Source organism: Gastrolobium bilobum, unplaced genomic scaffold, assembly GCF_033153095.1.
Source record: "Gastrolobium bilobum isolate Gb01-03AN ecotype WA unplaced genomic scaffold, APGP_CSIRO_Gbil_v1 utg2245, whole genome shotgun sequence".
NCBI lineage: Eukaryota > Viridiplantae > Streptophyta > Magnoliopsida > Fabales > Fabaceae > Gastrolobium > Gastrolobium bilobum.
The window spans coordinates 1-53,256 of NW_026898515.1; the positions used below are offsets into that span (position 1 = coordinate 1).

A 53,256-nucleotide genomic window follows, 5' to 3' on the forward strand; every position below is an offset into this window, starting at 1 on the left:
TGTTGTTGTTGTCATACCCTCCTGCATAGCACACAGCAGCTAGATTGTTACAGTCTTCATATTCATGAGGACCTCCACAAGTGGGGCAACTCTGACTTGATTGAGTCAAGAGAAGTTGCTCAGTTGGTTTTTTCTGTTCCATGGGCTTCTAGTTTTTTATAGTGTTCTGGAGCGAAGCCATTTGTGCTGAAAGAGCATCAGCTGAGCTTAGCTCAAGAACTCCTGCTTTCTTAGGAGCACTGTGTCGTGTGGAAGGCCATGGAATATGTTTTTTTGAAAGTTTTTCCAACAACTGGTAGGTTTCTGGATAAGTAAAATCCAAAAGATCTCCCCCTGCAGCTGCATCAACAGTTGCTTTCAATGGTGGGGTTAAGCCATGATAAAACGTGTGAATGATGCCCCAATCAAAAACTCCATGATTCGGGCAAATTCGTATCAACTCTTTAAAGCGTTCCCACGCTTCATACAGACTTTCTCCATCATACATTTGAAAGGAAGCTATATCAGCCCTCACTTGGGCTTGTTTTGCTTGGGAGAAAAATCGGGTAACAAACTGTTCTGCCAATTGCTCCCAACTGGTGATGGAGTTTGGGGGCAATGTTCTCCTCCATTCTTTGGCTTTTCCAGCTAAGGAAAATGGAAAAAGCCGCATCCACATGTTTTCTCCCGAAATACCATGAACTTTGAAATTATCAACTATCTCAGTGAAATTGTCCAAATGACTGTGAGGGTCTTCCATGGGTAGTCCATGGAACTGACCAGCGTTCATAATCATTTGGAACATTGCAGGTTTTATTTCAAAGTTCGGGATATTCAAATTTGGAACAAATCCATATTAATACTTCGAGAACCTGAGTCCTCACGGAAGTCATACATGATGACCCAAAGGCTTTGTCTCTAAAAATCGTATTTCCAAGGGATGTATCCCGTAAGGGAGGTACACACATGTATGCAGTATACGTTCACTGGCCATGAACCATAAATCAATCACATCATGTCACATATACATGTCCTACATGAATGCAGCTATACTAAGTATCTAACATTCATCAGTCATAAAAACCATAGTCCTATTGAACCTGTGGTGGAACAAACATATAGGAGAAAACTCCTAAACCGAAAGCTTACCTCTTGAAACTTCTAAATCTAAGCTTACTTGAAATCCAAGAAAACTAGTCCACACACTTCAAATTCAATATCACCTATTTAATAGGATATTGAAACCATAATTACTTATCATGAATCAAGTATTGACCTAATGGTCAAAGATACCAATATAATCATAATTTCATATATGCTTGGTCGAACCGAGAGCTGCTCGGGAATATCTTTTCAGAGAGCAAGAGTGCAGAGTAATAATCAGGATTGCCAACAGGAGCAATCTACTCTGACTAAGAGCAACCCTCTTCAACTATACGCAAGCGTACGTGTCAAGCAATATAGGGTATTGTAGCCCCAGATTTATCGTCCTCAGGGAGCAGTTGTGAAGTAAGAAGCGCTAAAGGAAACTTAATTTGTAAAATGGAGCAATAAAAGAAAGTACTATTCTCAGCTAAGCTTCACAAAGAGCAATCTCTGGGCAGCTAGTTAAACAATGTTAACCATTCTGAACCAGATGAGAGCAGTGAATGACTTAGCACGGTCATCGAATAAAAAGGCATCAATTTAAGTAACTTCAAGAGCAGTCAACGAAATGAAAGTAAGAGCATCAGCTGGTAAAACACAGTTCAGTTATCGTGAGGAAAATGTTGTGACAGAAGTTTGAGTTAAGATTAATTTCAGAAAAAGTCAAGTAGGTGTTACGGGTTCCATGTTTTCATCCCTTTGGTTAACCCTGCTTGGTAGCATATTTTACAAGTGGATTTTGCTCCTTCCCTTGTTTTGCTATAGGTAAGCAGAGGGTAAGGCCTTACTCTCCACGTTACTCCATAGTACTTGGAGTTATATGCAAGGAAACCATGCTGCCTTCTCAAAAGAGCATGGATTCACATGGCAGTGCTCCCCATTCCAGGTGTTTCTCCCTCCTTTCTTCAGGCTAAACTACCCCAGGATCTTGAGAATGCTCCACACGCCCTTGTCAGTGTTTCATCAACCGAGTGGTCCCGGGATGAGGTTGCCAGCCCAAAGGGTTTCACAAAATCAATAATTTAAACCAAAGAGCAACTCAAAATTCATTTATAAAATATGTGTTCCTTACAAAGTTATCCTAAGACAAAAGGGATTACTTCTATGGACCCTCACCTACTTAGAGGAAGTTAGCTCCTAGTGAGCATTTTAACAAAAAGAAAACAAAGAGATGAAGAGTCCTAGGATGGGCGCTGATGATCCTCTTTATGAGGATTGCTTGTTCCTTTTATAGGGTTCTTCATTTGATCTTCATTGTTCCTTTCATCAAGGGTCGTGCTTTGTTTAAATCCTCTCCAATGGTAGCTTTGCTTCTTGCCAGCTCAGCTCCGAATAGAAATCCTCTCCAATGGTAGCCTTGCTTTTTGCCAGCTTGGCCTTAAATGGAAGTGGTCCCCCTTGCTTTTGGCTCCCTTTGTGAGTGGGAGTATCGGATTCAGGGAGGCACCTCCACTCCTTCTGCTGCAGCTGACGTGGCGGCTTTTGATTGCTCAGCTTCTTTGCTTTCGTACTGTAGCAGAGGTAGCACCTCCACCTTCTCTGTTGTGGCTGACGTGGCAGCTTCCCATTGCTTCCTTTGACTGCTGTTGTACTACAGCAGGCTTTTTTTTCCTTTCTGCGCAACACTCATTCTTCTCTCTTCATTTTGTGGTTCCTTCTGATGGGCCTTAGGTGTCCTGAACAAAGCAAACTAACCCAATATTCATATGAAAAGATAATGTTAAATTTGCTCCAGGTCTACCTTAACTCCCACTTTCGGTATTGCTCTGGTCCACTATTCAAAACAGTTGCTCTATATGGAAAGAAGAAGGTTGAAGGGAGTGATTTATAACCAAAACATGGGTTTTGTGGAACAATTTACACTTAATGGGCCTCAACTCTTGAGGACCATCAATATATACTTACCCTATTATTTAAAAAACAATAACTAAGGCTTCCATTACTTGCTTAATCTGAAACTTGATCTTCCAATATTAGCTCACTCGTTTCCAACCTAGTTTACCAATCAACAACAATGAATACCATAAAGGTTTCATTTAGGTTGTCATAATGTCAAAGTTCAATACTTTAAAGCTTCATCACATTTTTGAAAATTCATGCTAGGTTGGCTCTAATATATTACTTCATTTCACAACATTTCTTAACACATTTATATGTCAATTCATTCCCAAAACAAGTCATGACCCATTATGTCATATATTCAAGAAAGATCACATTTATGAACTCAACATGAATCCTACACAAAAGCAAGGTTTTCACACCCTAATATCACTCGAAATCTAAGAATAGCTTCCAACATCAAATAGAATTTAACAAAGTCCCTAGGCTATTCTTTCTTGTAATGGCCGAAACATGGTCCTAAGGGGTTCATCAAATTTTCAAACATTTCAATGGCTTCAATTTAATTCATTCCACTATATAATGTCCAACAAACATTAACTCTCATACAAATAACATTACACTAGTGTTGTTAAAATTTTGATTTTAATCGTAGGATCGTTCGATCCTATGATTTTTGGGCAGCAAACGATACTGAGTATATGTAGGATCATGTTTTGGTGAGATCAAGTGGGCTCGCCTTACAGGATTGTAGAATCGCTTAGATGGGAGCGATTTCACGTTTTCAGCGTTTTTAAAAAAACCTCAAATACCCAATTTTTAAACCCATGACTCGTAAGCCCAAAACCTAAATTAAAAAATATCCTCTAAAACAATAAAACCCTAAACACATAGTAAAAAATGAAAAAAAAAAGCATGTGACTTATGAGAAGTGTCTCTAACATCCGTCCCTGTTGCTGCTGACGAAATACAGTAAATCTCCTTCCTAGCTTCTTCCTCCCTCATGCGTTTCATTGTTCACATCCGTCCCTGTTGCTGCTGCTAGTCTTTGTCTCTTCCGGATTGGTAAGGAAAGACATCTCCAACTCTAGCTTGTTTTATAAACTTATACTTTGTCTCTTACTGTTATTGTAAAAGTGAAACGTGGAAAGTGTAAAAGATAAACTTTTAAAAGAGAAAGTGGCCCTCGTGGGTGTAAAATACTATTTTTTCTGGTTTGTTTTATACACATTATAATGGCTTGTGTTATACACGTTATACTAGTGGCTTGTAAGAGACTGATTTGTTTATACACGTTATAGCCTTTTTTATTTCTTTTTGTAAAAGTCTATTATGACATTTTTTTGTAAAATATTGTTATGTTTTTTTTTTTTCATTTTGTAAAAGATTGTTATCGCTCTTTTTCGCTTTTCTTTTTTTGTAAAAGACTATTATGTCATTTTTCTTTTTGTAAAAGACTTTTATGACCTTTTTTTCTTTCCTGTATTATTGCTTGTTGCCCACATGTAGAAAAAATCGGTATTTTTGATGTTGCATAATATTTAGACTCATAGAGTGTAACATGCTTTAATTTATATGGGTTTTGGCTTTTTATTATTTATTTAATATGGCTTTGTCAAGTGATGCTTTTAATACTAGAAGCAATGTTGAGGCTCTTTCCGCATCTAATTCACGAAGCCAATTGCATAGAAATGCTGTTGGGAATAAATCAGATATTGGCTGCAAACACGGTTTTCCAATTGAGGGAGATCCGAGAAAAGTAAAATGCAAATATTTTGGGAAGGTAGTGACTTGAGGTGTTTACCGACTAAAGCATCATTTGGCGGGAACAAAAAGATGTTGGAGCATGTAGAGCAGTTCCCGAAGAAGTGAAGAAACAAATGTTGGATATTGTAGCTATACTATAAGAAAAATTAATGAAAAAAGCTACGACTCTCATACAAGTAACGAAGAGGAAGAAACTTGTGAAATTGAAAAAAGAAATAGGGATGGAGGTAGTGGGTCTAGTATTTTCAAGAAAAGAGAGCAACTACTCAGACAACCATCAACACTATACTTAAGAAGTCTGTGAGAGAGGAAACATGTTTTGACATATGTTCTTTTATTTATAGGAATGTCATTCTTTTCAATGTGCTAAATTATGATGAATTCACGAAGATCTGTGAATCTATTTCAAGACATGGATTGTGTTTCAAGCCACCATCGTATAATGAGTGTAGAGTAAAATATTTGAAGCAACATTATGATATAACAATGACAACTCTTGAAGAACACAGAGCTGAATGGAAGAAAACTGGATGCACAATAATTAGATGGATAGACAGATAAAAGAAAATAAACAATTATAAATTTTTGTGTGAACAGCTCTATGGGAACTGTGTTCCTCAAGTTCATTGATGCCTCTCACATCACGAAAACAACTGACAAATTTTTTAAAATGATTGATGAAATGATTGAAGAGGTTAGTGAAGAAAATGTGATCCAAGTTGTGACTGATAATGCTGCAAATTTTAAAGCTATTGGAGAGTTGTTGACGGAGAAAAGAAAAAAAGTTGTATTGGACATATTGTGCAGCACATTGCATTGCATTGCATTGACTTGATGTTGGAGGATTTAGAAAAGAAGATATCAATTCATCAAGAAATAATTCCCAAGGAAAAAAAGATCACAACTTATATCTATTCAAGGACTTATCTCATTACTTTATTGCAAGGCTTCACCAAAGGTCAAGATTTGATAAGATCTGCCATGACTTGATTTGCCACATCTTACATGACTCTAGGATGCCTCTATGAGAACAAACTTTCATTGATAAGAATGTTCAACTCCGATGAATGGAAGGATAGTCAATTTGCAAAGTCAAGGGATGGAAAGCATATTGAAGATATGATTACTGACAAAGAGTTTTGGAAAAACATTGTCATTTGCTTGAAGGACACTTTTCCTTTGATGAAAGTGCTTCGGTTAGTTGATTTGGATGAGAAGGAAGCTATAGGATTCATTTATCATGAGGCGGATCAGGCTAAATAGAAATTTCAAGAAGCCTTCAATAGTGTCCAAAAATTGTAAGTGTTTTATTTTAATTGAAAATTTGTTTCAAGAAGCCTTCAATTCTTTGTTTCAATAATAATTACTTTTTTCATTATTTAGTTACAAGCCTACATGGGATGCCATTTTTTCAATACTAATTGCATGTTGTAGGCTATTTCCTTAATCCTAAGCTTCATTATTCTCCTTCATTTAAAGTTGATCTTGAAGTAAATATTGGACTATACGATTGAGTACAAAGGATGGTGGGGAATCTTGATAGTGCAAGTGTGATTGATGAGCAACTTGAACAATTCAAGTATCGATGAAGTTTGTTAGGGTGTCCATTAGTAAGGAAAGGAGTTGAGTCCAAAAGTCCAGCAGCATGGTGGGAATCTTATGTAGATGAAGTTCTAGAGCTCACAAAATTTGCTATTCGAGTGCTAAGCTTGATATGCAGTTCCTACGGGTGTGAGAGAAATTGGAGTCTCTTGGAGATGGTATAATTTGATTAATTTCAATAATTATCTTTATAAATATGAATTACATTTCATCTCAAACATGAAACATATAATAAGAATTATATATTAATTGCTTTGTTTTTGTTTAGGTCAACACAAAAAAAAGAAATCGTTTGAAGCAGAAGACAATGAATGATGTTGTTTTTATAATGGCTAACTCAAGATTGGCAGAGAAGAAACATAGAAAATCTATTGAATACAAATTTGACGATGTTGAATCAGATAATGATTGGATTGTGGAAAATGAAGAAGATTTGGAAGATGTAGAAGTAGAGCAATTTGATTTGTATGGTCTAATAAATGAAGAAGACTTGAATGAAGTTGAAGAACGAGAACCTATTAACTTGAATGATTAGGACATTCCTGATTGTGTTGATGAACTTGTTAGAGAAGGAATGAAAGAGGATATAGCCATTGATGATTTTAACTTGAATGACTTTATTTAAATTAGAGATGTTGAACTCTTTCTTTCTTTTGGTGTTTTGATTTTATGTATTGTTAACTAAACTCTTTTATTATTTGTGACTTATTCTCCTTGATTTATATTACGAGTTAAGAGTTTATGACTTTTATATTATGTTTATGAGTTTTACAATTGATATAAGTTATTTTACATGCATATATATGGTTGAATATAATTTTGTATCACAGGTAGCAGGATCTTATGATCCGTGTCAATCCCACGATTTACGATCCTCTTACCCTTTACTGATCCTACATAGGATCTCGATTTTAACAACATTGCATTAAACTAACTTCCAATATGTTTTACACATGATAGCCGAATTGGACATAGAAATATTCATCATAAATAATATGTAAAAGCTATGTTTTTTTTACCTTAACAATGCTTGAAATGACCTTGTAAGAAGCTTCCAAGCTTCACTCCAATCTAAGCAAACTTCCAAGCCACTTAACCATCATTTGGCCGAAAATGAGATAGTAAGTTCACCAAGGTTTTAAGCTTTTCAACACCAACAATTTGTGGCTTTCAACTCTAAATCAATTAAGACACAAAACCCATCATTAAAACCATTATCAAAACTCAAATTAACAAACTTTAAATAATCCTCAACTTACCTACCTTTGTTCTCAAAATTCAAGAGACAAGGTTTTTACAACAATGGCTCCACCAATCGTTCTCCTCTATCAAAGTGTCCCCAAACTCATCTTTACATCATGAATAGTAAGAAGACAACATCAAAATCTCCCCCCACATTATACATTTTTGGAGCACTATTCATCAAAAAACCCCAAATCCATAAATCTACTTAAAAACATGAAGCAAGGTGGAATTACTTACCCTAGAACATCAAACAACAGAGAGGTAGATGATTCATAAGCTTCCATGGCTTGAAAAGCTCTAAAACTTCACAAAATCACTTAAATCCCGAAGGTGAATATCTCTCTCTACACCGAGTCCCACTCAAAAATATTGATAGGGATGTGTAGAGAATGAAATTGCAAGCAACTTTGGCTTTGAAACGGATGGATTTCGTTAACTCTAGCTCCAATTATGATTTTTGAAAGATTTCACTCAAAATCTTTCTTTTCTCTCCAAGGTGCCGCGAAGAAGAAGAAAAAAGTAGTGGTGTGGGTTGTTTTGAGGTGTTAATTTTACCTTGCATGAGTCACTTAAGCCTATATGGTAAAAGCCCAGATCTCATAATTTGGTATATACTCACTAACCCACTTAATTATTAATCTAACCATAAATTTAATGTGCAACTTAACTCCAATCCATAAATTTACTACTCTATCATGGATTTTACCATTAACTATACTTGTGAGATATTTTCTCACTAACTTCTTCTCAATTTTTTGGTAAAATCTGAAATATTATAATTTTACCGAAAGTTCACTATAAATGTACTTTGTCTAAAAAGTGACTTATTTACATAATTAGATTTATATTTTAATTAATCTTATTTAACTATGCAAAAATCCCATAATTACTCATTTCGCAGGTTCAGGTTATTATAACTAAGATACACATATACACCATTATTATGGGTCCCCAATCCAATCTGAGACCTCAAAGATAGGTCCTACAAGATACAAGAATAATGAGTAAACTGCATTTTCCACTGTTTATTTTTTAACAACTGTGCTACAGACAATGAATTGCATTTAAGTTATGGAACTTCAAGAACACCATGAACAGTCATATTCGAATTTAAACAAATAGAGCTTTGTAGCTTGGGTTTGGGTTCCATTAGGAAAAACAACAAGAAACAAAGAGATATTGTGAATATCAAACAGTAGTTCGAAACTACTAGTCATACGTTGAGACACTCCGCTATTAATAAGCTAAACTGGGCTATGTAAATTATTACCAGACAAAGAGGCACTCTCTGTATAAGGCTGCTCCGCCAATGTAAAGGTGACTAGGGGTGTAAATGGGTCTGGCTGGTCTGGCCTAGCCTACAGCCCGACCTACGTTGAGTCTGGCCTAGCCTACAGCCCGACCTACGTTGAGTCTGGCCTAGCCCGACCTACGTTGAAAAGTAGAGTAGGCTTAGGCTTATAAGAAAGTCTTTTAATAAATAGGTTGTCAAGCTTGGCCTAAAGCCTTGTAGGCTGACCTATTTAATTTTTAAAAATAAAATAAAATAATATATTTATTTTAGGTGGGAATTAGTACCAACCCTTGTCTTGATGGTGGTTTAAAAAATTTCAATGAATGAAATTCTCTTGTAGACTTTATTTCAGCTTTGGTTGATCTAGTAATTGTATTTTTTTATTTTTCCCATTTCTTAGACTCTATTCCTCTCTGATATGCATTATAGAGCTGGGGTATTATGTTGACTCTTTCTTGTTTGTTATTTTTTATTTCTTATGAGAAGTACTAGTGCATGCATGAATAGAACTTTGCTTAGTATATTTTTTTAGATATATTTTTTACTATTGTAAAAATTTTAATACTCACTAGTGAAATTTATATCTCATGTAAAAAAATGCAGCAATTTATAAATACGTTAATGACTTGTAATGTCAAGCGAATATTTTAAAAATTGTTAAAAATATACCACGAGGGAGGCTTACAAGGCCTGTAGGCCATATCAGGCTCTCTAATTTTTAAAAATAGGCCAGACTTGGCCTATAAATAAATCCTTTAGTAGGCTAGATAGGCTGAATATTTTTTTACGTAGGCTTAGGCCAGGAAGGCCAAAGCCCAGCTCATCCCATTTACACCCCTAAAGGTGACGTTGGACTATATCAGTAGTCAAGGACGAATGTCTTACTAGAACGACAAAATTGGAATTATCACTTTGGACTGTATGAGCCTTCCCAGAACAGCCTCTCCTTCCTTGCCAACGTTCACGTCCTTTACCTGCATTATTAGTGTAGCCAAAAAAATTGTCAGCAAGTACTAGAGGAATGATTTTACCACAACGGACACACAAAGGCCGTGGGCAATGCTGATTTGTTCCCTGACGTTGTGGCTGCTGCTGGGTATTAGAGCCAGAAGATTGATGAGTCAAGAACTGAACTGACAACCTACAACCTCAGACCGATTTGCCTGAGACTGTGCAACTCCTTTGGTAGTTTCCTCATTAACAATGTTAACGTGTGCTTTATCCAGAGACACCAAGGAACACTGTTTAAAATTTTAATCCTGATAGTGCCAAAAATCTCATCATCAAGCCCCATCAAGAATTGATACACGTGATCTTTTTCTTGCTCATCAACAAGCGACTTAGAAATAGGACAGGCAGCCCCAGTGGACAAAGGTGATGCAATTTCTGGGACTCCAATTCATCCCAAACAGCTATCAACTTGGTGTAATAAGTGGTTACAGATAACCCTGTTGCTTAATACTCGACTGTGATTGCTTCAACTGATAAACACGAGAAGCGTTGTCAATGCGATACCTTTCCCGAAGATCATCCTATAATTGCTTAGCTATGTCAAAATACTGGATGTAGGGTTGTAGGCTAGGGTCAATTATATTGTGGATCCATCCCATAATCATGGAATTGATCATGACCTATGCTCGGCACTTTGGAGAGGCATGATACACAGGTTCAACAACTGCACCAGTAACGAAATCTAATTTATTCTTGGCTCGTAGGGCATTCTTCATAGCTTTGGCCCAAGTATTATAACTAATCTATCCTTTCAACATGATATTGGTTAATAGAATGCCAAGATTATCAGAGGGTGCCATATAGAACGGGGACGGTGGGTCGAGGATCTTATGTTTAGGCTGGGTAGCAGAAGATTAGGATGCCCTTGAACTTTCACTATCATTATCACTCTCGTCGGCCATCGTTCAACTAGGGTTTACAGGTTAAGGATCGAAAAAAATGACTCTTGATACCATAATAAAACTAATAAGAATACAACTTTGTTCATTGTTGTGCCAAATGGCTCTTAAATACAACAGTAAAGATTTACACTTTGAATTTGAATAATGCTGACAACTAATTCTAATCCTATGATTATATTGGCAATTAATTATATTCAATGCAACATATTAACGTACTAATTATGCTAACAACTAATTCTAATCCTATGTTTGACAATGCAAAATATTAAAATACTAATTATGCTGACAACTAATTCTAATTCTATCATTATGTATACATTAAATGCAGAATGAGAAATCTAAGTGTTAATGATTGAATGTAGTCTCACATTGGTTGAAAAAGGATTAAGTAAACATCATATAAATAGAAGGACTCATGTATATAATGCCTTAAGATTTTGGTTGTGATATGATGTCAGACTCACTTAGTGTGATTAGCCTAGCTTAGCCATTGCGGTAGTCTTCCGTCACGATTCTCCTGGACCCACCTGACATAAACTCTATAAATAAGTTGTAAAGAAACACTCAGTTATGATTTGTTAACTTCAAAGATATACAACTCATAATAGATATCTTAGATATTAGATCTCTAAGAAAGCTCATAAATTCAAGATCAATATATTAATTTTTCTACCTAGACATCTCTGTCCCTAAAAAGGAACAATCAATTTATTTTTTTTGGTATGAACCTGGAGGTATCCTCATTCAACCTCCTTCGGTCACCTTGTCCTCGGAATACAGCCCAAATGCTACTTACTCATTGAGCTTTGCCACCGGAGGAAGGATGAGACTAATCCCTCCATCGAGGAGAGAGGCGATTCCTCTAGCGTCCAAAGATTTTCTAAAAATTTGCTTGAGTCAGAATTTAAACCCCTAATCCAAGCAAACCTTTGAGAGCTCAATTGCCAGTTGAGCGGGTTAACAAATTATGATGTGCATTAACAAATTTATTAAGTAGTAAGCAGTTTTGTAAACTAAAAAAGTGAGCTAAATTTGACTTAAGAAACTAAGCCGAGTTTCTAACGAACCAGATTTACTATTATCGAATAGAGTCCAAACTAGGTTTGGTTTCGGTCCACTTCCCTCCTTCTCCCGTGGCCAAACACAAGAACTCGGCGGGTTCGCTTTTGGGTGTTTCCGTTGTTGAGGTTGAATCGAAAGCGGTGGTGAAAAATGGCGGTGGTTGAGGCGAGAAAGGCACCACGGCCAGGTAAGGGAGGGTTCGAGGGTCAAGGTTTAAGCGAGGAGGAAGCGCGTGTGCGAGCCATTGCGGAGATCGTGAGCTCCATGGTCGACCTCTCTCGGAAAGGCCAAAACGTCGATCTCAACGCGCTCAAGTCCGCCGCGTGCCGCAAGTACGGCCTCTCGCGTGCGCCCAAGTTGGTTGAGATGATCGCCGCGCTTCCCGACTCCGACCGGGAGGCTCTGCTTCCCAAGCTACGCGCCAAGCCAGTTCGAACCGCTTCCGGAATCGCCGTCGTCGCCGTCATGTCCAAGCCGCATCGCTGCCCTCACATAGCCACCACCGGTAACATTTGCGTCTACTGCCCCGGTGGTCCTGACTCCGACTTCGAGTACAGTACTCAGTCTTACACTGGTTATGAACCTACTAGCATGCGTGCAATTCGAGCAAGGTACGGTTATGTTGATTTTGAGTTATGTTAAACCCTAAACATTCTTTGAAGGAATTAGTATTGTGCCTCGTGTTAATTTTTGGGAACGATGTACTTGTTGCTGTGGATTTAGGTATAATCCGTATGTACAAGCAAGAAGCAGGATAGATCAGCTTAAGCGTTTGGGTCACAGTGTTGATAAGGTTTGGAGTTCAAATTTGAATATTTTGAACACTCCAAGTGCTTGAAATGTAGTTTGTGATGTCCTTATAAGTGTGTTTATTGTTTGCAGGTTGAGTTCATCTTAATGGGTGGTACTTTCATGTCACTTCCAGCTGATTACCGGGATTATTTTATTAGGAATCTTCATGATGCTTTGTCTGGACACACTTCTGCCAATGTGGAAGAGGCAGTGGCGTACTCTGAGCATAGCGCAACCAAGTGTATTGGCATGACAATTGAAACGTAAGTCACCATTTAAGTATTTACAATAAATGGGAAAGTTTGGAGCCTTCGTAATATACAGTTTTAAGTGAAGTTGAATGAATCTTTTTTTCGTTTTTTGGTTGCTAAAAGTAATACATCCTTTTTTGTAGTTGAATTTTTTTTCCCACTGTATTTAAGTGTATACTTTGTACAAATACTGGAAAAGTTATCACTATGGCATAAATTGGTTAAGTTATGAAACTTCTAGGGTGTTTCTGCATTTTTGGTTTGAGCGTATCAATAATTATTTTAGTGGGAACCTTGTTTGAATTTTACATGGTAATACTGTAATGTAACACATCAATGATCAACTTATCAAGTTTTACACTTCTTAAATTTAACAGGAGGCCGGATTATTGTCTTGGGCCTCACTTACGACAGATGCTTACTTATGGTTGTACTCGATTGGAGATTGGAGTCCAAAGCACCTATGAGGATGTTGCTCGTGACACTAATAGAGGACATACCGTAGCTGCTGTGGCTGATTGTTTTTGCTTGGCAAAAGATGCTGGTTTCAAGGTTTGTTATTGCCCTCTCATATCAATCTGCACCTTCAGTATTAAACACTGATTTTTGTCCTGACAAACTGTTCTCCCATATGTTCCTTCTGTTGCATCTTTCTTTTGTAGGTGAAAAATTATTCATACATATTCCTGCACACTAATTTTCAATGAACTTTATGACCTTGTGTGATGTCTCATCATATTTTCTAGACCAGGACAAGCTTTAGAAAAATTTATCAATATAATAAGCCAACTTTGTATGTTACAAGACATTATAGTACTCCAGAGTGTTTTTAATTTCCTTAATTATATCCCTTAGAATACAGATTAGGCTAGTGAGCTAGTCATGAATGTGTTAATTGACCCGGAATTAAGTAGTGGGTCAGTCTCTGTTAGTTAGTTAGTTGGAGCAGTTAGTTAGTTAGATAGTTATTTAGAGAGGGAGAGATGATAGGGTATAAGATAATAGTGAGGAGTTTTTAGACTTGGAGTTGAGATTTGTGAGGTCTCGCCAGGAAATTTCCTGGTACTGTGAGATATTTGTTTCTGTATTCCTTCTTGATTATGCAATCATCTTGATTCAGATTCAGGGAGAAAGTGGTATTCAATAAAGTTCATCTCTTTTCTGGTTCAATATCTATTAACTAGTTAGTATCAGTCTATCAGATCTCCCAGTCTTGAAACTGTGGATACTGAATTTTAAAGATGATTCCAACATTTGAAGGAGTGGAGGCATGTGGGTGGTTGATCAATGTGGAGCAGCACTTCAGTGCTGTGGGAACACCGGTGGCTGAGAAGCTAAAAATAGCTCTGAAGGCTCTGAATTCAAAAGTGTATAAACTGACAAGGTTTTGTAATGCATTGGTCAATTTCCTTATCAAGTGTAGTAGCCAGCTGGGAGCCTCATACATCTGCTCTTTCATGTTTCCTTGTTGAAGAAGGATATGTCCTTGCTGGGATATGATAGGCTGCTGAATTTCACTTGTTAGCAGACCCCCAATTAAAAAGTGGGCCTCTCTTTGTTAGCTAATTAGTTATAGAGGGAGAGATGACAAGGTATAAATAATAGGAGGGAAATAATAGTGAGGAGTTTTTAGACTTGGAGTAGAGATTCAGGAAGGTGAGCTAGGACTCTCGAATTTCCTGGAACTTTGAGATGTACGTTTCTGTATTCCTTCTTTTCCATCTTCCTTCTTGATTCTGCTATCACCTTGATTCATATTCAAGGAGAAGAATGATATTCAATAAAGTTCATCTCGTTTGCATCTTTTCTTTATCATTTCTGGTCCAGTTTCTTCTCAATTTGTTCTTTACTCTTTCTTGTCATTTTGTATATGCTTAATTTTTTTTGCTTTTGCTTTAGGTTGTCGCTCACATGATGCCTGATCTTCCCAATGTTGGTGTTGAAAGGGACATGGAAAGTTTCCGGGAGTTTTTTGAGAGTCCCTTGTTTAGAGCAGATGGCCTTAAAATATATCCTACTCTTGTAATTCGTGGAACTGGGCTTTATGAGCTCTGGAAAACAGGCAGGTACTTGTCAAATGTGTGGTATTCTTTGGAATACTTTTTTTCTCAAAATTGTCAATTTCTATTTTAGTATTCATTGGTAAATTTTTAAAAAAAATTGGCCTGTGGAAAGTAAAATATTTCATTAATACAACTGTAGGTATAGAAATTATCCACCTGAGCAACTTGTGGACATCATAGCAAGGATCCTTGCAATGGTACCCCCGTGGACACGTGTTTATAGAGTTCAGCGGGATATTCCCATGCCTCTTGTTACATCTGGGGTTGAGAAAGGGAACCTGAGGGAGCTAGCATTAGCTCGAATGGAAGACCTGGGATTAAAATGTCGTGATGTTCGGACCAGAGAAGCTGGAATCCAGGTTATTATATAGAATCAGTATCGTCTGGAAAGATTGCAAAGTCTTTAAAATTCTGCAGACACTATTTGCTTAGTAAATATTTTTTTGGAGCACTATCAAATATTTTGTATTTCTTTGTAGGATATTCACCACCAAATAAAGCCAGAAGAGGTGGAGCTTGTTCGTCGTGATTATATGGCAAATGAGGGTTGGGAAACATTTCTGTCTTATGAAGATACACGGCAGGTAAATTAACCTCTCTTCCCTCTTACTCATTGCTAGTGCCTATCCTTATGTCTACAGATGTGCATATTCTCCAACTAGTTCCTGCTTTAGTCATCTTTTTTTTTACTTGAGAGCTGTGACATGCAAACTTAGTTCATAGCTGGCTGTGTTCCTCTTTTACATATTCTGCCCTCTTCTTTTGTGAATCAGGAGGGACATATCTCAACCTTTTCTTCACTTCTTTGTAAAAAAACTTCTGTTGCCGAAACTTAGTAATGACCTTGTTTGTACTCTCTGCTCGTAACCAGGATATCCTTGTTGGTTTGTTGCGACTGCGAAAATGTGGCCGGAACACTGCTTGTCCGGAGCTTATGGGGAAGAGTTCTATTGTTCGTGAGCTCCACGTTTATGGAACTGCTGTACCAGTTCATGGGCGGGATGCCGAGAAGCTACAACACCAGGTAATGATGTCATGGTACTACAGAGATGACATGCAACATCAATTAGAATGTTCAAATGATCTTATTGGATGAAAGAATCTGGTTAAGATTACCGGGATTTTGTTTTTGGAATACTGGAAGGTGCAGAGTTGTTAGTGTATATAAAATTCTTTAGCAATGTATATTATCCAAGAAAAATATGCATATGAATATTCATAGTGTAGCTTTCTTAGTACACTAATAGCATTTGCTTTTTTTTATTCTTCTAATTGACCTACTTCCAACCAAAATTATTGCTGACAGGGTTATGGTACGCTTCTAATGGAGGAGGCAGAGCGTATTGCGTGCACAGAACATAGATCAACAAAAATAGCTGTAATTTCAGGGGTTGGCACGCGCCATTATTACAGGAAACTGGGATATGAGCTTGAAGGGCCTTACATGGTGAAATATCTAGTGTAATAACTAATAATAGTTATTTGTTATGTAATTTTGTAGTTGTTAGTGATATGTTTTAAATGCCTATCATAGGGCATTCATTTGTGCACAAAGGTTTCCTCCCCATTCTCAGCTAGTCTTGAAAATTTAGATACTGATTTTTATAGTTCCCGAGTTTTCTTCCGAGATTTAATAATATCTATTGTTGATAGGTTCCTCTTGAAATGATATCATCAAGTGCACTACTAGTAATTGACTTTACCCTGCATTCCCTTTATTCCTTTAATACACAAGTCGCCCGTAGTTATGCGAGCTTGTCAATATAGGAATATTGCTACTTTTACTGAGTTTCTTAGGCGTTGAGAGTGCTAAAGTTCGGTTTAAGAATTTCGGGACATGTAGTTTTTCCCCAAGAATTTTAAAAATATGTTCAAACATGGCATGGTCTAAGAACGAGCTACTGAAGCTAAATATTAAAGCCATTATTTTTTTAGTGGGTGTGATGTTTTTCATGTTAAAAGAAATAAAATTATCTCTTATACATATATAAAAGTGTGTGGGATTTATGTAGGATTATGTAAGGAGAAGAGAGAGAAAAAGAAATTATGAACTTTACATATTTTTTATGTTTGTGTATGAAATAATTTTATCTTCTATAACATGATAAATATTAAAATTAAACCCTTTTTTAATATGCTTTTGAGAAATCAACAACTCAAATCTCTTTGTCCAGAAAAAAAAAAACAACAACTCAAATCTCTTTTCTCTTTTGGGGATGATCGGATAAGATATATTTTATTTGTAGTCAGAATCATATGGATTAACACGACCATATTTATGGACTTTTTTGTTCCATAGGACGTGTACCGAAAATCTTTATAACATAGGCTAAACAGTTTGAATTCTTCAATCCAGTTTAATCTTTATAACAATAATTTATATAAAAAAAATAAAATTTCTCTCTCTCTCTCTCTCTGGTTTTTCCTACCACATTAATGGCCGATTTTTATTTTATTTTACTTTATTGTGTTCTAAGTGATTTTTGCTTTGTGTGACAATCATTTCTCCACCTTAGAATGGGATATACATCATCCAGACGCACAAAGGGAATATTTGTAATTTCTTTCGGAACTGCTGGTACTGTTGCTTTCGTACTGATATTTTATTTTATTTCAACTATGATGATGTTCGAGTTATTCCATTGGTACATTAAATCAAACGAAAAAAACTTGATTTAATGATCCCCATATACTGAATAATATAAGTTTACTTAGACGATTATTGATTTTTGATTTTATCTAACTATTTAGCCTACCTGGGAATGAGTGACTCGTGCTTCTCAAACATTCAAAATAATTACGAATCGGTAGGTCTCTTTCGCTCAACCACCGTAACGTGGCTTAATAAGTTATTTCGTAACGAAAAGCATTACTACCTTTGTCACTATTTTTTCATGCTTCCGGTCTCACCATGATGAAATCAACCTTCACTCCCATTTTCTGGGTACTTGCCCCCAAACCCAAACCCAAATCTCCAAAACTATCATCTCAAGCAATTACCAGCACCTTCACAAACAGCACACCACGTGTTCGACAAAACGCCTCTCTCAAACCCCACCCCATCACCACCACCCCATCACTCCCTTCTTCAGCTTACATTCACCTCCCTTTCTGTCGAAAACGTTGCCACTACTGTGACTTCCCCATCGTCGCTCTTGGCTCCGCTTCAGCCCAAATAGACGACGACCCACGAGTCTTAAACTACATGCAATTGCTCCACAGAGAAATCAATGCAACCAAATTGGAACTTGATGCCAAGACACCCCTTGAAACGGTCTTTTTTGGTGGTGGAACACCCTCCCTCGTACCTCCGAGGATGGTTTCCTCGGTTTTGGAGACTTTAAGGATGAAATTTGGGTTGAGTGAGAATGCTGAAATATCAATGGAAATGGATCCGGGCACGTTTGATGCTAAGAAGATGCAAGAGATGATGATGTTGGGAGTTAACAGAGTGTCTTTGGGAGTTCAAGCATTTCAAGAGAAGCTGTTGAGGGCTTGTGGGAGGGCACATGGTCTAAAAGAGGTTCATGAGGCTATTGATATTGTCAAGCTATGTGGGGTTGAGAATTGGAGTATTGATCTTATAGCTTCATTGCCTCATCAAACTAGTGATATGTGGGAAGAAAGTCTTAGGCTCACCATTGAGGCACAACCAACTCATGTTTCAGTTTATGATTTGCAAATTGAGCAAGGCACAAAATTTGGAACACTGTAAGTGGAAGTCACAATCATTAGCAGTAGTGGAAGTATCTTTTTTTTTTTTAAGCTTTATGATGATTTGGAATCTGAAGGTGAAAATGTTTACAGGTATTCACCAGGGGAATTCCCTATGCCTTCTGAGATACAATCAGCTGAATTCTATAAGATGGCTTCTAGAATGCTTTGTGATGTGAATTATAATCATTACGAAATCAGCAGCTACTGTAAGAGTGGATATGAGTGCAAACACAACTTTACCTATTGGAAAAACAAGCCTTTCTATGGTTTTGGCCTTGGCTCTGCTAGTTTCATTGGTGGGTTGAGGTTTTCAAGACCTAAGAAGGTGAATGATTACATTAATTTTGTGCAAAATCTTGAAAATGGATTAGTAAAGACCTCTGCCGATGACAACATTCTTGGCAAGGACACAGCCATGGATGTTGTGATGCTGTCCCTAAGAACTTCAAGAGGCTTAGACTTGAAGTGTTTCCAAGAATCATTTGGGAGCCCTGTTGTTTTGTCTCTGCTCGAGGCTTATAAGCCTTATGTTGAGAGTGGACATGTGGTTTGTTTGGACAAGCAGAGGAGAACCATTAGAATAGAAGACCTCAACAATTCTCTATTGGATAAAACTAACACAGAAAGGAAGCTGGCCTATATAAGGCTAAGTGATCCAGAAGGTTTCCTCTTATCAAATGAGTTAATATCGATCGCTTTTAGGGTTATTGACTCTTAGAGGGATTGCCTTCCATACTTAAGAGGCTACTTGAAAGCATGTCTATTTGTTAAAGCAACACACAAGTTATTATCTAACAATTACTTTGTGCCTATTTTTACAGAGCAAGCATTTTACAGGTGATTATGTTGAGAATAGTGGGGGTGAATCAGGTAGTGGGACATTGTTGTAAAATAGTTATATTTTGATTAAACAAAATTCACGCGTTGAAAGTTATACTTGAAGCAAGAAGAGTATCGGTGAAAATTCACGCACATTCAAATATTATCTCTACCAGTTAGGCTTTGTGATAATAGTTGTTGTTAAATTACAATCCCAAGGCCGAAGAGCAAGCACAATGAGCCTCATTTCCTGTGAGGCTTTCGCTTTGAAGTCAATGAGTTGGTTTCGAAGTGGGGGTGTGTTATGTCTTTCTTGGGTGCCTTATTGTTCAACTAATGAAGAACAACTTGATGCTCGCTTTTGTGGCAGCGTTTTTCTGCTATTCCATCATTGTTCTTCGTTCCAATAGATTTCTAACTAGGGACTTGAAATGTGTTCAAGACCATATATAAAACCAAGGGATAATTGACAGCTCCAAGTTGCTGGTACGAGTCTAAAGTACTGAGAGACAATAAAAAAAATTCAGCACTTTAGCAAAACATCGCAACCTAGTACCAGTAGATTTTGCCTATTCTTAGACAACGTGGAATATAAGCAAACTTTTATTTTAATTTCTATTGTTTTAAATTATTTTGTATTGTAACAGTTTTATAAAAATAAGTTGTAATGTTAAGTACTGCTATTCTAGCCAGAGGCTTAACTTTTTCGTCACTGACATTGTATCTACTAACCCCTTTTGCTATTTGATGCGATATAATATTAGTAAATTTCTCAAATTTCACTGACTTTATTCGTACACTGTTGTATCTACTAACCCTTTTGCTATATGATGTGATATAATAGGCATCGTGATCTACGTTTTCTCGATCGATGCTCGAGGACTTTTGGAATGATGAATGGGATAGGATCATCCGGATCCCTGATGTATCGTATTCATCACTTAGGGCATTTGTCAATTTCTTGTACACCGGCGACGCTGAGTGTTACCGGGATTTTCGAACTGCGTGCGGCCTCCTCTTTCTGGCTGAAAAGTATGCAGTCACACCTCTTAGGGGTGTTTGGTTGAGGAAATTTTTTTTGAATACTAGAGAAATGTAATTGATAGAAAAATGGTTGGAAAGTGAGTTTGGTAGGAAAATGTAAAAAAAGTTGTTTGGTTGAAAAAAAATTTACCGGGCAAATGAGATAAGATTTATAAAGTCTATGTTTGATTTGAGGTAAAATATAGATGGAAAAATAAGTAGCAATTACAAAAATATCCCTAGGTTTGGCGTCTGTAATGATTTTGTTTATGAAAACATGCTTTGGGTCTTGGCTTCTCTGCGGGTTTTCTTCACAAACTACGTGCTTTACTCCTTGTGGTTGATGCTCAGATACATCTTCAGGTTTGGTGATTTTTCTCATCTGGGTTATTGGTATTTAGTTTTTTTTTTTTTTTTTGGGTAAATGCAGAGAAAATGAGTGATGATTCCTTTATTTGATGTTTCATATTTCATGTAGAAGACAACAAAAACGATCACCTTGTTCCAGTAGCTGTAGCTGATCAAGCCAAGAGGAATCATTTTGAAGATTCTGAGATTAAAGGGTTCACAGAAGAGTTGGCTAATTTGATATTTCAGAGCTCTGAAGATTTTCATGTAGCCAGTGAAGAAAGAGAAGGAGAAACAGAGAGCTCTGTTTTAAAGGAAAAGGACCCTGATATTTAAATAATAGGAGCTTCATTCACAGAACCATCGCCTCTTGGCGGATCCAATACCAATCCCGGTCGATCCCGCTCCGGCGTTCCCCTCGTCCAGCGATCAGGCTCCACAAAATAACAAGGGTAGTAGGTTAAGCAAAGGGTAGTTTAGGCAGCAGCTATTTCCATGGTTTTCATTTCCCTAGCTATCCGTCGAATACCACAGTCAAAATAGGATTTCAATGCTGTAGTTTTGGTCCAATTTTACATGCAAATGTCAATTGCTATGCAAATCATTTACATAGGAAAATTTTTGGATTCCCTCTCCCAAACGTTGACAACTAACTTACCCATTTTGAGATGCCTATCAAAATTTTGAGATTCCCTCTACCAAACACAACCTTAAGGTGACATGTGTAAGGCATCTTAAGGATTTTTCCGACGATGACTTTTTTTAGCTTTGTCCAAGAGACAGTGGCGGAGGCAGGATTTAATTTTAGCCGGGCCAAAAAATTTGACATATTAAATTATCAAAAAAAAATCATAATTACACAAATCTATTAGAAAAAAAATTTACTTAAAATTTTCTAAGTAATAGAATCACTGTTATTTTAACAAATAATAGTTATTTATTTAAAATTTAAAATATAATATAAAATGAAATTAGTAAAGAAAGTGCAAATTATATATACATAGAAATTTTCATGTGATTTTTATGCACATTTTCATGTGATCTTTGATAACATTATTTCATGTGGTGTTAACGAAAGCTTATTTCATGTGATATTAATGAAAATTGATTTGATGTGATCTTTGTGAATAGTTTTTTTTTTTTTTATATTTTAATTTGATTTGGGCCTACAAACTTTAGTTTGTAACTTGGTGGGCCTTACTAGTCGTATTCGATTTTTTTAGTTTTTTATAATAAGGCAAGCCATAAATCAAGTATTTAATAGGCTAATAGGTCAGTATAGGTTCCAGATATTTTACATAGGCTTAGGTTATCAAAGTCAAAGTTTGGCTTAACTTAGCCCATTTACACCCCTAGCTGTGACCTTGAAGAACATTAACATAGAGAGACAACAAACTTCACAATTAAAAAGAAACATGAAATAATTAACGACAAATGTCTAAAATCATTTAAATGACATTGGATCCACATAAATCATTTGATTAGTGTTTAGATATTTTAAAAATACAAAAAAAGAAGAAGTTGTTAATGAATATGTATAAGAAATTTTCATACTTCATATATATACATATATCTTCATTGATTTTTCTCTTTAACAGTTTTCACTAATTAATAACCAAAATTCACATTTTTGTTGTGAAAAAAAATACAAATAACACCAATAAATAATTCAATTCCATTACCAATAGCAACTGTAGCTCTACATTAAAAAAAATTCTAAAAAGGTAAACGTAAAACAACACTCTATTTTTTCAAAAGAAATAAAATCAATAACTACAACCACAAAAAAAAAGTTGTTAATAAAATAAAGGGAGCGTGAATTTCACTCATGTTAGAAACACCCAATAAACAATTATAGTTAGCAAAGACAAAGAATTTCAATTTTATAAGGTTCAAAAATATAAATCAATTTTTTTCACCAACGGACAATATAATTACCAATGCATATTCCAAGAACAGGTATTCGTAGAATCTTGAAGAAAGGAACGAAACATCGTGCCTTGTCGCAGAATGGATGGATTCCTCTAGGTGGTAAGTGCGAATAAGAAAAAAAAAAGGTTAGAAAAAAACCTCAATTAGAAAAAGATGAAAGAAGAAGAAGAAGAAATTAAGAAGAAAGAAATATGTTATCTAGTCATACACGGAAAGCAGCTCCATATCTTCATCTGTTACCACTGTTACCATTTTAGCTAGGGTCAACTTACAATTTTAGCTAGGGCCCAATTATAATTACTTATATAATTATGGGAAAAACATCTATTCTTTTAAAGGATATAACCTTATATCATTTTAGATCCTAACCGTTGATTTTCGTTCATCAATGATTATAATCTATTGGGTCAAACTTAATGGGCCAAATTTATTATTAATTAATTAGTAATTTTGATTCAATAAATTATAACCATTGATAAACGAAAATCAACGGTTAGGATCTAAGATGATATAAGCTTATATTCTTTAAAATAACAGATGTTATTCCCTATAATTATATACACGAAGGAAAGTTCTCACATTTGGGAATTAGGTTTTTGACTATTCTTTGTGTGCAATAACCCAAAACACAATAGTTTAATGGACTTCATATTCCATAATTATAGTCCTGTTATTCATTTGGTTTCATGATTGTTACTTTCAAAGGTTAAGTATTTGTTCTTTTAAAGGACACAAATTGTGTTCTTTTAGATTTTAACATTATATATTACGGGTAAGACATAGTTATAACATGAAAAATAATTTTTTTCTCTCTCCACGTCAGCTGAAATGACTGAGGAAATAGGAAAAAAAGTAATTTTTCATATTATAACTATGTTTTACATGTAAGATATAGTGTCAAAAACTAAAAGGATACAACCTTGTGTCCTTTAAAAGGACAAACCTTTTTTTTCTACTTTTAAATGTGTTTATTTGGTTTAATTGGGCCCATATTTTGAAATAGGTCAACTAATCATTTTTGTGATTAAGTTTAGAAGTCTTTCTTTTTTAAAATAACTAGTGTATTACCCGTGCTTTGCGCGGAGAAAAAAAAATTGGTTTGTTTGTCTCATAAAAATTAACGCAACACATAAAAGTATATTGTTGAATTTTACCTTGTCATATGATCATTAAAAAATTCCAAAGTTTGACTCAACTTCTTTCATTATTTTCCAGAGATGAACTTTCATTTAGAAAGATCAAATTTACAAAATAATAGTACATAAATATTTTTTGCAAAGATTTGTGTCATTAGTATTTGAAATTTTTCAAATTCGTATTTATAAAAATTGAAATCAGAATTAGAAATTTAATTATAAAAGAAGAAGGGCAAAATTTTAATTTAATTATAAAAAAATGTTGGCGGGTCGGTCCTCCTGACCAAGTCTAGTGTCCAACCTCTAATTGTCAGCATTATATACCAGCATGTAATACATTTTTATATTTATCCACATAAAAAAATTCTTATAGTTGCATACATGTATCTAAGTTTTTATATTTTATCTCAGATAAGGACATTCATTTATTACAATTAAATTTACAAATTAATAATAAATAATTATTTTCTTGTAAGGATTTGTGTCCTTAGTATTTTGAATTTTACAAATTTGTATTTAAAAAAATCGAAACCAAATTTAGGAATTTAATTATAAAAGAAGAAGTATGAAATTTTAATTTAATTATGAAAATAAGTTGGTGGGTCGGCCCTTTAGGACGAGCCTAGTTTGCCACCTCTAACTTTCAGCATGTAATATGTTTTTATATTTATCCACAAAAGAATGTTCTTATAATTGCATTTAGGGTTTTATATTTTATCTCAGAGATGGACTTTAATTTATTACAACAGATTTACAAAATAATAATAAATAATTATTTTATGCAACAATTTGTGTCGTTAGCATTTGAAATTTTACAAATTTGTATTTACAAAAATTAAAATCAGATTTAGGAATTTAATTAAAAAAGAAGAAGGGTGAAATTATAATTTAATTATAAAAATGCGCGTTGGTGGGCCGGCCCTCCGGGCCGAGGCACAGTTTGCCATCTCTAACTATCAACATATAATAGATTTTTATATTTATCTACAAAAAAAGGATCTTATGGTCGCATTTAGGATTATATATTTTATCTCAAATATGAACTTTCATTTATTACAATCACATTTAAAAAATAATAATAAATAATTATTTTTTGCAAGGATTTGTGTCATTAGTATTTGAAATTTTAAAAATTTGTATTTACAAAAATTAAAATCAGATTTATGAATTTAATTATAAAAAAAGAAGGATATAATTTTTATTTAATTATAAGAATATGTTGGTTGGCTGGCCCTCCGGGCCGAGCCCAGTTTGCAATTTTAATTATGAACATTTTATGTAAATAATTATTTTTTTGCAAGGATTTGTGTACTTAGTATTTTGAATTTTACAAATTTAATTTACAAAAATTGAAATCAGATTTAGGAATTTAATAATAAAATAAGAAGTATGAAATTTTAATTTAATTCAAAAATAAGTTGGTGGGTCGCCACTTCGGATCGAGCCCAGTTTGCCACCTCTAACTATCAGCATGTAATAAATTTTTATATTTATCCACAAAAGAATGTTCTTATATTTGCATTTAGGTTTTTATATTTTATCTCAGAGATGGACTTTAATTTATTACAACAGAATTACAAAATAATAATAAATAATTATTTTATGCAACAATTTGTGTCGTTAGCATTTGAAATTTTACAAATTTGTGTTTACAAAAATTAAAATCAGATTTAGGAATTTAATTATAAAAGAAGAAGGGTGAAATTATAATTTAATTATAAAAATGCGTTGGTGGGCCGGCCCTCCGGGCCGAGCCTAGTTTGCAACCTTTAACTATCAACATTTTATGTAAATAATTATTTTTTTGCAAGGATTTATGTCCTTAGTATTTTGAATTTTACAAATTTGTATTTACAAAAATTAAAATCAGATTTAGGAATTTAATTCTAAAAGAAGAAGTATGAAATTTTAATTTAATTATAAAAATAAGTTGGTGGGTCGGCACTCCGGGCCGAGCTCAGTTTGTCACCTCTAACTATTAGCATGTAATAGGTTTTTATATTTATCCACAAAAGAATGTTCTTATAATTGCATTTAGGTTTTTATATTTTTTCTCAGAGATGGACGTTCATTTATTACAACATATTTACAAAATAATAATAAATAATTATATTTTGCAACAATTTGTGTCGTTAGCATTTGAAATTTTATAAATTTGTTTTACAAAAATTAAAATCAGATTTAGGAATTTAATTATAAAAGTAGAAGGATGAAATTTTAATTTAATTATAAAAATGTGTTGGTTGGCCGGTCCTCCCGGCCGAGGCCCAGTTTTCCAACTCTAACTATCATCATGTAATAAATTTTTATATTTATCCACAAAAAAGATTCTTATGGTCGCTTTTAGGATTTATATTTTATCTCAAATATGAACTTTCATTTGTTACAATCACATTTAAAAATAATAATAAATAATTATTTTTTGCAAGGATTTGTGTCGTTAGTATTTGGAATTTTACAAATTTGTATTTACAAAAACTAAAAGCAGATTTATGAATTTAATTATAAAAAAAGAAGAATAAAATTTTAATTTAATTATACAAATATGTTGGTGGACCGGACCTTCGAGCCGAGCCCAGTTTGCCACCTCTAATTATCAGCATGTAATAGATTTTTATATTCATCAACAAAAAAGCTCTTATAGTTGCGCCTAGGTTTTTATATTTTATCTTAGAGATGAACTTTTATGTATTACAATTAGATTTACATAATAATAAGAAATAATTATTTTTTTGCAAGGATTTATGTCGTTAGAATTTAAAATTTTACTAATTTGTATTTACAAAAATTGAAATCAAATTTAGGAATTTAATTATAGAAGAAGTATAATGGAATTTTAATTTAGACATAAAAACTTGTTGGCAGGCGGGGCGGGCAGGACCTCGGGCCAAGCCTAGTTAGCAACCTTTATCTATAAACTATTTATGTAAATAATAATTTTTTTGCAATGATTTGTGTCCTTAGTATTTTAAATTTTACAAATTTATCTTTACAAAAATTGAAATCAAATTTAGGAATTTAATTATAAAAGAATAATGATGAAAATTTAATTTAATTATAAAAATAAGTTAGTGGGTTGGCCCTCCGGGCCGGGCCCAGTTTGTTACCTTTAACTGTCAGCATTTTATATTAACATGTAATATGTTTTTATATTTATCAACACAAAATTATTCTTATAGTTGCATCTAGGTTATTATATATCTATATTTTTTACAGTTGTCTTTAAATCGACTCTTTGTGGTCTGTGTATTTGTGACATATATAAGAGATAAGGTGAAAAATATTTGAGTTCGTACGTTTAATATTCTATCAAACACTTTATAGTTGAATAGGGTGATATCAAAAGACCTTTCGTTAGTTTAATTACATAATAATAAATATTATTAATAGGCTTAACAAAATATTATTAATAGGTTTAACAATCTTAGATGTAGAAAGTTGTGGTATTCTTAATATAACTGTTTGACAACCAAAATTTTAAACTTTTTTCCCACCTATGAATTTTAAATTTCAAATTTAAATTATTTTTTATCAACTATAAATATATTTTTATAATTTTAAGTAGATTTTTTGTTTTATCTATAATATTATATTAAATTTAAATTTATTATGTATGTCATTTTCCCACCTATCAAGTTCAAAATTCAAATTTAAAAAGTTTAAGGGAAAATGTTTATCCTTTTAAATGACACAACTTATATCCTTTCACTCTCACGTAGAAGTGGGACCCACACCTTTATTTTTTTTGTCAACTCTCTCTTCCTTTATCTATCTCTTTCTCTCTCTTAAAATGACACAACTTTACATCCTTTAAAATGACACACACTTTTCCCAAAGTTTAAATATTAAATATTTTCTCACCTAATAGATATAATAATAAAAATTATTAATAGACTTAATAATTTTTCATACAAAAAATAGTGAAAAAATCCATAAAAGGTTGTGCACTTTTTTCATGTAATAGAATATTGTGTTAATTATACTCTTGTAATAAAAAATGAAAGTTTATTTTCTTTCGTATGTACTAAATTAAAATTTTCATTTTTATAACTATTAAATTTTTATAACTTTTTTGTACATAATTATAGAGGTCATTTTATTTTTATTTAAATTTAAAATTTAAATTCTTTTGTATTAATTTATGGTTTTTATATGTTTTTTAAATTGGTTATACATGTATATTTAAAATAATTATGTTAAATATTTTTTTTAAAATAAATTGTACGGAATTATTTTCTGTTTTTGTATTACTTTTTTAAGTTAAATTTTAATAAATATTCTTGTAAAGTATAAATTCGTCATTTCTTAATTTTTATTTAAATTTAAAATTTAAAATATTTTTTTATCAACTATACATATATTTTATAATTTTAAATATTTTTTGTTTAATCTATAATTTTATATAAAATTCAAATTTCTTATATAGATATCTTTTTCCCATTACAGAAATATTAAATGCTGAACTCTTTTTTCACTTTTCAAGTTCACAATTTAAATTTTAAAAATTTAAAATTTCAATATTAAATATTTTTCCACCCAATAGACATAATAATTAATATTATTAATAAGCTTAATAATTTTTCATATAGAAAATAGTGGAAAACATGGATAGAAGATGTGCACGGCTTTTTGACCCTTTTGCCCCTCATTAATTAATAAATAACCAATTTGCCCCTCCCCCAGAACTATCCACTATCCTGCTCCCCTTTAGTCGATTACGGTGAAGATTTAGTCGACTACATTGCAAAAATATAGGAAATATGAACCCCGCATTTTAATCGACTACAAATCCATCTTGATCGATTAAATTCCTGGGAGATTTAATCGACTAAATTTTATATTTAGTCAATTAAACTTCGCTGATAACCCTATATGCAGCCCTTTTTCGATCTCATTTCAAATAGTTTTGTTTTGTAACCCACTCAACCTCTTGTCTGTCATATGTGATCCTTCCAATCAAGCTTACATTTCATCCCACCATCTCTAAAGACTTAATATTGTGAAATTATTGTCATTCCATCCACATTCTCATTTTTTGGCCCCAAAATCCGAACCCAAATCCGAACCCTACTCCCAAATTCGTGTGAAAGAAGACCTCAAGTCCAAACATGTATGTTACAATGATCTACTATGATGGAAAGCATTATGAAGGCCCTAATGGTGTTCAATTTGAAGGAAAAACGAAAATATTGAAAATCAAACAGGGCACTACATACAATGAGCTGAAGGGGAGAATTCACCAAAAATTGGGGCTACAAGGCAGCCAATGCGTTCAGCGGATGATCGCCAGGGTAGAGTCTACAGTTGCTAAGGATGCTTTATTCTACATTGGTAATGATATATGTGACGATGAAGATGTGGAATGTGTCATAGATGCAATTGTTGACCGAAATTTTAAAATTTTATTGAGATATATGTTGAAATAGATTGTGGTCAATCTTCATCTGCATCTATGCATGAAAGAAGTCCGAGTCAAGAAGACAGAGTAGTCGGTTTATCCGCACCGGCACCTGTCTTAAGTCAGATAACACTGAGGGAAATAGACGAGGATGAGCACGAGGAGGATATGGACAGTGATTACATCGGTGAACCTGAGAGTGTTATTCCACTAGGTGACACCTCAGATACGGACGTAGAGAGGAATTTTGACGCTGACACAAACTCAGGAAACCTGAGTTCCCAGGTTATGCCACCACTTCGTGTTGACCCTGTTAGCAGTGGTAAGATAGTGAAATAAAGTTTTAAATGAACATTTCATATTTGTGTTATCATTGGTACTGGTGGAAAAGTTTAAATTTTGACGTAGGTTCTGAGATTGATCCATTTTGGAACGAAAGCCCACATTATTCCTTCATTAATTGGGCTCACCCTAATGATGAGACAGATATATTGTATGGCGATGATGACTTCCACGGTGGCTGGCAATTAGAGGATCCATTATATTTGTACCAGGAGTTTCGTAGTAAATCTGAAATGCAACATGCAGTCAAATTATACTGTATGAAGGCTCACCGTACTGCTGTAGTGGCAAAAAGTGATGAGCATAGATTTGTGATGAAGTGTCGACACCATATTGATGGTTGTCCCTGGTACGTGCGGGCATTGTTGCCGAAGAGTGGAAATACTTGGGTGGTTAGTAAGTGGGGTAAAGAACACACATGCCTAAACCAAGGTCTTACCCGGGACCATAGACAACTGGATTCTGATGTTATCTGTGTAGCCATTATGAGTATGTATTACGCGATGTTTGGTTACATAAGTTATGTTTATGTTATTTAATTCAATTTTTTTATTGACAGTGTTGACTTTGAATTCTTTTTTTTTCCTTTGTAGGTATGTTAAAAGAAGATCCATCTCTCAAACCAGTTCTTATTCAAGAAAGGGTTCAGCATTTGTATGGATACAACATAACTTACAGGAAGGCTTGGAAGGCTAAACTGAACGCCATTGTGAAGTTATTTGGTGACTGGGATAAATCATATGTATTCTTTCCTGGTTGGCTAACATACATGACACAGGTTAATGTGGGTTCTGTGTTCAAGATTGATACAAACCAGTGTTTTGATGAACGTCGAGTCTACACCGATAAGGTTATCTTTCGCCTATGTAGCACCGATACGACACGTGATACGACACGACACGACACTCCGACACGTCAATCCTAAAAAATAATAGATTTCGACACGTTGGGACACGTTTTAATATTAAATAATATTTTTAATTTATATAGCATATAATTCATTTAATATTCAATAATTTAACAAAAAAATAAAACTAAATTAATAATACCAATCAACATGTTATAAAGGTGGAAGCTTTAATAAAAAAACAATAACTGGGATGACAGAGAGAGATAATATCAGATAGAGAGATCAAATCATATTAGAGAGAGATAAGAGAGAAGGAGATACAGCAATAGCGTAATAGGAATTGACAACAATGATGCTAAGGTGATCTCTTATCTATTTAAGGGAAAAAAAGGAATTGATATGATCAGGTGGAAGCTTTATTAATATATTTTAATTTTTTTTTTAAATAATTTTTTTACGAAATTGCCATTTGACTGTGTCGGAACGTGTCGGAAAAGTCAAATTCGCGTGTCGAAATGGTCAACGTGTCGGGAATGTTGACCGCGTGTCGGATACCGTGTCGGAACGTGTCGGAACTTGTCGGAGCGTGTCGGACACGACACTCCCTGTTTTTTGGAGTGTCTGTGCTTCCTTGTCTTTCGCAGGGTATTTTGGACCTTTCACCAGTGCATTGAGGGTTTTAAATATTGTAAACTCATAATCCAAATTGATGGCACACACCTGTACGGTAAATACAAAGGTACCCTTTTGATTGCTACGTCACAGGATGGAGATGGATACATTCTGCCTATTGCCTTTGCTATTGTTCCGTCGGGTGAGAGATTGGAAGATTGGTCGTGGTTTCTTAGCCTAATGCGTTTTCATGTTACACATAGGCATGGTATTTGTCTAATATCCGATCGGCACCCCAGCATCATCAGGGCTGTGAAGGATCATGCCGGTTGGTAGCCTCCATTTGCGTATCACGTGTTTTGTCTTTGTCACATCGAAAGCAACTTTAACACTAAGTTGAGGGATGTGGAGCTGAAGAAAACCTTGATGAAACTAGGTATACAATTTCCTGAATGTGTACATTTTGTATCTAATGCAAATTTATATATAACTCATTCATTTGAACCATTTTTTGTAGGGTACCTGAGTTTGAAGATTCATTTTGATATCAGATTTCAGGAATTTGTCGACAGTAACCCACAAGTAGCATCATGGATAGATCATATTCCCAAAGACAAATGGTGCAGGTCTTATGATGAGGAGGGCTGCAGGTTTGGTCATATGACGACTAACCTATCTGAGTGTATCAATAAGGTCCTAAGGGGTGCATGTAATTTGCTTGTAACGGCATTGGTCAAGATGACTCAAAGTAGACTTGTTGAGTATTTTGTCAAGAGACGTGAAAAGATCCAAAAAACAATGGCAAAAGGCTGGAGAATTGCAAAAAAGGTTGAGGATTACATACAAAAGAATGACCAGTTAAAGGTGAGTCTCTGTGTGCGTGTTTTTGATAGAGACTTGAAATTGTTTGAAGTTGAAGATGCCTACAATCAATCTACGCATGATGCCGGCGACATAATGAGGGTGGACTTGCTCAATCGCAAATGTCAATGTGGACGGTTCACAGCTAGAAGATTTCCTTGTAGTCACGTGTTATAGGTGTGCAAGGTAGAAAAATTGAACCACTATGACTATGTCGATCCTGTGTTTTCAATGTCACAAATTGACAAGGTCTATGTTGCACATTGGTATCCAATGGGTAATGAGTTGTTGCTTCCACAAATAGATGGCCCAACTATTATCCCAAATTCATTGTTGGTACGTGCACAAGGAAGAGCGAAGTCTTCAAGGATACAAAATGAGATGGATTGGGTTGAGTCACAACCCACAAGCAGTCAGAGTAGATGTAGCACCTGCAAACAAATTGGTCACAATAAACGTACATGTCCTATGAGGATTAGATAGAGTTGAACCAATGTTGTGCATTCAGTTGTGAACTTGATGTTAGGAGGCACCATGGGAGGTGGTGAATGTGTTTATGGTTTATGTTAATGTGTTTCTTTTATGTGACTTTGTATTGTAAACTTTATGTTACTTTATGTTGTTTTATGTTGCTTTCAATCCAAATTTGGAACCGATGACATGGAATGTTCAACAAATGCAATGAATGGTACTTTTCCAAAAACTTGATCAATTTGGTTCAAACCATAGCAAAACATGTCACAATTGTCCATAGAAACTCAGAACAATGACTAATACGTGTGTAAAATGACTTAACCAAGTTTCGGGGATCCTAAACCAATGTTTCCAAACAATATATTTTCATTTATGGATTATAACGTCCACGTTGGTTTTTTGTATCACAAATTGTGTTCCCCAAGTCACACTAACGTATTCCATGAGTGTACAATCACCACCAAACCAAAAAAATATGTGGAAAACAGAATGGGGTGCCAAAAGCAATGGTTTAATCGATCAACCCATACTGGTTTAATCGACTACATTTGTGTCACAAATTGGTTTAATCGATCCTAAACCAACGTTTCCAAACAATATATTTACATTTAGGGAATATAACGTCCACGTTGGTTTTTTGTATCACAAATTGTGTTCCCCAAGTCACACTAACGTATTCCATGAGAGTACAATCATTACCAAAATGAAAAAATCCGTGGAAAATAGAATGGGGTGCCAAAAGCAATGGTTTAATCGATTAACCCATACTGGTCTAATCGATCAACCAAAATGTAGTCGATTAAACCAGTATGGGTTGATCGATTAAACTATTGCTTTTGGCACCCCATTCTGTTTTCCACGGATTTTTTTTGGTTTGGTGGTGATTGTACACTCATGGAATATGTTAGTGTGACTTGGGGAACACAATTTGTGATACAAAAAACCAACGTGGACGTTATAATCCATAAATGTAAATATATTGTTTGGAAACGTTGGTTTAGGATCCCCGAAACTTGGTTAAGTCATTTTACACACATATTAGTCATTGTTATGAGTTTCTATGGACAATTGTGACATGTTGTGCTATGGTTTGAACCAAATTGATCATATTATTGGATAAATACCATTCACGGCAAACGGTAAACATTGAAAAGGGCATAGATAATGATAAATAATTCCAATAACAAAACAACAACTTTATTACATGAAATAGTTCAAGAACTAAACCCTAGTACAAACCCTAATCCCAAATACATCAAATCAGATATAAAGCAAAATACATAACAATAAATCCACCCTAAACATGAACTAAAAACATAAACCCTAAATCTAATCCTCTTCCTCCTCGGACGCCGTCTCCTCGTCATCCTCATCTGACACATGAGCCCCCTCCCATGCATCCTCCTCAACCTCCTGTCCTCGTGCAAGCTCTAGACGAGCAAGCCTATCTTCCACACCCTTGAACCTTCCATGTATGTGTCTAAACCTTTCATTCCCTTTCTGGATGTGACTCTTCCTCCATTTTTTATGTTTCAGCACCATTTTTCCTATCTTCTTCAGTGTGGCATTTATGCCCTTCATGACATCACGCAAAGAAAATCCACCTTCAGGTTCAGCTATCTCCTCAACCTCAGCCTCGTCATCATCCTCCTCCTGATCCTCCGCCTCTGGGTCAACTATGTGTGCATCTGGGGCAACATAAGGAACCCCAATCTCAACCGGACCAGTGAACTGCCATACACCCGCCCTGTTCTTTGCAATCTTGCACTGCTCCAGTAGACGCTTTCCGAACTTGCAATTATAGCCTGTGGTCTTCTTCAAGTGCTCAGTGTCCATGGAAACACCAAAGTGAACCAGTATCCTCTGTACCAGACAGGCGAATGGAATATGACCCTTATGTTTGGCCTTAAACATCATCCAACAGATGTAGTGCCTCCAATTGACCATAACTGCATGTCGGAAAGCCCACATGATAGGAATGTCATGTTCCAGCACCCTGAAATGATTGAAATCTCGCGGAAACAGGATGTGGGTGATGACATAGTGTAATATACGGACCTCTACACTGAGCAACCCCACTGTGTAGTGAATGTGACGCCCACGTGCGATATCAGGCCTCCTAGCCTCCTCCACAACATCACCTCGGGAATATCTAGAAATTGTTACACTACTATCTGCATCATACTCCACAGTCTGCGAAGCATCAAAGTCATAGCCCAGTATCTCCAACCATAGCGGAGTCGTCATGATGATGTCCACCCCGCAGACCCTCGACCTTAACTCTCCCTGTACGTAGATGAGGTTATGGTAGAAGGCCCGCACCAACAACTCTGAATACGAACACAACATCTCAGCCAAAACCCTCAGATGTGCTGCCTCCAACAATGCCAAAATCTGAAATCCCTCCGCCGCAAAAAATGTTGTATACAATGATTTCGAAGGACATAAGGGTCGGTTCACATGGTCACGTACAAATGCAGTGTGAAACGAGGGGTCATCCTCAAACAAGTATCCAAATGGGAGGTCGACAGTAGCAGGCTCTTCGTCTTGTGGCCTTAACGAAGACGACCAGTCTTGTCGTTGCTTCGTGCGTCTCTCATCTTGGGCATTGTCTGATCTTCTACGGGAAGCCATTTGAACAAGCGTACCTACAATGGAAGTGGAAACAATATCAATTAACAATATCAATAACTCAAAATCGGACAATAAGAATATCAAAAAAATTCAAAAATCAATAGTCATGCATAATAACAAAAAAATAATCTAAAAACACAAGTAAACTAAGCTATAGAAATACGCTAATGATAATATCAAATCTCTGTGTGTTCCTCCACATTCACCATTTCCAGATTCACCATTCCAAAGTCCCGTGGCTGTGGAAAAGATTCAAAATCAAAACCCTAACCCTAATGTTCTTCATTACACGAAACAATATCAATAACTAAAGACAAAAAAAATCAAACCACGTTCTACCATAAAACAGAAAAAAAAATAGAAACAAAATCATGTAAAGGAGAAAAAAAAAACTAAACATAAAACACAATGCAAGTGCCTAATCGTTACCTACCAACTCAGTTTCACAAGGTGGATAGTTCTGATGGTGCAATCGGACGGCCAAGGAGAGGAATTTCATTGGGTTCTTGAAGAGGTGGTATTTTGGGGGTTTGTAATCGACTAGGGTTTCAAAATAACCCCGTTCGCGAAATGGGGGGGTTTAAAATTTAGTCGATTAAATCTCCCAAGAAATTAATCGATCAAGATAGATTTGAAGTCGATTAAAATGCGGGGTTCATATTTCCTGTATTTTTGCAATGTAGTCGACTAAATCTTCACCTTAATCGACTAAAGGGGGCAGGATAGTGGATAGTTTTGGGGGAGGGGCAAATTGGTTATTAATTAATTAATGAGGGGCAAAAGGGTCAAAAAGCCAGATGTGCACATTCTCCAAGTAATATTTTCTAGTTTTCATTTACGACATATGAGACTGTGTTATTTATACTCTTACATCAAAAGAATGAAAGTTTAATTTGTTTGTTATATATTAAATAAAACCTTTTTTGTAGTGATTAAATTTTATTATTTACTTTTTACAGAACGATAAATGTCATTTTTTATTTAAATTTAAAATTTAAATTCATTTATTTTCATTGTGCATATTTATTTATATTTCTAAAAAAAATATAATGAACAAATATGAGTTGATACAAAAAAGTATTCTACTAAATCGAATATTTGGTGAATTGAATTGAACTACATTTAATATAATCGAATATTTGGTGAATTGAATTGAACTGCATTTAATATAATCGAATATTTTATTATTTAAACAAAAACATTATTAAAAAGTGTGTGTGTGTGTGTGTATATATATATATATATTAGAAACACGGTCATTAGAAAAAAAGTAATTAGAATACTCTGTGTTTAATCAAATTCCAATTTTTGATAATTTCAGTTTTTGCTTTATACTCTTTTCCCACCTATCAAGTTTAAAATTCAAATTTAAAAAGTTTGAATTATAAACATTACATATTTTCCCCTAATAAATATAATAAATAATATTATTAATAGGCTTAACAATTTTTCATGCATAAAGTTGAGAAACATTAAAATAGTCTGTAAAAACTTAATGGCAAACAACATTTTACGATGCACGAGTTAGATGGTCATTGGTCACTGAATGGTCATTCATTTTTATAGTGATTAAATTTTTATACTTTATTTTATACAGAATGATAGATGTAATTTTTTTATTAATTATACATATTATTATAAAATTTAATTTTCTTATCTTTTAATTTATAATTTTTAGATTAAATATACATATATATATTTAAAATATTTATGTTAATTTTTTTAAAAAATACATATACAATTTTTTTTCTCTTTTGGTATTAATTTTTTAAATTTATTTATTTATTTATTTTCGATTATAGTATAAATGTGTCATTTCTTATGGGCTTTATTAATCTCCATCAATAGGAGAGAAGTATCTCCTACCACTCTCACAATCATGTGGTGGGACCCGCATAGTTATAAAATAAAAAATAAAAAATAAAAAAGCTCAAGGATCGATGTCTCTGTAGGAAAATAAACTTATCTCCTATGGCATAAGACTAGTTTTTTCCCATTTCTTATTTATTTTTTGTATTTAAATTCAATATTTAGTTTATTTTTTAACAACTATACATATATTTTTATAATTTTAAATATTTTTTCATTTGATCTATAATTTTATATTAAATTTAAATTTATTATATATATATATATCTTTGCATTTCAGAAACATTAAATGTTAAATTTAAATTTATTATTATATATAGGTGAAATTTTAATATTATTATAATAACGTGTTGGCTTTTGTAAATAATATATGATCATTTTTATTTGATCAAATAAATTAAGCCCAAATAACATAATAACAAAAATTATTAAACCTAAGCATAATAATATATTTTCCAATAAGTATATAATAATACAGTTGTCTACCACTAAAAACTGTTGAACTAATTACCAAAAAAAAAAAAATATGTTGAACTCTTTTTCCTCCTATATCAATTTAAAATTCGAATTTCAAAAAAATAGTGGGATAGAAATAAAAATATTTGCTACCAATTAATGTTGAACTCTTTTCCGACATATATCAAGTTTGAATTTCAAAATTAGAAAAAGTAATGAGATATTAATAATAAAAAAATGATTAAATATTTTTTAAAAATGTTTATGTTAAATATTTTAATTAAATATATTTTTTAACAACTATACATATATTTTTATAATTTTAAATATTTTTTTCATTAGATCTATAATTTTATATTAAATTTAAATTTTATTATTATATATAGGTGAAATTTTAATATTATTATAATAACGTGTTGGCTTTTGTAAATAATATATGATCATTTTTAATTGATCAAATAAATTAAAGCCCAAATAACATAATAAAAAAAATTATTAAACCTAACCATAATAATATTTCCAATAAATATATAATAATACGGTTGTCTACCACTAAAAACTGTTGAACTCTTTTTCCTCATATATCAATTTAAAATTCGAATTTCAAAAAAATAGTGGGATCTAAATAAAAATATTTGCTACCAATTAATGTTGAACTTTTTTTCGATATATATCAAGTTTGAATTTCGAAATTAGAAAAAGTAATGAGATATTAATCATAAAAAAATGATTAAATATTTTTAAAAAATGTTTATGTTAAATATTTTAATTAAATAAATTTTTTAACAACTATACATATATTTTTATAATTTTAAATATTTTTTTCATTTGATCTACAATTTTATATTAAATTTAAATTTACTATTATATATATAGGTGAAATTTTAATATTATTATAATAACGTGTTGGCTTTCGTAAATAATATATGAACATTTTTAATTGATCAAATAAATTAAGCCCAAATAACATAATAAAAAATTATTAAACCTAACCATAATAATATATTTTCCAATAAATATATAATAATACGGTTGTCTACCACTAAAAACTGTTGAACTCTTTTTCCTCATATATCAATTGAAAATTCGAATTTCAAAAAAATAGTGGGATCTAAATAAAAATATTTGCTACCAATTAATGTTGAACTATTTTCCGACATATATCAAGTTTGAATTTTGAAATTTGAAAAAGTAATGAGATATTAATCATAAAAAATGATTAAATATTTTTAAAAAATGTTATGTTAAATTTTTTTTTTTTAAATTACTTGCACAAAATTCTTTTCTCTTTTTGTATTATGTTTTCGAATTGTTTTTTTTTTAAAAAAAACATCCTGGAATATTCACTTTTTTTTAAAGGAGGTTGGAATACTGAACTCTTTTCCCACATATATCAAGCTTCATATGCCTGTATTATATTTTGAAATTGAAGAGCCTTCAATTTCTCTTCTAGTTCATATTCTAAATATGAGCATGCAAAACAGAGCTTTTCAATTCCTAATTACATTGAATTAGGCTAGGCTCTTATTAATAGGCACCAAAAAAATTTAAAAAAGTAGAAGAATAAATTAATAGTGATAATTAAAGCAAAAAATTCCTAAAAGAAAAATTGCTTTGAAACTATGTTGCTGGGTTGCACTGGTCTAACATCCGGCACACTTCCAACATTCTTTGAAGAAAAATAAGATGGATTTATGAGAGTCAAAGTAGTATCATCCCTATCCAATTCATCACTCCCATCATCACGGTAAGCATATCTGTCAAGAACAGACATCAATTAAAGAACAGACATCAATTAAAGAACAACAACAAAAATGCGAAACAAATTATGTATGGACAGGAAGAATAGAAGGGAAAACTCATCTTGCTCTTGTAGACATTAAAGATAGAAAATAAAAGAACTTTAAGATAAAGTAGAAATTTTTACTGTATTGAATTTTGAGATGGAGCCCAGAGAGCACAGATAACACACATGAGAGAAAAAGACAGAACTTACCAAAATGCTGGGATGATCCACACATTATGTCATTGCTCGTTGTATATTTTTGTTTCTTTGTTGCAGCTTGTAGATCTTTTCAAAGAAGGCTAAAATCAAATATTTAGTCATTTAAAAGTTAAGACATTTTGTTTTATAATCTCATTCATTCATGATATTAGATTATGGAGAAAATACTTGTAGAAGAAAAGCGGATAGACAAGAATGTCATACCTTTCTATGAGAAAGTACAAAAGCACATATCCCAGTGATTCCAAATCATCCCGTCAGTTTTGTTCTACAACAAAGCTGCAAAAAAAACCAAAAATATTACATGTTCATGTAATAGAACAACAATTTGAGATGGTGAAGAAGATAAACAGACAGATGAGAGAAGAAATATATGCACAGAAGCTAATTACCAAATTTGAGAAGATGAAGAAGATAAACAGAAAGATAAGAGAAAAAACATGTGCACAGAAGCTAATTACCAAATGAAAAAATTCAATAACACATATCCTATTTATACACAAAATATTTGCATTTTTTACAAAATATTTTCTTTTTTTAATGATTATTTTTTTGACAAAATAGTATTTTTTATGCAGCATTAATATGGTTAACAATTATCCATGTAGAAAGTAATGGGATAATGTCTACAAAAAAAAGTAATAGGATAGTAAATGAGCTGTCTGCCACCAACAATTGTTCAAATATTTTCCCACCCTTTAAAATTCAAATTCAAATTTAAAATTTAAAATTCAAAATCAAGATTTCAGAAAGCAATGAGATATTATTAATTTTAAAATTCCAATGCAGAAAGTAAAGGGACATTAAATAAGCTTTCTGCCACCAACAATTGTTAACAAATCTTGTCCCTTGATTTAAATTACAAATTCGATTTTTATTTTATTTTTCTATTTATTGATTTTACCAAAGAAGGAAAGTTTTAAATATTTTATAATGTGAACACAAAGCTGAAAGTGAAGGAGAAAGCGACACATTAGCATACTTGCCAAAAAATGGATTTCCTTTAGAAATATTAAATAGGAGTAAGAATAAATAACATAACTGATCCACACCAAAAAATAAAATAAAAAAAATAACATAACTGATTAGAATAAAGCAGAAAAAAATATACAAGATAAAAAATAAAAAAAGGTAAAACACAAAAATAACCATATTATACATGTTCTTCATTATTTGTTTGCTTTTAGATAGTTTGTTGTTACTTTTTTTTTTGGTAGATACATGGGGCATAGCCCCACAAAGAAAACAAAAGACAGAAAACCAGAAACTAGACCAACTAAAGAAATAAAACCAAAACAGAACAGGAAATAAAGTGAAGATTAAACAGACTTGAGCAGCATCTTGAAACCGAATAGACCAGTCCAGGATCAAGCAAATCCGCAACAAGCAGATTGAGGAGCTCTCCATGAGGGGATGGAATTGTGGATCGACCAAAAGAATCCTCCAAAGCTTTCTTTGCAATCCAATCTGCACAACAATTGCAGGACCTAGGAACATGCTTCAGAGAAACTAACCAATCTCTATTAAGAACAACTCGAATCTTAGCCACCAAGGGAGGCTTTCGAGTTTCATTACCAGATTTGGTAAGAAAGCTTAAAGCTTGAACAGAATCTGATTCTACAATGATACTCTTCCAACCATAGCTCCAAGCAAATTCCAAACCATGGAATAAGGCCCAGAGTTCAGCTTGCAAAGAGGAACAGGAACCGATAAATGCAGAAAAACCACTTAACCAATCTCCATTCCAGTCTCTTAAAAGGCCACCACAAGCCGCTCTATCATTTGTTGCTGCACCGTCGACATTCAACTTAAGAAAACCTGGAGCTGGGACTGACCAAACCTGACTAGGAAGAATAGGAAGGTCTTTTGGAACATGTTGCAGAATTCGTTTGCTTTTACAGCAACTAATTTCGTCAATTAAAAAAGCAAGCACACTAGAAGGATCAGTTGGACGATTTGCAGTCACATTATGCAGCTCTTTGTTTCTCCAAATCCACAAGTAATTGCAGGCTGTGAAGAAATAATCTCTCCAGTCTTTACCAAATTTAAGCTTCTGGTTCAAATTAATAAGAATCCATTCTTTAAAAGAGCTTGAACTCAGGAAGCCTATCGGCAGTGGTTGGAGGAGAGGATTTAACCAAACATTCTTTGCTTTAGGGCAGTCCCTAAAAGCATGAAGACAAGTCTCCACTTCATCAGGACACGGAAAACAGCTATTAGGTAAATCACCCCATCTGCTTGTATATTCTTTGGTGAGCATCCTTCCATGGAGCATCTTCCACATTAGCAACTTGACCCTGTCTTTTCCTTTCCAGCTCCATATCCAATCCCAACTGCTATTGCTTAAGCTTTGTATAGGACAAGACAGATTCCTGTAGGCAGATTTAACAATGGATTGACTTGGTGACCTATTTTTCCAACTCAGCAAATCCTCACCTGCTTCCCCATCCATATAAGAAACAGCCAAAATCTGGTTCATTATGCACCCATCAAAATGATTAAGGAGGAACTGTATGTTCCATCTTTCTCCATCTAGGAAAGAGCTGTAATTTATCTTTAGAGCAGTAGCCTCATCTGTGGGGGGAACAATTGCAAGAGAAATTAGATCATAATTGTGGCCTATCCAATTGTCCTTCCATAATTCAATTTTCTTCCCATCTCCAATCTGCCAAGAGATGTTGCTTAGCATATCAGGCCAGATTTTACATAAGCTCTTCCACAAGTGAGAGTCATAAGCTTTGCTAGATACTTCCTTCAAAAGATTTTTGCTTCTGCCATATTTGCCAACTAACATTCTATCCCAAAGTTGATCCGGAGATTGGATTAAAGACTAGGCACACTTATGCAAAAAAGCTTCATTTTGCTTTCTTAGATCAATAATACCCAAACCTCCTTATTTTTTGGTTGCTTGAGCTTCTCCCAGCTGACCGCATGGTTCCTTCTCTGGATATCTGAGTCACCCCATATGAAGCTTCTTTGGAGTTTTTCAATATCATCACAAATGCCTTTTGGGAGGAGGCTACTCTGCATATTAAACATAGGGATGGCAGAGATAACAGATTTAGCTAGAGTAACTCTCCCTGCCATTGATAAACAGTTCTTTTTCTAGCCTTGGAGCCTTCCATTTACTCTATCCATAATATCCCCATAGTGCTGTTTATTTATTCTCCCATGCTTCATCTTATAACCTAAATATCTGCCAATATTCTTTGTATATGCAAAGCCACTTGTTTCCACAATAGCATTAGCAAGCTCAGGGGAAACATTCTTCGAGAAAAATATATTAGATTTGAGATAACTAACCTTTTGACCTGACATATCTCCAAAAGTGGCAAGGCATTTCATGATTATTTTAATCTGGTCAATGCTAGCTTCACCAAAGAGCAATAAGTCATCCGTGAAGAGTAGGTGAGAGATTGGAGGGCCACATTTACCAGCTGACATAGGCTTCCATTCCTTTCTATCCATTGAATCCACTATTAGATGGGACAACTTTTCCATACACAGAACAAAGATATACGGGGAAATAGGGTCCCCTTGTCTTAGGCCTCTGCTGGGGGATATTCTACCCGATTTAGCACCATTCCAGAAAATCTCTAATTCAAATGAAGAAATATACTGCATGATGAGGTTCACCAAATAATCTAGGAGGTTGATCTCGATTAACACTTTTTGTATGAAGCTTCAGGACATTCTATCATAGACTTTCTCAAGATCGATCTTTATAGTGAAGAAACCCCTGTTGCCTTTCATTCTGTTCATGGAGTGGACCATATCCTGAGCAATGACAATATTATCCTGTATTTGCCTATTAGGGACAAAACTGACTTGTTGAGGGGAGATAAGTTTATTCAGAATTGGCTTCAGTTTCCCTACTATGATTTTGCTTATTCCTTTATATAAAACTGAGCAGAGGGCTATAGGCCTAAATTGGGATATTTTGTCAGGTTTGGCCAGTTTAGGAATAAGCACTAGAAAAGTTTTGTTGAGATCCTTCACCTCAGTTGGATTCTTCCAAATCTGAGTGACACACTCCACCACTTGGTTTTTCATAAGATCCCAATTTTTCTAAAAGAAAAAGGCAGGAAATCCATCTGGACCAGGGGCTTTCAGACCATTCATGGAGAAAAAAGCTTCCTTTATCATAACCTCCAAATAGGGTCATTCAACAACTTCATTTCTGTTTCTTCCAAAGCAGGCCAGCTGGCTCAAGTAATGACCCAAGGTCTATTGCGAATCTCCTCTGTGAACAGATTTTTGAAAAACTTGATAATAAGCTTTTTCAGATTCTCCTCTTCTCTCACAGGGTGACCCTCATCATTTTTCATTTCAAGAATTTTGTTCCTAGCTCTCTTGATGATTGTAGTGGTATGGTAAAATCTAGTATTTCGATCACCATCAGCTAGCCAATTGCACCTCGCTTTCTGGAACCACAGAGCTTCTTCTTGATCCATAACCCGGCTCAATTCTCCCTGAAGGGCCCTATCTAACTCAGAATGAACCTGATCCTGCATACTGTTGGTGTTCAGTTGAGTTTCTTGAAGCCTTTTTAGAAGATAATCTTTTCTAACCTGAATGCACCCAAAGACCCTTTTATTCCAAGATTTCAAAGGATTAACCAGAGCTGACGGACTCTGATTAATATTGCACCGAGGATTCCACATAAATCTAAGAAAGTGGGGAAAATATGAGTGCTCTTGCCAAGCTGCTAGGAACTTGAAAGGCCTCTCCTTCCAAGACATCCTATTTGGGATTAGTGAGAGAAGGAGCGGATTATGGTCAGAATTGAGCCGAGGTAAGGATCTCACACTAGCTTCTTCATAAGCAACTCTCTAGTCTGCATTTACACAAATTCTGTCAAGCCTTTTGAAAACCCTATCCAAATGCATCCACTTGGGGGCCCTCCAAGTAAAATTCGAACCTCTACAGCCCAGGTCCATGATGTTACAATCATTTAAGAATGACGAGAATTTCTGACATCTAGCAAGGTTGACAGGGCACCACCTTTTTTCTCACAAACCAAAGCTATTTCATTGAAATCACCCATCAAAGCCCAAGGACCGACTACATTATCAGTGATTCTCTTGATATTTATCCACAGATCCTCTCTAACTTCCTCTCTAGGATTAGCATAAACCACAGTTGGAAGGAAAGAACTCCCTGTGTTGACATAACAAGACATGTGAATAAATTGACTATTTTTCTCAATGATAGTAATTTTGAAAGACTCTTCCTTCCACATAATCCAACAGCATCTTCTATGGCAAACTGATTGAACCCAAGTTGCTTTATTTTTTTCTGGGCAATAACCCCACTTATTCTAGGTTCTAGGATTTCTACCAAGCCAATCCTATATTTCCTTATGAAATTACTAAGGGATTTCTTAAAGGATTTCTTAGCAGCACCCCTGCAATTCCAAACAAGGCAATTCATTGGATAACTGAATCAGGTCCAGAGTTGCAAAGCCCCTGGTCACTTTCTGTCATATGCACTGCATCTGAGCATATATTATCCTTCTCCATATCCATTCCATCAGTACTTTCACGATCAGGAGGCTCCTCTGGTTTTAATTGGTCTTCACTACTGGCCTTTGAGACCACCATATCCGAAAGCTGGCTCTCCTCAACACACATCTCACAAGTAGCTACTGGGACAACCCTGCCACTTAGATTAGTTGCAGCAATCTTAGAACAAAGATCCTTCTCTTCCTCTAAAGGCTTTGTACTGACACCAGAACGGGCAGCTGAGACAGAGGGGTGTTGTCTCTGTTGAACCTGTTTTTTCAGTTTACTGGATGAAGGGAGCTCTAGGGGGTAGAGCTTTTTCCCACTGAAATGGGTTCAGAGGCAAAGATAAAAGTGTTTAAATTCTCTGGAGCCTTAGATTTATAGTTGGGTTTGCCACTTGTCTTTTTTAGATTTAATGGAGTTTTCCTCGCCGATGTGGAGGAATTGACCTACCCACTTTATTCTCTTTACTCACAAAGCTCTTGGCTCCTACAGTAGCTTTAGGAGTAGGGCTCTTCATAGCTGACGGCCTGCTACTATTCTCTATTTCTTTTTTATACTGGTTATGTTGGTTTTTGTTGGAGATATCAACTCCAAAAGATCTTTCTTCCTTTCCTTCGAATCTTTTAGGTTGTTGGCTCTTTGGGAATTTCTTCATCTGGACCACCATCCAGGGTCCCACTCCATGATTCACAAGTGGAGTCTCTTTTTCTATGACCGGTTCCTGAGCTTTGTTGTTTTCTGTAGGTTTCACAAAATCTGGGCATTTTTCAGAATTATGCACATACCTGCCGCATTGGAGACAAATCATATAGAGATCTTCATATTCTACCTTAAAGATTTCATCCTCCAGAATATATTCCCCCCTCAAAGGTCTAGCTAGATCCAATTCAACACAAACTCTAGCATACTTCCCTCTATCCCCCAATGAGGTAGTTTTGTCAATCTTCAACACTTTACCAATTGAATTCCAATAAACTTCAGAACAGAGACACCACAATACTCAAGAGGAATACCTGGTAGGCGAATCCAGGCTGCTACTCGATGGACAGCTGTTGTGTGAGGATTAAAGAAAGGTTCCCATTTTCTTAAGGCCAGGTAATGTCCCATGAGGATCCAAGGTCCCCCTGATAAGGCCAAGTTAAGGTCTTCCAAGCTCGCAAACTTCACAGAGAAAAACTCATTTCCCAGGTCGACTACTGTTATAGAGCCCGATTTCGCCCATTAGCTCTCAAGCTTTTTCTTCATGTACATCACTCCAACTTTCTTTCCCAAAAGTTTCACGATAATAGCATTTCTCCATGGATGTCGCAGCCTCTGTTTTGCTTCTCTAGAACACCTGAACCAAACTGATCCATCATCGTAGATAGTCTGGAACCCCAATTCGTTAATAACTCCTAGCTTGGGATCCAAAGGCTCGTTGTTATCTCCCTCAGTCTCTTCCTGCCAGGTATCATCCTCTCCCATCGAATTTCCTTCTGCTCGGAGAGCTTCCGCGAAAGACTTGGGTTTCCCTGACGGAATTCGCTCCATTATGTTTCCTAAGCTCGCTCCTCTGTTCGAAGAGTCCGGGGAGAATTCCTCCCCGTTCTTTGACCTTTTGACACTCTTTCGTATACAATCCTTTGTTTCGACTTCAGAAATTAGTGAATCTTCATTGCTGCCATTTAAGACGCTGATCTTGCCCTAACAGAGACCTAACCCATTTTGTTGTTACTTTATATTGAGTATTTGATTTTCTATTTAGATGATGTTAAATTATAATTTTTACTTTAGTTAATTATAATTAATTATATAATAAATAAATAAAGGGTTTGGTATTTGTCATTTTAAATGACATAAGTTATGTCATTTTAGGAGAGAGATAGACACAGAAAAACGAAAATCATTGGAGAGAGAAAGTGAGTGGTTTTTTTAATTTAAAATTCAAATTTTCTGTGTATGTATCTCTCTTAAAATGATATAACTTTCTGTCATTTAAAATGACAAACACTTTTCTCATAAATAAATAATTAAAAATAACAAATAGGTGCCAAGGCAACTGCTGCTTGGATGTACGCCATTGTATGTAGGGGTGTTCGCGGTCTGGATTGGATCGGTTTTGGAAGCAAAACTCATCCGATCAAATCCCTTCGGTTTGATCATGTAATCATCCATTCGGTTTAGATTTTTTTTCAAATCCGATCCGATCCAATCCAATTTTTTTCGGTTTGGATTGGATCGGTTTTCGGTTTTTTGAATATCTTAAAATTAGTCTCATGATTATTGTGCAAATAACATCTTTCATATATATTGGCTTTGTAAAAAAAAAATTTGAAATACAAAAATATCAGTAAACATTTCTATAGTTGATGAAACGTGACTAAGTTTTTTCTTGGGTTTAGTTTATGAGTTAATGAGTTTTGAGTTTAGAAATTTTTGGGCTATGATTGGGGAAAGGACAAGTAGGTAGAGAATAATTAATATATTGGATCGGTTTGGATTGGATCGGTTTTCATCAACCCATCCAAAAACCGATCCAATCCAATTAAAATTTGCGGTTTTTTTTCGGTTTTCAATTTTTCAATTTTCGATTTATTCGGTTATCGATTTTTCGATTTGATTTTCGTGGTTTGGATCGGTTGATGAGCACCCATAATTGTATGTAGATGCGAGAATATGTAATGTGACATTATTCGTTGACTCTTGCTGACATTAACACTTCAGAAGTTTGAACCTACAGGGTAGTGTATAACTGTATATGCTGTGGTACTAAACGACGACGCAGGGTCCAAGCAAGGTCATTTTGAGCTGTTTCATTTATGCGCCGCTGGGTGCGTTTTGCGCGGTGAGTGAGACAGAGAGAAGAAGAAGATGGGGAAGAAGACGAAGAAGCCTGGGAAAGGCAAAGAGAAAACTGAAAAAAAAACTGCAAAAGCTGAAGAGAAGAGAGCTCGCAGGGACACAAAGAAGCTTTCTCCCGAAGACGACATCGACGCCATTTTGGTATAATTCTATAGTCACTAAGTTGAATTAGCTTGCGGTTCTTCTTTCTAATTACGTGAAAATCTTTTTATTTGTTGAATTGAACACAGTTGAATATTCAAAAGGAAGAAGCCAAAAAGAAAGAAGTTCATGTTGAAGACAATGTTCCTGCACCTTCTCCTCGCTCCAACTGCACCGTAATGCCGTTAATTCTACAAATACTTTATTTTACATCTTGATTTTGTTGCCTATTTTATTTCGTGATGTTTGATTCTTCAGCTCACCGTTAATCCGTTGAAAGAGACTGAGTTGATTCTTTATGGCGGTGAATTTTACAACGGGAACAAGGTTAGAACTCAACGCGGTAGTTACTTATCGCGGTTTACATGTTTAATTGAAGCATTCTGATTCTGATTCTGATTTCGAGGCAATTTTTATTACTATGTGAATTTTTGTACAGACTTTCGTGTACGGCGATCTTTACCGTTATGATGTGGAGAAGCTGGAATGGAAATTGATTTCGAGTCCGAACAGTCCTCCTCCTCGCAGTGCTCATCAGGCAGTTGCTTGGAAGAATTATGTTTATATTTTTGGTAATTGATTTGATAAGGCTTTCTGGAATTGTGCATGCTCAGACTCAAGTCATTCATGTGACGGTTATTTTATTTTTTATTTTTTTATTTGTGCTTTTTTTTAGGTGGTGAATTTACATCTCCAAACCAAGAGCGGTTCCATCACTACAAGGTTTGACAGACCTGCATCGTGTTGCCTCTGTTACTTGCAGAAAATGTGGGCTTGCTTTACTGGATTTTTGAAATTTAAAGATGTTGCTTTTGAATTTTGATCTGTGTGTTGTGTAGGATTTTTGGATGTTGGACTTGAAAACAAATCAGTGGGAACAGCTTAATTTAAAAGGATGCCCGAGTCCACGATCAGGACATCGAATGGTATGTTCAAGTTCATATGAAGTCGTTAGTAAGAATGTCAGATTATTAAATCTTAAATTAAACAGGTTTTTGGTATGTTTGTTTTTGAAAATGCATACTATTCCATTTGACTCAAATAACACCTTCCACTGTCTGGATTGCGTAGCAAAGTCCCTCAGATGATTTCTTACCTGTTTGGATCTTGTACACTACATGACATCAAATACTCGAATTATATGAGTTCTGGTACCTGGCAATTCTTAGGCTCCCTTTATCATGGTTATTTCCTATATTTATTCTTTTAATATGCAACCCAAATGTGACAATTGAATCACAATTTATGAGGACATAGCATATTTATATTTCTGTTAGAAACATAGAAGTTAAATGATCCGCATATTTACAGCTTAATTTGGTTCATTTCAATGGGATATTCCAATTTTGAAAAAGCATTACAGCCATATCAGAAATTAAATAAAAAGAATAATTTATTAACTTGTCCCTGAAACTGATTTGATCACTAATATCCTAGTCATGGAGTAACAATAGCCCAATAAATTGTGCAAGATACTGTTATTAGGAACACAGAAGAAGTTTCTTTTGTGCTATTTGGTCTTTAAACAGCTGCAAGGTTGTATTACTTCCATATCTCAATGCCTTTTCAACTGTCCCCATTTAGTGGATGGCAGAAAATGTTATCAAAAGATTTATTTTTTCTTCTTAATTAATTGACTTTTATAATCATCATGTTTGTTTGCAATTGTTAAGAGATTGCAACTTTGTTCATAACATTGTGGAACATTTGTTGATGTTGATTCTTCTTGCTGTCGCTGATTGCAGTAACTAAGATATAGCAACTGTGACTTATAGAAAATCATTGACATTGATTATTCTTGCTGATTTCTTCTCTATTTTATGCATCTTATTTTGGGTACTTTGAGGTTGGTTGCATTACTTATTGCATTGCTGAATGCCCGAAACCTTGCAATATTCTTCCTATCTCTCTTTCCATTTAAACTTTCTCACAGATAAATACGTGAGTTTTCCATCCAACATATTTGTCATTATGTATCCCTTTCTTGTTATTGTTACCTTTAGGAACCTGTTTGTGATGTCATCATTATGAATCTTTATTTTAGGAGTTTATCTCGGCCAACTGAAACCGCCCCCCCCCCACAAAAAAAATATCACATGTGAAACTCACATTAATCCAGTCTTTTGTCTTCATCATATGTTTTTTATATTAATGCTTTGTCTCCAAATTATTTGTTTCCTTTACAGATGTTATACAAGCACAAGATTATTCTTTTTGGCGGCTTCTATGACACTCTTAGAGAAGTGAGGTTGTTGATGCTACTTAATTGATGATTTTGTTTTGAGTTCATAATTCTGTAACTTACATGTATTTGATTTTCTTTCTGTAGTTAAAAAATAAAAATATAAATCTGCACGTGATGAAAAACTTGCAATAGCTAATAGGTAAATGTTTTGTTTTTGAAAAGTGAGTTCTAATATATATTATCCGTGATTCAACTTAGACCTAAGTGAGTCTACAGGCAATTAATTCTGGGAGAAGAATCGGAGTTTGAGCTACAAATAAACTGAAGTTACAGGATTTATTTGGATATTTTCTCTGTTAGTAAATGGATATTGAAGAAAAGAAGAAGTGGAAGAAGTGTTTTATCTGAATAATACTTTCTTGATTCATTGAGAGACCCAATGGGTCCTTTTTATATTGAGTACATCCAACTACCTCAACTACTTTAATAAATATACAACCACCAACTACATCAATAAATATACAACTACCAACTACATCAATAAATACTATCTAGAATATTCTACATATTCTACACTCCCCCTCAAGTTGGGAGATATATATTGATCGTTCCCAACTTGCTGATCAAATTCTCAAAGGTCGGCTTAAGTAATCCTTTGGTGAGGATATCCGCCGTCTGTTCCTTGGTAGGTATATATGTCAAGCATAGACTACCGTCTTCTAATTTCTCTTTGATAAAGTGACGATCAACTTCCACATGTTTTGTTCTGTCATGATGAACAAGATTTTGAGCAATGCTGACAGCAGCCTTATTATCACAATATAATCTGATAGGTAGGGAATAAGAGATCTTCAGCTCCTCCAGAAGCCTTCTTAACCAAATTCCTTCACAAATACCATGGGCTAGAGCTCGAAATTCCGCTTCTGCACTGCTTCTTGCAACAACAGTTTGTTTCTTACTTCTCCAGGTCACAAGGTTTCCCCAGACATAAGTACAATATCCTGAAGTAGATCTTCGGTCCATTGCAGAGCCAGCCCAGTCTGCATCTGTATAGATTCCAATCATCCTTTTGTGCCCCTTTTTAAAGAAAATTCCTCGACCAGGGGTATTTTTGAGGTATTTGAGAATTCTATAAACAGCACTAAGGTGTTTTTCCTTAGGAGAATGCATGAATTGGCTAACCATGCTCACAGCAAAAGCAATATCAGGACGAGTGTGAGACAAATAGATTAATTTTCCCACTAGTCTCTGGTACTGCTCCCTATAACATCTTCCCCGTCCTCAACTCCCATCTTGATATTAGCTTCAATTGGAGTCTCTGCCGGCTTGCACCCAAGCATACCTGTTTCTTGCAACAGGTCTAGAATGTATTTTTTCTGAGTTAAAGAAATTCCTTCCTTACTCCGAGCAATTTCCATGCCAAGGAAATATTTGAGAGATCCAAGATCTTTTAGTTCAAACTGGTCAGCTAAACATTTTTTTAAAGAGGTTATCTCCTCGCTATCATTACCAGTGACAATTATGTCATCAACATAAACGATCAGAATAGCAATTCTTCCTTTGTCGGAGTGTTTAAAAAATAAAGTGTGATCAGTCTGAGCTTGGGTGAACCCTCTTCCCTTAACAGCTTGAGTGAATTTCCCAAACCATTCTCTGGGAGATTTTTTAAGTCCATAGAGAGACTTCTGCAACTTGCACACAGAACCATCCCCTTTTTCAAAACCAGGAGGTGGATCCATGTAAACTTCCTCATGGAGATCACCATTCAAGAAGGCATTCTTAACATCTAGCTGTTGCAATGGCCAATCAAGGTTGGCGGCAAGAGATAGCAGAACGCGGATAGTGTTAAGTTTGGCAACAGGAGCAAATGTCTCCTGATAATCTATCCCATGAGTCTGACTAAATCCCTTAGCAACTAATCTGGCCTTATACCTATTGATGCTATTGTCTGCATTGAATTTTATTGTGAACACCCACTTGCAACCAACAGTTTTCTTTCCTTTAGGTAATGTCACAAACTCCCATGTTCCATTTTTTGTAAGTGCATCCATTTCTTCTAATACTGCATTCCTCCATTTTGGGTCATCAAGTGCTTCTTGGATATTTTTGAGTATCCTGGTACTATCTAACATAGTGTTGAAAGCACGAAAACCTGGAGACAACTTTTCATATGAGATATAATGGGAAATAGGATGAGCAGTGCAAGATCTAGTACCTTTCCGAAGAGCAATAGGCATATCAACGTTTGTTGTACTAGTACATTCAAGTGGGTTGCTGGAACAAGGACTCGAGTCAGGATCCTGGCAGTCTAGAGTATCTTCATGTGTTTTGCGCCTGCTGTAAAATTTTCCCCATTTACCAGGAGGATCACAAGGAGGATTATTAGATTCAGGTATAGTTGCTCCCCCTGTTTCCTTCCCAATAACTCCACCTGTTTCCAAAGGCCAAGGTAAGACAGCAACATCATTTGGTTTCCCAGGCTTATCTTCATCCATACCAATACCGATAGACTCCCCCTGAAGAGAAGTCGGGGAAAAAAAGGATTGTGTCTGGAAACAAAAACCTTAAAAGGTAACTTATAACCTTTTTGATGGAAACAAAAACCTGATGGATTTACAAGTTTGGACCTTTGATGAGAAGAATATGCACAAAAACCACACAGCCAAATATTTTAACACTTATAACCTACCCGAGAAGGCATTTAATGAGATAACAGGCTTAAGACAGCTTCCCCCCACAGATATTTAGGGACATGCATCGTGAATAAAAGAGCTCGAGCAACTTCAATTAGATGGAATGATCATCAATGAAAGTAATAAACCAACGAGCACCCGAGACATTTTTTTCACGAAAAGGTCCCCAAATATCACAATGAATCAATGTAAAGGGAGAAGATTAATGATATTTCTTAGGAGAATAAGTGACACGAGAGTGCTTTGCAAGCTGACAAATATCACAAAGAAGGGAACTTGGCTTTTTATTGATAAATAAGTTCGGCAATAACTTCTAGAGATAAACAAAATTTGGGTGTCCCAACCTACGATGCCATAACAAAACATCATTACAGTCATCTGATAAACATAGAGAGTGGTTAGAAAAAATCCTCTTTTCACAATGAACATCTGTAAAATAGTATAGCCCTTCTTCCTC

General features: G+C 34.7%; 3 protein-coding genes, 1 non-coding gene and 1 pseudogene across 6 annotated transcripts; all 5 read left to right on the plus strand.

Moving 5' to 3' along the window:
• Window positions 1-410: 410 nt before the first annotated feature.
• Window positions 411-515, plus strand: LOC133317007 (small nucleolar RNA R71). The gene has a single exon (XR_009752281.1). It is a non-coding gene; the product is annotated as a small nucleolar RNA R71 (small nucleolar RNA).
• Window positions 516-4,570: 4,055 nt separating this feature from the next.
• Window positions 4,571-6,868, plus strand: LOC133317003 (uncharacterized; annotated as a pseudogene).
• A 5,006-nt stretch (window positions 6,869-11,874) lies between these two features.
• Window positions 11,875-16,600, plus strand: LOC133317004 (elongator complex protein 3). The gene is made up of 9 exons (XM_061518798.1): window positions 11,875-12,458; window positions 12,571-12,640; window positions 12,730-12,902; window positions 13,268-13,442; window positions 14,790-14,956; window positions 15,093-15,312; window positions 15,433-15,537; window positions 15,825-15,977; window positions 16,260-16,600. The coding sequence occupies exons 1-9, from the start codon at window positions 11,998-12,000 to the stop codon at window positions 16,416-16,418; spliced, it is 1,683 nt and encodes a 560-aa protein (XP_061374782.1). The 5' UTR covers window positions 11,875-11,997; the 3' UTR covers window positions 16,419-16,600.
• A 1,184-nt stretch (window positions 16,601-17,784) lies between these two features.
• On the plus strand, window positions 17,785-21,366 carry LOC133317005 (uncharacterized). Of its 3 annotated transcripts, XR_009752280.1 has the most exons (5): window positions 17,785-18,664; window positions 18,761-18,995; window positions 19,492-19,540; window positions 20,334-20,875; window positions 20,991-21,366. XR_009752280.1 is itself a non-coding variant. In XM_061518799.1 (2 exons), the coding sequence occupies exons 1-2, from the start codon at window positions 17,865-17,867 to the stop codon at window positions 19,386-19,388; spliced, it is 1,428 nt and encodes a 475-aa protein (XP_061374783.1). In that variant the 5' UTR covers window positions 17,785-17,864; the 3' UTR covers window positions 19,389-19,805. The 3 variants fall into 3 exon arrangements, 1 of the variants encoding a protein (XP_061374783.1); XR_009752279.1 differs by lacking the exons at window positions 19,492-19,540; window positions 20,991-21,366 and having other exon boundaries at window positions 18,761-19,453; window positions 20,334-20,348; XM_061518799.1 differs by lacking the exons at window positions 20,334-20,875; window positions 20,991-21,366 and having other exon boundaries at window positions 18,761-19,805.
• A 26,400-nt stretch (window positions 21,367-47,766) lies between these two features.
• LOC133317006 (uncharacterized) lies at window positions 47,767-50,191 on the plus strand. Its single transcript, XM_061518800.1, has 7 exons — window positions 47,767-47,921; window positions 48,011-48,097; window positions 48,180-48,248; window positions 48,361-48,493; window positions 48,598-48,644; window positions 48,761-48,847; window positions 50,108-50,191. Exons 1-7 carry the CDS (start codon window positions 47,790-47,792, stop codon window positions 50,189-50,191), a joined length of 639 nt encoding a protein of 212 aa, XP_061374784.1. The 5' UTR covers window positions 47,767-47,789.
• Window positions 50,192-53,256: the final 3,065 nt, after the last annotated feature.

Coding starts and splice junctions, on each gene's coding strand:
- LOC133317006 (XM_061518800.1), top strand. CDS start 47,790: ATGGGGAAGAAGACGAAGAAGCCTGGGAAAGGCAAAGAGAAAACTGAA. Junction 47,922..48,010: donor ACGACATCGACGCCATTTTG/GTATAATTCTAT, acceptor AATTGAACACAG/TTGAATATTCAAAAGGAAGA. Junction 48,494..48,597: donor GAATTATGTTTATATTTTTG/GTAATTGATTTG, acceptor GCTTTTTTTTAG/GTGGTGAATTTACATCTCCA.
- LOC133317004 (XM_061518798.1), top strand. CDS start 11,998: ATGGCGGTGGTTGAGGCGAGAAAGGCACCACGGCCAGGTAAGGGAGGG. Junction 14,957..15,092: donor GAGCTCTGGAAAACAGGCAG/GTACTTGTCAAA, acceptor ATACAACTGTAG/GTATAGAAATTATCCACCTG. Junction 15,313..15,432: donor CCAGAGAAGCTGGAATCCAG/GTTATTATATAG, acceptor ATTTCTTTGTAG/GATATTCACCACCAAATAAA.
- LOC133317005 (XM_061518799.1), top strand. CDS start 17,865: ATGATGAAATCAACCTTCACTCCCATTTTCTGGGTACTTGCCCCCAAA. Junction 18,665..18,760: donor GGCACAAAATTTGGAACACT/GTAAGTGGAAGT, acceptor AAATGTTTACAG/GTATTCACCAGGGGAATTCC.